At 36.8% G+C, this 62,410-nt stretch overlaps 3 protein-coding genes and 2 long non-coding RNA genes across 6 annotated transcripts in view; 4 read left to right on the top strand and 1 right to left on the bottom strand.

Moving 5' to 3' along the window:
* The window catches only part of LOC110909719, a 1,850-nt gene extending 1,122 nt beyond the window's left edge, over positions 1-728 (top strand). For both annotated transcript variants that reach the window (XR_004882246.1, XR_004882247.1), the window contains exons 3-5: positions 329-397; positions 504-573; positions 683-728. This is a non-coding gene — a long non-coding RNA (uncharacterized LOC110909719). The remainder of the gene's footprint in view (positions 1-328; positions 398-503; positions 574-682) is intronic.
* A 6,501-nt stretch (positions 729-7,229) lies between these two features.
* Positions 7,230-10,675, bottom strand: LOC118487468 (ubiquitin domain-containing protein 1-like). The gene is made up of 6 exons (XM_035984343.1): positions 10,651-10,675; positions 10,476-10,551; positions 8,230-8,237; positions 7,634-7,765; positions 7,421-7,546; positions 7,230-7,336 (listed from the first exon to the last, which is right to left on the bottom strand). The coding sequence occupies exons 1-6, from the start codon at positions 10,673-10,675 to the stop codon at positions 7,230-7,232; spliced, it is 474 nt and encodes a 157-aa protein (XP_035840236.1).
* A 13,548-nt stretch (positions 10,676-24,223) lies between these two features.
* LOC118487633 lies at positions 24,224-26,607 on the top strand. Its single transcript, XR_004882248.1, has 3 exons — positions 24,224-24,497; positions 25,680-25,968; positions 26,434-26,607. It is a non-coding gene; the product is annotated as an uncharacterized LOC118487633 (long non-coding RNA).
* An 11,602-nt stretch (positions 26,608-38,209) lies between these two features.
* On the top strand, positions 38,210-39,280 carry LOC110913787. The gene has a single exon (XM_022158607.1). It carries the CDS (start codon positions 38,210-38,212, stop codon positions 39,278-39,280), a length of 1,071 nt encoding a protein of 356 aa, XP_022014299.1.
* A 3,972-nt stretch (positions 39,281-43,252) lies between these two features.
* Positions 43,253-44,572, top strand: LOC110913788. The gene is made up of 2 exons (XM_022158608.1): positions 43,253-43,616; positions 43,701-44,572. The coding sequence occupies exons 1-2, from the start codon at positions 43,253-43,255 to the stop codon at positions 44,570-44,572; spliced, it is 1,236 nt and encodes a 411-aa protein (XP_022014300.1).
* Positions 44,573-62,410: the final 17,838 nt, after the last annotated feature.

A 62,410-nucleotide genomic window follows, 5' to 3' on the forward strand; every position in this document is an offset into this window, starting at 1 on the left:
TTTAAGGTCACCCTTAAAACTTAAGTGTTCCATTCAAGGATGTAGATTATGGTAACAATAGATTCACAAGGCATATTAGAAATACTCCAACCTTTGACATTTAAAAAATTATAATTATCTTCTTGGATTAGTATAATTTGTTTGTTGCTGAGACTTGATTCTTTTGCAGTGTAATCTTATTTCCCAGAGCCATCACATTTTATGTAACTTGGTAGTTCTCTGGCTGCTGGTATGCGAGAGAAGCTGGATTTTTTTGGGTCTGTATTACTTGGTCAAATGGGGTTATTAGATTGTTAGTTGACTTATTGTTAATGATATTGTGGTTTAGACTGATGATGCTTTTGCTGATTTGTTTCAAACCCTAGCTGATGTGGATCTGACTTTTACAGTCCTTAAGGTGAATAAACATCATTTGTGTTTGTTACTTTGCGTATTAATGTTACCGTATAGAGTTTCGGTTACATACGTTGATTTTTGATGATCAAATTTGGAAACTGATATAGGAAGGGATGTTAATCGACTTCGAAAGCATCCGTCAAATGAAGTAAGAGGACTGGTGAAGCAATTGGTGAGGTTAGTATGATTGAGAGTAATTTGGATTTGAATCTATTATCTATGGAAAAGCTTATTGTTCTATTGTAGATTGCTGTTGAGCTTGTTTTATTTTTTGTATATGTAATAGGAAATGGAAGGATTTGGTGGATGAATGGGTCGGGTTGAACAATAGTGCGCTTGAACCAGAGTAGAATAGGCCAAAACCAGTCCCTACTAAAAAAGCTACACCTTCAAAACCACCGCCCCAGTCTCGCCCTGCAATGGTGGCTTCTGCCTCTGCTCCTCTGATTGTACATTCTCTATTCAAATTATTGTCGTTTGTTTGTGAGTGAGTTGATTTAGGTCCTTTTTTTGTTTCTAATGGTCAAGCGGCTAACTCAAAGTTAGATTAAATGGTAACGGGTCAAATGAGTTGAACTGGTATTAAGTGGCCCAAAGTTGCTCTAATACATACAACCTTCCAAAATTCTTTTACCCAAATTATTATTATTCACATAATATGGTTGCTTTCTACAAAATCTAAGAATTTTTGAAAACAAGTGTTCTGAGCCATCCTTACCAAAGATTACCAGTTTTGATTTATTACTCAAATGACCGGTTTTTGCAATTATACGAGTTGTAATGTTGATGATGATGGCAGCGAACACAGAGGGAGGAAGGTATTGACATGGACCGACTGGCTTCGGCCGAAGTGTCTTCAAGAGAATTACCAAGAAAGCCCAAAATGGTTAGAATAATGAATTGATGTTTTTTACTTGTGGACTTGTTTTTATAATTTTTCTTTAATATTTGAAGTTTGTAAACGTGTTTTACTTTTTTTTTTTGAAGCAAAACAGGAAAGGAAAATACAAGTGATGGACATCCATGAGATACCAAAGCCCAGGAATGGATTCATTGCCAGGAACAAAGGCAACTTTTATGACATATACTACTGCTACAGCTTTGCTTTTTATCTTCATTAACTTTTTTTGGATTCAATGATGTTTTCTTGTTAAAAATCCCTCTTTAAATATCTTAAAAGTTGTTTGTTCAAATTTGTTTAATTTTAATAAACATCTAATTTGGCGAATATAATTCAAATATATGCTATGGGTGACTTTTGACTGGTGCGGACCAATTTGACCAGTTTCGTTTACAGTTATTTTCTTATTACCTCAAGTTGGCTATTAAGATAGTCAAATGGGTCATAATAATAATTGGTGCAAAGGGGTAACTCATGGGAGGATTGAATGTTCCTAATATAAGTGGGTAAACGATTAAAAGTTTTATGATTTAGAGGCTAGATAATAAATTCCTCTAAAATGAAAAATAACCTTTGATTTTAAAGCATTGATTATTTGATTACGTACCTCATAAAATGAAAAAAATGCAATGAGAAAGAGGAAGACGAATGGTTGAAGGAAGATCACATTTCAATTTGAACTAAAAGTTCATAATAGAAAATGATATTTTCGTAAGCATTAGAGTTCATTTGATAAGCTATTCGTATGCATTAGAGTTCATTGGATAAGGGTGTACCTATCTACACACCATTTTGCCTATTTACACACCAAAAAAGGTGTTTTTTGTTCTTATATGCACACCCTGCAGTGTCGAACTGTGGCCAAAACGCGGCGTTTTGGTCTGGTTAACCAGACAAAGACTGACGGGTGTCTGACGGTTCTGTTGACCGTAACGAAACGCCGAGCTTTGGCCGCGTTTTGGTCCTATCAACCAGACAAAAAACTGACACCCGGTCTGGTTGACAGGACCAAAACGCAGCCAAAGCTCGGCGTTTTGGTCCGGTCAACAGACCCGTCAGTCTTTGTCTGGTTAATCGGACCAAAACGCCGCGTTTTGGCCACCGTTCGACACTGCAAGGTGTGCATATAAGGACAAAAAACACCTTTTAAGGGTGACTATCTACACAGCAAGTGTGTATATAGTTTGGCCCTTGGATAATGTAGATACTGGTAATGATATTGTTCTGTTAAAGTCAGTCTGGTTTGTCACGTTAACAAGGGAAAACACTAAAAGGCAAAATATGAAAAAAGAATAAAAGTAGAAGGACTAAACATGCATAATAACAAAATTAAAGTAGAGAGGATAAACGTGTATATTAAAAAACGTATTTATATAGTAAATATAGTAAAAAAAAAAAAGAGGGTGTAATTAGAGAATCAACTAAAAGACAAAACTCTTGGCTACTTTAGCTGAGCATTGTGTTTTAGTAATTTATAATTTATAATAACTAGGATTACAACCCGCCGCAATGCGGCGGGGATTCTTTATTTATAACTAAGTCGATCTACGACCCACACGTTATGTTAAACCTGTCAAACGGGGTAAAAATAGAGGATGTAAAAACGTTCACCCACACACGCACGTTGCGTCGTGTTAACTCGCAAAATTTAGAACGAAACGTAAAAACGTTAAGCCAAAGACACAGTTGTGATGTGTTAAGTCACAAAATTTAGAACCAAGCATAGAGCGAAAAATTTGTGAAAAATGGAAACTATAAATGACCAAAGTTGAAAGTAAAAAAAGTTATGATGATAGATTGCAAAAGATAAAAAGTTTTGGGTTAAAAGTAAAAAAACAAATAGTTTTGGGTTAAAAGTAAAAAAAACAAATAGTTTTGGGTTAAAAGTAATTTATGAAATACTTTTGGGTGAAAAGTAAAAAAAAAAAACATTTTTTTTGAAACCTCCCAAAGCCAACCTTACGACAACAATATGCATAACAATTTTTTCTTTGAAAACCCCCAAAGCACACCCCGCGTTGCGGCGAGGCGTAAAACGATGTCAAACAGTACTAATGTCACACAACCGTCATCGACAACCAACACTGACTTGACCTATAATATGTGTATTGCGACGAACTTGTCAAACATGGAAAAATAGAGGTAAAAACGTTGAACCACACATGCACGTTGCGTCGTATTAACTCGAAAAAATTAGAACTATACGTAAAACAAAAATTTGCGAAAGATGAAAAGTATAAGTGACAAAAGTTGTGAAGTTAAATTGCAAATAATGAAAAGTTTGGGTTAAAATTAAAAAAACAAATTATGTAGGGTTAAAATTAGAAAAGATACAAACCTTTGGGTTAAAACTAAAAAAATCAAGTTTTTTTTTGAAAAACTCATAAAGCATAACTTACAACTAATAATGCATAAAAAGTTTGCAAACTTATATAGGTTTTAATATATATTGATTAAAAGATTCAATGGGTCTAACGAAACCCAATTCCATGTACCGTTTCGAATGTATGATTTTTTTAGTTATTTAATTATTATCTATAAAGCTCGTGACACATCAATGCTACGAATAAAAAAAGCCAATAGAAATAGTAAGCAATATATCACAAGAGGATTGATAAACTAACAGAAAACGAGTACCGCGTCATGAATTGTAACCCCATCGGTTTTGAAGTAACTTAACCGAAAATTTAGATTTTAGTTATGACCCAACTGAATCTTCTCATACACACCCTTAGAATTACTAACAAGCGTTGTGTTTTCCGTTGCATCGCGAATTTGGTTTTGGTATGGCTTAAAACCGAACCGCTTCGTACATAGCCCTAAATCACCAACCTAAGTGTTATGTTTCCCGCCGCATCGCGCGGGTAAACGACTAGTATATATATATATATATTGTACATAAAAATGAGTGCGATCGAGATGCTAGATAACGGATAAAAAAGTTCTTCAAGGTCAATTGACTCTAGAGCGTCGGTCAGCCCCTGCACAAGATGATGCTAGACTACTAGTAACACGAAAACTTGAAAGTTAGTACTAAGCTAACAACTCAATCATCGGTGGCAACACCAGAGATAATGAACATGAGATAGAACATGATGATGAATTCCAACACTAAAGTTTGGAGGTCCGATCTCATGAGGACGGTTGCTCTTACATTATTGTTTTTTGAGTCGAATATCAACCATAGCATGCATATGTAACTTTCAATTTTAACATGTTAGCGACTTACATGTTTCATAAGGAACCAAAAATGAGGAAAGGTCCGCTCGACTTGACTTATTATTTTTAATTAGTGTACACACACATATACACATGCATATATAAACACATAAATACACAAATATAAATTATACATATATACACACACATACATATATTCATAAATATAAATTGAATTTATAGCTCTATATATACCACTCTTTTAGATTTTGGTCGACTATATCCAAATTTACAACTATATCTATACGTACTAGCCTAATAACGCCAATAAAAAAATTAACACCAATTCTAAAAGTTAAACCCTAGACGGCTAAACGACAGTCTGCTCATCGCCTCAATGTCTTATGTTGTTACCCTAAGTGGATCGTCTTCTACTCTCAACGTTATTGTTTGTGCAATATGATCATCGCCTCATCGGCCACAACATTGTTATTCATAAGAGAAAATTCATGCCATGAAATGTGTCTATTTTTAAAGACATGAAAACTTGAGACCCATCATTGTCAGTATCTCTCTTCGCAAATTTAAATCCGGCGACACAGTTGTCAAGATCGATCGAAGTTCGCTCGACACTCGCTTAAAATATTACCTACTTGGAAAATGCTCGTTTGATTTGACGCTCTGTTTTAAATGAGCCGCTCCGCTTGATTCGGTTTGGAAATGATTGCTAAACACGAGCAAAAATCCGCTTAGTTTGATTCGGCTTGTGAACAACCCTAGACCAATCACAAGACCCCTATTGGTGTCCACCACTGCACCACACCACAAACTGCAAACACCATGAACTATGCCGCCTAGAAATTCTACTATCAACTTCCCAAAACTTAAAACCATAATCAATAATAACAACAAAATGAACAATATGAACTATAATAATTTCACTATTTTAAAGGAAATTTGAATTGGTATAATAAATAACAAGAACAAGAATATCTTTGAATGTAAACAACCTTAAATTTAACAATTCATGTAGGTTTGCTACTAAAGGGCGTTGGCCCGACGGTAGCAAGATGTTTGAGAGTTCAATCCACGTGCTGGACATAGAATGTGTAACAGCATAATTAAAGAGAGTGTTAGTTATCGTTTGAAAAAAAAAAATCAATATGCTTTTTTGGTGATCAAGAGGATGCACATTAAGAGTTGCATAATATATCTTCAAAATGAAACTGATAAGACGAATAAAATGATGTGGGTATTCAAAATCATGTAATCATAAACGGGATATTCAAAATAACATAATCACATAATAAACTACGAAATTTATGTCTTACATGATCCAACCTCTATAAATGAAACTAAAAAAAAGGAATTCGTGGCTGCCCACTTATTAGCCTTTGATTGGGCCAAGAAAAAACTACTGTATAATTTCTGTTCTTTTAACATACAGGATAATGTTCACATACAGTTATTTCCAATTCCTTATTCAACAACCTCACGATTAAGGTTTTGTATTAATTTTTTTTTTTTTTATAAATTTCTCAAATTTCTTGTCCTATGAATGTGTAATATAACCAAGGAATCATATAAAACAGTGTTATAACCTTTTACACTAAAACAAAAGTTGATCATATTATTCACGTTTAGTATTTTGCGAGAACTAATTTGACGACCGTAACCATATAACCTCCTTAGAAAACCAGTAGGTCCTAAAAATAAATCCTACTTAGTTTAAATTAACTTATTAACACAATTAGCTTCAAATGGGTGTTCATAAAAGCAAAAAATGTATGTAAGAATACATTTTAAAGGGTCCCATAGTCAAGTGGTCACAAAATAAAAACACTTATTTCAATCTACTTATATATTCGACGTCGTCACAAGTACAGTTCTGTATTAACTTTTTTATAGGTGAAATTTCTTTACTATCAATGTATAATATGACATACGAATACGAATCAAAATAGAATGTCACATATTTTTTTTAAATTACAACAATATATGTATAGATCGATTATAATATTCGGATCTTTCACGAAGACTAATATGAAGACCCTAAGACTATCCGCATCAGTGAAAGGCTATCCTTTCTACAAACAGCCTAATCAGCATGCCACATCAGCTTTTCACTTATTCTTCCCACAAACACTTTTTACCCACAATAATAACATATATATCCTTCCCACAAACAACCTTATAAAAAAAAAAGGACCCACCATTAGGCCATTCTTCACCATTCTTCACCAAGAATTGTGAAGAATGAACACCCTCCATGTCATCATCTACAACACCCACTAATCCATCCCTCTCACAAATGCCCTCCACATAGGAATGAACACCCTCCATGTCACCTACAAACATCCTTGATGTGGATAGTCTAATACATTAATATCTTTTTAGTGGGTCCAAGTACGTGCATGGTCAAAAGACCCTAATACATTAATATCTGTAGTGGTAAATTGTCAATCAATGAATGTATTAACAATAAATTTACCTAATTTCGTTAATTTCATTTTACAATATTAATAACATTTAGGATAATTTTCAAGTAGAAGTAAACGTAAATTTATCACCATCATCATCGAATATTAATTATTCTAAATATTTGAAAATAAATAATCAATTTTCCTGTTATAATCCATATCTTTGTAACACGTTATTTAAATCAAAACAAAAACAAATACCATAAGGTCCAACATTTATTTGTCGTTAATTCTCTTGTGTAACACTACCAGGACACCTACAAAGTAGGTATCATAAGTAATAACACCTTAATTTAGAGAATAGAACACGGTGAGATCCCGCGTTTATTTTTCCTTAAATCTAATTCGTTCATATCCGTTGGATCGCTCAAAACATAATCCGGTAACTCGTATCTATTACCTGTGCAACACATTAACAGTTAAAAGTTTACAAATGTCATAACATGATCATATATGCATGAAGAGTTGAATGGAATGAACGTACCAGTATCATCGAAGCATATGGTCATGTCACGATTCCCAAGTCTAATGTTATTCGTGTCGATGATTTGTTGCTTACGGTCCAAGGCTTGGCACTCAGCTGCCTCTCTAAGGGCTTTCAAGAATACCTCTGAAAGTTAATCAAACAAATTAACTTATTTTTTTCTTCCAAGAAAATGTTAAATTACAGGCGCCGTTTTGTCAAGAAAATGTTAACCTGTTACTCTTCCATCATCACGGTCAGAAATCATACGCCAAAACTCATCGCGCGTCCGAGGAAGCTCATCATTTGAAAACCTTTGATCATCGCCACGCGTCCAAGGCGGCGGACTTGTCACACGGTTATCGTCTGCAGGTTTCACGATGAAACCAAAACATTAATATTGATTAAAGATTGAAAAGATCAAACACGTACATCTAACAAACTTTTTAAAGAAAAACCCTAATTACATAATTCAATTAAACATAAACCCTGGAAATATATATAGCATAATAATTAAGCAATAATTTACATTGAGATAGTTGGTAAACGGGCAACAAGCTGCGCCGCTACCCATTTTTGAATAACAAAACTAAGCCTTTTAAAAACTGTGTCCATATATCTCGGGGTTCATAACATTACTATGCATGACCCTTTGAACTCGACTAAGTAGGTCCACAACCTCTGGTGCCAGAAAACCAAAAATATCAAAAGCAAATGGGATAAACATGTGCTGGAATTTCCGTAAGCTGGAATTTTTCTTAGGAAAGTTACTCTTTTTCTAGAAGTGATACGACATTCAAGAACTTGAAACAATATGCATAATTCCATACCGTTAGATCTACAGTAAAATTTATCCAAAAAAACAAAGGAAAATGAAGAAATACTTACTGCAGATTTCGCTCATAGTTTTGAAAAGAAATACCATTATGATAAATTTCTGATGTGAATGTTGGATGCCAATTTTATTGAATCGGGGGTTTTGAGGAGAGTGAGAAAGAAGTAAGAAGATATATAGAAGTAAGAAGACACATAAGTGACAGAATAAGAAGACACATGAGTGACAAGAATAAGAAGATACATAAACGTCAAAGAATAAGACGAGAGAGAGAGAAAGAGATTGAGAAAGAGATGTTAAGTGACAAAGAATAAGAAGACACATGAGAGGCCAAAATATGAAGATACATAAATGTCAAAGAATAAGAAGATACATAAATGTCAAAGAATAAGAAGAGAGAGAGATTGAGAAAGAGATGTTTTAAGTGGTAAAAAAATAAGAAGATACATAAATGACAAAGAATAAGAAGACACATGAGTGGCAAAAATAAGAAGATACATAAATGTCAAAGAATAAGAAGAGAGAGAGATTGAGAAAGAGATGTTAAGTGGTAAAACATAAGAAACATAAGAAACATAAATGACAAAGAATAAGAAGAGAAAGAAAGACTAAGAAAGAGATGTGGTCCCCTCCAACGCCGCATTGTTAGGGTGAAGGGGGTGCTCACCTAATAGGTGAGTCCCCTCTCTTACGCCAAACCAATCCCCGTGTGCCACGTCAAGTCCCCTCTTAAACTCCCCTAACACCCCAATTTGATGGCGCCACTCCCCTCTTAACTCCCCTTATTTTTTTATTCAAAAAAAAAAAAAAAAAAACAAAAGCTTTGATTGGTTGATGCTCAGCTGGCCCACCAAACTTCCCCCCTCCTCCATCGGTGAATCCATGCCCAAGTTCAACCCCGAATCGGGACCCCGCAGTGATAGCGGCGGTGTTCCCGATCGGGGAAACCCCTCACCGAAGCCACTCCCCGACTACGCCCCGGACACCCTTACTTGTTACACGATTGTTAGAGCATATCGCAGGTCAAAGGATAAGAAGAGAGAGAGAGAAAGAGATGTGGCAGGTTGCCACCAAATTTCAAACCGCGAGTAAATACACCTCATGTTGCCATGTTGGTGACCTTACATTTTTTATTAATTTTTTACTTATTTATAAATAAGTATATTTTTTTATTAATTTTCACCACCCGGGGTGTTTGTATCGCCCAAGAATTTTCGTCCAGTTGTGCGACGACACGTGTCCCGAATCTTTAACTAAGGAGAGGGAATTTATCGTTCAACTATGTAACGATGTGTGTCCAAACCTCCAACTAATCCCGACTATGTGGAAAGGGGAAGGACCCATTCTGTACGTTCAATGAAACGTGTCTCGTATCTCCAACTAATCCCGACTCTGGGAAGGAGAGAGACTATTATTATACGTTAGCTAAAACGTATCCTAAATTCTCCGAATAATCCCAACTATATGGAAGGAGAAGGACAAAAATGTCCAAATGAGAATTTATCAAAGTCCAAGGACTAAAATATAAAAATCTCAAATTATTATTCCTGAATGTCCCTTACGGACCGCAAGGCTTAGCCCTTATGGTCTGCAAGGTGTTTAAATTAATATGTGCGCCTAAGGTCCTTACGGACCGTAAGGCATCACTTTTATAGTCCGTAAGAGGATGCCAGTGACAGCAAAATGGCAGTTGGCTGCCTTGGCTGCCAAGAATGCCACCTTGCTCCGAAATTACCACCATTTCACATCCTTGTGACACTTGGAAGGACACTAAGCATGTCCATAACACCTGGTGGGACACTTGGAATGATTTGGTGACTCCTTGATTAGTATAAATAGCCTCCTTCATGTCCATTTTTCTTTGCACCTTTCATAATCTTCGTCCTCTCTTCTTGGAGCTTGTTTCCATACTTTGGAAGCCTCCATTTGAGTTCTGAAAGTTTTCTTCAACACAAGTAAGTACTCTCCTTAGTCTATTTCATTTTATTAGGCTAGTTGTTAGCCGAAAGTCAAGAAAATTGACTTTTGCTTTGACTTTCGGTTATGACCATTAAGGTCAAGCCAAGGTTTGAATCGAACATGGCTACGTGATCGTAGTAATGAAGGTGTTAATCACTTGTGATGGCACCCTCTAAAGATCACGTTAAGTAGGCAAAATGACGAATCGAATTTATATTAAATAAAAGGTCGAAAAACGTGAACTTTGCAAATTACGCTAATTAAGTTTCTAACTATTAAAACCTTAAATTTGTCCTTAAATCTTCGTTCATATCCGTTGGATTGCTCAAAACATAGTCAGGTAACTCGTATCTATTACCTGTACAACACATTAACAGTTAAAAGTTTACTAATGTCATAACATGAATACTTATTATATGTTCATATATGCATGAAGAGTTGAATCGAATGAACGTACCAGTATCATCGAAGCATATGGTCATGTCACGCAAACATTTTACCTCTTAAAAAACAAACAAAAAAAAATTTCGTTCGTTTAGCTATTTTAATTAAATATTAAGTAGTTAGAACCCTTTGCCGGAGGCTCGACGGAACGGTGAGCGTGGGGATAGTGTGCGAGGTTCCTCCGATATTCACACATATCGTGAATCGGATTCTACCTTTCATCCTATCTTGATCCTTCATTTGTTCCCATTCGCTGTCCGGGATTTGGGATAGTGCTAGGAATACATATCGACGGGAAATAAATACGCCGGCGGCTCGACGAGGAGGAGGTTATCGGGATAGCGTGTGTGGCCAGTCATTGATCCGAACACAGTTGTTGTGGAACTGAGTTTCCCCTCCATCCTATCTTGACTCTCCGACTTCTCCATTCACTATCTGGGTGTTGTTTCTCTCTTGGGGTCTGTTCGAACCACAATATGACGAAAGCAACAAGAAGTGTGGAGATAGAAGAAGGGGAGTTACTACCATCGAAGCAAAACCCTAAACCAGGAGGAACCGTTGCAGGCAAACCAAGGAGAGAGGATGCCACTACATTCTATGTGACTAATATACCAGTATGGATGACAGATGCTGATCCATGGATAGAATGCAGAAACTTAGGTTGGTTGGTGGATGCCTATATAGCAAAGAAAAAAGACACTCTAGGGAGGAGATTCGGTTTTCTGTGGTATGCTTATGTTTGGGATGCTGATAAGCTCGTTAAGGCAATTAACATGGTGGATCTAAAGGATGCTAGACTCAAGGCAAATATTGCCAAGTACAACAATGATAACAGGAAAATGAAGAATGGAAAGGACATCAACGGGAGAAACAAGGGTACAGAAGGAAACTTGAGACAACCTGAACAGAAGATACATGTAAAATCAAGACAGACACAAGAACAAACAAGTTATGGGAGTGGTAACAGCCATTGGAAGGATATCCTAATGGGTAATAAGAGAAACAATGCAACGAAGGATCACGAAGTATTGAATTTCAACAATGATGCGGACACGTTAAAATGGTGGGTAAGAAAAGCTTTTGTGGGTAAATTCAGAAACTTTGAAGGCTTAAAGAAAGCATATACCCTAAGCACACAAGTTAGAAGTCAGGGAGGTTTCCTAAGGTATACAGGAGGGATGAGCTTTATAGCAACTTTTAACAGAGAAAATACAATGCTGGAATTCCTGGAAGGGGTAAGAAAAGTATGGGAAAAGGAGCTGGAAGACGTGCATGTATGAGATGGTCAAGTGATCCCATATCAACGACTTGTTTGGTTATCAATTAAAGGAGTACCCATGCAATTATGGTGCAGTGATGTGATGAATGTAATAGCAGGCAAGTACGGGGAGGTGGTTAGTGGATCAACAGCGGATTCACGGGATTTAAATTTATCAATGGATAGTGTTGGAGTTCTTGTAAAACATGGGAAAAGAATCAATGACAAAATTGGGGTGACATGGAAGGGAAATAGATTTGAGGTGTGGGTTATTGAAATGGATGAAACGTGGGCACTGGGTTTCATCACCAAGAACAATGACTACCAAATGCCTGGAACATCGATGAACCATGGTACTGATGGGTTGGAAAACCAAACGGAACCGGGGGATGCTCCGGCGACGGGTGGGGGGGTAGGTCAACAGTTTCGAGAGGAAAACGAAAGACTAAAGACGATGGAGGTAGTTGAAAAGCCTTCTGGGGAACCGGAAAAGGCGAAGGAAGCCGGAGTTGACATTCTTGAAGAAGTAATGATGGAACGAAACAACATGACCAAGTCAGCAATCAATGTCGGGAATCCCTATGATGATTGTAATAATACAAGAGAGGGGGATGAAGTGCACATGACAGAATCACAAATGCAGTCTAGTGAGTTTGATGGGTCAAATGAAAAACAAAGTGAAGATAGTAATGGGCCGACCCAACTTAATAATAAGGTGCAAGGAGTCAAAACCCAAAAGAAAAGAAAAAGGAGCCTTATTGCGGAAGTAAAAAACCAAGCTCTCAAGCCCAATCAGCAGGTCAGGAAACATAAAGGCTTCAATTTAAATGTGGAGTTATCAGACGAGATTGAACCCTAGAAAAAAGTCAACAAAGATGAAGTTCAAGTTGAGGAAAAACAAGACGCGAGGCAAACAGATCCGGGATATAGAAGATCAGTGGGGAGAAAAAAAGGGTACTCACTGGATGATGATTTTGAGTCGGGGTGGGAAGACGAAGCACAGTCAGCCTCTACTCTAGTGCCGAATACAAACCCAGAAGTAAACAAGGAGCCAGATATCGAAGATGAGTTAGCCGATGAGCTGAGGGGCACGGAAGTAAACAGAGGATTGTTAGGTGTTGATTTGGCCGGAAAAAGCGGCCAGATCGAGAAAATCATCAATGATGAACAGGTGGATGTTTTGATCAAATGAATTAGGCATCACTAAACGTGAAAGGAGCAGGGGGTCCAGGGAAGGCACCGATGGTCAGGAGTCTGATAAGAGAAAACAGAGTGGGATTCTTAGCACTACAGGAAACATAGTTGTGCAATATGGTGGAAGCGAAAATTCACAAATTCTGGAACGGAACAGCCTTGGAGTATATCAAAGTCGACGCAGTAGGCAAATCGGGGGGAATAGTATCGATGTGGAATCCAGGTATGTTTAGAAAAAGTATGGAATTGGTAGATCAAAATTTTATTATGGTAAAAGGTGAACTGATTGGAGAAGGCTTAGAGCTAACGGTGGTGAATGTATATGCTCCAAACATAGCCACGGAAAGAAGACAAATCTGGAACAAGTTATTGTCTGTCTGAAGCCTCATACAGGGTCTGTGGCTATTGATTGGAGACTTTAACGTAGTCCGAGTACCTGAAGATAGATGGAATTCCAATTTTGATACCAATAATGCATTACACTTTAATAATTTTATTGGGGAGGCAGGACTCTTAGAATACCCAATGTCAGGGAGAAAATTTACGTTTCTATCTGGTGATGGTAAGAAGATGAGCAAAATAGACAGAGCATTAGTGAATAGCGAGTTTATGTCAAAGTGGCCGAATACAACATTTAGGGCCCTTGAAAGAACTATATCAGATCATAGTCCAATAATATTAGCCACGGGTCGAACAGATTTTGGGCCAACCCCATTTCGTTTTTTCAACAGTTGGATGGATATCCAGGGTATAGAGGAGGTAATAAAGAAGGGCTTGGAGAATCGATTGGGAGGTAATTTCAAAGATTTAGTAGTAGGGGCTAAATTAAAGGGTATCAAGGAGGAAGTTAAGAAATGGAGAAGCGAAAAAAAGAGGTTGAAGAGAAAGAGTTTACAGAAGTAATTAATCAGCTAAAAGAATTGGACGTTGCCGTCGAAGAAAGGATATTGGAGGATAATGAAATTGAAACTTGGAGAAATTGTAAAAGTAGGATCAGGGAATGGTTTCGCATGAGAGCTAAAGATGTACAACAAAAATCCAGAGCGAAATGGATTCTGGATGGTGATGAGAATTCCAGGTACTTTCACACAATTGTAAATAGTAATGTGGCGAGGAACAAAATTAGCGGGTTTTGGATTGATGGCTCATGGGTTGTTGATCCGCCAACCATCATGAAATATATCCAAGAGAATTTGAAAAAGAAATTCACGGAACCAACAGCGTCAAGACCTCGGATGCCATCTCATGGGTTCATGAAGTTATCGGAGATCGACGCAATAGGTCTAGTCGAGAGTTTCACACGAGAGGAGGTGGGGGCAGCTGTATGGGAATGTGGTTCGGATAAAGCGTCGGGTCCTGATGGGATCACCTTCGCTGTCGTCAAAATATTCTGGAAGGAACTTGAAGAAAATATAATGGAGATGATGATGCAGTTTCATACCCACGGGTCCATTCAGAAGTCCTGCAGTGCGTCTTTCATTTCTTTGATCCCAAAGGTTAGTGACCCAGTTACCTTATCAGATTTCAGGCCAATTTCGCTTATCGGTGTCATAAATAAGATTATTTCAAAAACTCTAGCCAACCGATTGAAAAGAGTTTTGAACAACATCATATCACATGAACAATCGGCTTTCATTGCTAACCGAAACATAATCGGCGGACCCTTGATCCTAAATGAAGTAATCTCGTGGGCAAGAAGACAAAAGAAACAGGTTTTTTTGTTCAAAGCTGACCTGGAGAAAGCTTATGATACTTTAAATTGGAGCTTTTTAATATCGATACTTACACATATGGGCTTTCCATCTCGGTGGAAAACATGGATTATGGGGATTCTATTTTCCGGTAAAGCGTCGGTTTTAGTTAATGGGTCTCCAACGGGAGAGTTTCAATACAAGAGGGGACTGAGACAAGACTACCCATTATCCCCTTTTTTATTTACAATTGCAATGTAAGCGTTGCATGTACTAATGATGAAGGCAGTTGATTCGGGTGTATTCAAGGGGTTAAAATTACCAAACAGTGGCCCATGTTTATCGCACTTATTCTTTGCAGATGATTCTATCTTTATGGGCTCATGGGACATATATAACATGAAGGCACTACAAAGAATTCTGAGAGTATTTTTCATGATGTCAGATTTAAAAGTGAACACAATAAAAGCTTTCTTTACGGGATTGGGATAAATGAAGCAGAAATTGAAAACACGGCCAGTACACTGAAATGTAAAATGGCACGGTTCCCATTCACATATTTGGGATTGAAGGTTGGTGCAAACATGAACAGGGTGGGAAACTGGAAGGATGTAATCGATAAGTTTAATAAGAGATTGTCAAACTGGAAAGCAAAACTCTTGTCTTTCGGGGGTAGACTTACGCTTGTAAAATCGGTATTGGGATCATTACCGAATTATTTCTTATCTTTGTATAAAGCATCGAAAAAGGTCACAAACATATTAGAAGGGATTAGAAGGCGATTCTTATAGGGAGGATGCGGGGGAGTGAGGAAAATACGATGGATGAAATGGGAAAGAATAGTGGCAGCAAAAAGTATGGGTGGACTCGGGATAGGGGGATCAAGGAAATGAACATGGCACTTTTAATGAAGTGGAGGTGGAGATTTAAAGTAGAACCAGAGCAGCTTTGGGTGAAGGTTATAGAAGCACTACACCAAAATAAGAGGATCGTTAAGAGCATCCCGATAAAAAAGTCAACTCCGGGAGTATGGAAAGCAATTATGGGGATGGGAGAATAGTTTAGAAAGGTTGGGATTGAACCGGACACTTGCTTAAAGTGCAAGGTTGGAATCGAGAATAAAACATATTTCTGGCTGGATCCATGGGTGACTAACCATCCATTAAAGGAAGAATTTCCCCTCATGTTTGGGTTGGCAAAGAACAAAAGAAACAAAGTGCAGCAAAATTATAAAAAGAATGATGGAGGTGTGCTATGGGACTGGAGATGGATTAGATTGCCGAACTACGTTGAAGAAAAAAATGAGTGGGAAGCATTGAGGTCAACATTGTTACAACAAAACTTGAGCCAAAATGAAGATGAATGGAGGTGGAAGGATAACGGTACTAACGGATACTTGGTGAAGGAAATAAGGAAAGCTTTGGCTGGGATCGTTGATGTTAACAATGAACCGAATAGTTTTGAATGGAGTAAGATTGCTATGGCAAAAGTAAATATGTTTGTTTGGAGAGCAGCGGAAGAAAGAGTCCCGACAATGGTGGCGTTAGAAGAGGGGGCTGCATGGTGGCCCGGATCTGTGCAAAGTATGTGGGCTGGGCCCGTAAACAGCTAACCATATAGTGATACACTGTCCGATAGCGAAGGAAGTATGGCTGCAGTTATGGACTTGGATGAAACTTCCCATCCGAGACCACAGTGAGAGCATGAAGGTAAGATTCCAAGAGAAAACGGACTGGCCAAGGAAAAAGGAAAAAACGATTTATGCTATACACCTCCTAGCCGCATGGTGTCTATGGAAAAATAGAAACAGTAAAACTTTTAACGACAAACTCACTGACCCCATTAGGCTTGTGGAAGAAATTAAAGAACAATCCTTTGAGTGGGTTACTCTAAGATCAAAACGAACCGGGATAACATGGAATGAGTGGATGAACTTTTGCCCGAGGGAGTAATTATTCATATAAGAATTGTGTATTATTATTAGTCTTGATGATCCTTGATGTATTGTTGTAGCTTCCCTCGATTGTATTCTTGAGTGTGTCTTGGTGGCGATATCTAGCATCTTGCTATATGTCGTTTTTAACTTTTTGACACGTATGAATAAAAGTTTGATTGTTGTTAAAAAAAAATATGGTCATGTCACGATTCCCAAGTCTAATGTTATTCGTGTCGATGATTGTTGCTTACTGTCCAAGGCTTGGCAGAATGCCTCTGAAAGTTAATTAAACAAATTAACCACCCCATTGGTTACCAATTTTTTATATAACCAATGCAATGTCGTCAATTACCTACCAATTTTTTGTATAACCAATGCTATGTCGTTAAAGGAGTTTTGCTGATTGTTACACGGAAAAATAGGAGAACAAAATCCAGAAAAAACAACCAATAAATTCTTTTTAGGTTGTGGGGTGTGATTTAGGGCTTCTGGACCACCCCTTCGCCACATCACCTCCATCTCACACCACTTTCTCCTTCCCCTCTTCAACGGGGTGGTATACCCTTTCCCCCTTCAACCTCAACCTCCAATAACATGCTCCCAATCATCACAAACCACAAACAAGAATTGTCGGGGAGATCGGGGAAATACCCCGTGGGCATCGAGTTTGAACGGGAGGAGCAACGTTCCCGTCAGGTAAGGAGGCCACCTCCTCCCTGTTCCCACAACCCACCGCGGCACCGCCAAGTCTTATTTGAATTGGATTATGACATGATAAATAAGGTAATTGGACTTAGATAAATGAACAACTTAAATAACATATAACTGATATTCATATTTTTGAAAACCAAAAGCAAAATATATACTCGGTTAGGTTTTAGGTTTAATCAGTATGAAACCGAATACTGAACAGTGAACACTCTTATAGCTGCCTTTTGTCCCAGGGGCGGAGCTACATACAATGTTACGGGTTCACACGAACCCACTGAGTTTCGAATTTTTTATAGAAGATATATATAACAAGTCTTGAATGAACCCATAAATGTTATATGTGATGAACCCATAGCTAATATTGAAGAACAGTCCAGCGGGTTAAGCTTATGCTTTCAACCAAAGGGTACATGGTTCGATCCTTGTTGCAACTATTTTTATTTTTGTTTCGTATAGATTTAAAGCCGAATTAGGGTTCCACTTGCAACCAGTATGACGGATTTTCAGTCTTGTGTTCAGAAGGGGTAAACTTCCAATTTTCTAATGAGTGGAATGACAATGTGAAATGGATGTTGACTCATTTTTCACATCATATGCAGTCTCTCCTTGTTCCTAGTTTTGTTCTGCCCTAGCCCATAAGCCACTGATTCTATTCTGCCCCAATTTTCCAGTCCCAAGTTTTGATTTTTTACATGTACTAATTTTGCTAATTTTGTTGTTATGAGTATTTAATTGACTAGTTTTGATTTTTAATCCATTTTAGGTCACTAGCTGCAAGCATGGTCATCCATGGTGTATTTATGTTTTGATGCTTTTACTCTGTTTATAAACTTTCAAAGGTTCTTGTTTGCAAACAGACAATGAACTTTGCATTCTTCAAGATGGATTTCCTCTTTTCTCCTATTAGGTTATGAGCTTATTATAACTTTACTCCATGTAAGACATTTTTTTATGTTGGTTTATTTTTCCTTCAAGCCATGAGTGTTAAACAATGATTTAAGTTTCTTTTAACAATGTAGAAGAGGAACTGGGGGGTTAACCTATATAAGCTCTTTTCAACAAAATTTTATTAGACTATAGTAGCTGCAAGGCCAACTTCACTCATTGTTCGTCATGGCTAGAGTTGTTGAGGGAATGAGGGTCATTGAAGGTATTTCATGAACTAGTTTAGTAATTTCAACTCAATAGCAATAGCGGGTCAATCTAGTAGTATTGTTAAATCATAATTAGGATCGTAAGCAACTTTTAAACAAAATTATGAAAAGGGCACCCATTTTAGAATTTGCTTTCGGTCCCGCAAAAAGGTTGGATCGTGCCCGTATTCGACCCAAAAGTTTTAACGTTTGGTGATCACTGAAAAAAGATGAACCCATAGAAAAAAAATCCTGGATCCGCGATTGTTTTGTCCCTCTTGTCTTGTAACATTTGTTTTTTTCCTTTTAACAACTTAATAGTGCTACTAGCAGGTCTCTTTTAAACCTACCAATATAATAAAAATACATCTGAATATTATATGTTAATACTACATCACATGAGTATTTGGACTACATCAATAACCCTTTATAACTTCCCTCTTATATTTCTAAAGAGGATTAGAAAAAACCAGCAACTATTTTTTTTGTCAAATTAATTTTTTTTTTCTTTTTTTAATCCAGATTATGTTATTTGGATTAGAATATGCTATATAAGATTGAGCTAAAGTGTAATCTGATTGAGAATGAAAACTTAAATAGCGTTTCATTGATATTTAGTTATATGGGTTATTTTATTATATGTGTTCGAACTGAATTTATATTTTTGAAAACCGAAAACCAAATATGTAATTCGATTTCATTTAAGTTTAATGGTGTAAAACCAAACAATGAACAGATTATTTTATGGACGGTTGCCTTTTGTCCCTCTAGTCTTGTAACATTTTTTTTTCCTTTTTAATAACTTAATAGCACTACTTGAGCATTTTAGCATACAATGATCATTTGAAAAATCGTGAACAATACCGATGTCCACTAATCACAATGCACGTCAACGTAAAACTACTTAATATAATCGATACAAAACAAACATATAATCGATAAGTCATATCTTATGTTGTGTATAAAAAAATCATATAATCTTAAATTATATGAATATAATCGTACAACGAACTTAACCTCCTCTAATTTAAGATTTTGAAAAATGTATTTGCAACTCATCAATATAAAACAAATATGTGTGACAAAATCAAGTCTTATCTTTAAGTCAATTCCAAAATCAAGTTTTTTTTTAACCTGCTAGACGTCCAAAACTAGTGAAAATACCCGCACTATACGACGGGGTTTCGTTCTGTATCGGTTTGATTAGATTGGAAATATCACATGCATACATGAGAACTTGAGTCGCTCACATCGTATTGATGTTGAAAAAATTCGAAAGTTCACAACATTTTTATATGGGCACGCCTAAAATATATTAATCTATCAATGATGAATAAGATCAATGATCTTTGTATAAAAAATATAATTATTTATATGTAAAATTAAATATTATATATATATATATATATATGTATATATATCAAACAATTTTAAAAATAGTATGATAAAAAATACTATATTAATGAAATTGTGACGTAAGTGATTTTAAAAGTTGGTATAAAATATAATTAGAGGGAAAGAAATATTAAGAAAAGAAAAACACTTGTAAAATTAAATTATATATTGATCAAACGGTTTACATAATTTAGTGTGATAATAATATTATATTAATGAAATAGTCAGAATTTAGTATGATAATAAGATTATATTGATGTAAAAGTGAAGGGAAATACATTAAAGAAAAGCAAAGAACGAAAAGGACAAACTAGATGGTGTAAAGCTTAAAAGGAAAAATTATATTAGGGTGTGCAATAACTCAATAATCAAACCGTTAACCGAAACCGAAATCGAATCGAAAACTGATAAAACCGAACTGAAATTAACCGAAACTGAATTAACTGAAAGTCGGTTAACGGATATTTTTTTTACCATCGGTTAACCGAAGTTAACTGAACCGAACCGAATCATTTATTTTTTTATATATTTCTAGTTTTTATACCTCTATTTCATGTATTTCATTTATTTATGACTTAATTTCATTTATTTATACCTCCATTTTATGTAGTTAATCATCTATTCATGCATTTGTACCTCCATTTCATTTATTTATACATCTATTTCATGTATTTATACTTCCATTACATGTATTTCTACACAAAAAATTTAGCCTTTGTTTGAATTGATTATTAACCGAAAATTAACTGAACCGAACCGAAAACCGACAAATTAACCAAATTAATCGAACCGATTAACCGATGACTTCGATTACAGTTACGGATAATGTTAATAACCGAACCGAACCAAACCAAACTGTGCACACCCCTAATTTATAGTTCACATCGAAGTACCACCAAAAACTTTAATTTACTTTTGATTAACAGAAAATAATAATATTCTCACCGTGCCAACTTATAACTTTTATAAATCCCTAAAATAACTTCGGCGAAACCACCTAAGAGTTCGGGGTCCTTTAACCATCCACGGTTCAAACTTCCGGTAATATAGATATATGACTGTCGTCTATTTTTAGTTTCAGAGTAGTTGAGATGAAAAGAGAAGTGCGAATTTAGGATGACTGCAATTTTTCTTAGCCGACAATGAAGATGTTTTTTTTCTTTATAGAGAAATATATAATTTATCAAATCCTTTTAATGCAAATTATCTCTATATAATTATCTCTATATAAATGAGAAGAAAAGAGGAATAGTGACTTTTTTTTATCATACTCTATTTCCTCATGTAGTGTAAACTTTCATTTGTAACTTATTTAATCATTGTGTTCTTTTTTTTTTTTACTTTAACCAAATTATTTTTCTACCCCTAAAAGGTTAAGAAAAGAGGAATAGTGACTTTTTTTTTTTATCATACTCTATTTCCTCATGTAGTGTAAACTTTCATTTGTAACTTATTTAATCATTGTGTTCTTTTTTTTTTTACTTTAACCAAATTATTTTTCTACCCCTAAAAGGTTTTTTAACGAACACATTATCTTTCCTTTTTCTTTGCTATAAAGAGCGTGACGAAGGTTTTTTTTTTAGTTTAGTTTTTTAGCGAACGCCCGATACTATTTTGAACATATTTTTTTTTGCTATAACGAGTACACCGAAACCGACCGAGTTTCTATCGTTTTTTTTTTTCGTTTACCTTTGTTATTTACTATATTATTTTACCTTTTCTTATTATTTTGATGTTCAAAGCCGAGTAACGACGCCAATGACATACACATTTAGATATCATACTACTTAATTTTACGAATTTATTTATCGGTTGTCATGGTGTACTATACGTTAAGAATTTCAACCACGTCCCTGCGCAACGCGCATATAACTAATTAACTACGACCCTAGTTAATGTAATATTAAAAAAGTTGGCAATTGTTTTTGTGTTTGTACTAAATTGATAGTAGAAAAATTAATTAACACACACTTGTAAATGCAAAAATAAAGAGAGTTAATATTCACACAACTCTACTTTCTATATCTATATACATATATATATATATATAAAAAGAAAGATCGAGTGTAAAAGGGTATTGAGAATAGTAAGAGCCAAAATAAAATTGTATATGAACCCTATAGTTAAGATACTTTAGTTCGCCACTTATTCATATTTTCATTTAATAAAATAATTAAGATTAGCAAAAACAAAATTATACACTTTAAATTTATTCGGTAAATTATACACTTTAAATTTATTCCGGTTAAAGCACATACCTTGGTATCAAACTCTTTATGCATATACCATGTGAAAGAGTTGTTTGTGGGTTTTATAGGGGATAATTGCATATTTCCCCTTCTAATCATCTCCTTATTGCATATTCACCCTGCTCAAAACTGAAATTGCATATTTCCCCACCCTTAATGAAAATTTGCTTAATGGCAAAACTACCCTTTAAGCATTAAAAATCCCTTTGTTATTTTTAAACCCAATATATCAGATGAAACAGAAAAATTGGAAACGCCGTAAAAACCAACCGACGATTCCATACTATGGTTATTCAAACTTCAGTCACTGTGTAATAAAGTTGTTTAAGTTTTATATAAGATTTTGTTTCATCGATTAATGGAGTCTTGTTTATAGTGGGCATTTGTTTGTGTTTCGCTTACAGTAGGTTTCTTCATGAAGATGAGGTTGAAGATTGAGTAAGGGTGAGCAGTTGGTTAATACCTATTGGAATCACCCAGAACCAAACCCGCAAACACATCATGAGAAACTGAGAATACCTCATACCAGCGAAAATGATATTTGTTCGGGTTTCACGGTTCCGGTTCTGTTAAATACAAAGAACCAACCAGCGACATCACATAAGAATATGATAATAGTTTCAAAATGGTTTTCTCTTTGAAATTAAAACCTACAATTTGGCTATGGTGACAATGAATCAATTATAGAGGACAATGAAGAAGATGGAGGATGATAATGAGATTTAAAGTTTTAGCAAAAATAGGGTAGGGGTAGAATAGTTATTTTAAAATTTGTTTTTAGTTAAATAAATCAAAATGGGTAAATTTGCAATTTTTTTCAAAAAGAAAGGGGAAAAATGCAATTTAAGTTTTGGGTTGGGTAAATACGCAATAAGAGAAATTTATGAGGGTAAATATGCAATTGACCCTATAGTTAAATATGGCGGACTTGGCGGTCAATAACTGGGCCTAGGATGTTTACTCCCGATTCGGTCAACTTTGACAAAATTTGGTCCGAAAAGCTTCCAACAAGTCTTGTTGGATCGGCGGAAGAATTTTCACGGTCTTACAATTTAATTTTTGTGGTTTAGAAAAAAAAATCAAAAGCATACTTTTGTAATGATGAGGATACGTCCTGGGTCGGACCGAATACTTGATAAATATGAGGTCGGACCGTTAGCTCAAAGAAACTGGTCGGACCTAATATCCCCAATCGGAACGATTAACCCATAGGATCTTCCCTAACTAACTGGGGCTCACAGCTTTAACTACCTGACAGTGACTGGTCCGACCCTAACTAACTTGGCACGTCAGCACACCCAGAAGGTATAAATACCCCGTCAAGACTTCCATCAAAGGGTAATCGCTACTCTCTCTCTAAACTCTCCTCTCTCTCTCACTGACTTACCTCTCTTCCACAAATACTTATTCTCACGCCCGAGCTTGGTCGCAGAGAGCCCCCCCCCCTCCCTGTGACGAGGCTAACGGTGTGTTTCCTTTCTTGTGATCTTACAGGTCTCTGTCAAGGTCATCTAAAGCTCTAATCAACCCAGCTCGGACTAACTGATATATGCAAACACTTCATATTCTTGAAATGAAAAGAAAATGTTACAAGATCGGTTGTAATTTTCAAACCATAAACTGAGTTGTAAACCGTTAAAACGTCATAACCGAATTATGAATTGAACCGTGTAGATTTCAAACCGGCAAACTACTTTGTTTAGTTTGGATGATTCTATCAGTTTTGATGGGTTGAACACCCTTAACTCACCATTCATAAATATAAAACAAAAGTATGTGATCCGGGATGCACACTACTACAAAAGTAAGCATTACACGGTGTTTAATATTTGTTTTAGATGGGATTTATGTAATAACCCCGTCTTAAAATCAATAACTATATAAAATATTAAAAAATTATACTCAAACCGCGTCTTATACAAATTTAAGAACCTTTAGACGGGGTTATCACCAAACCGCGTCTTATATGTCAATAAAAAAACCCTTGGCGGGCTTTGTTCCCCCACCCGACCTCTCTTTTCCCAATCAAAATTTAAACATTCTTCCTAAACCTAATTTATCTCTCATTCTCTTCACACACACACATCACACACACAGATTCTAGAGAATCTTCTACAGCTCAACTCATATGTATGTAATTGAACTTCAATGTATAGCGGTGCAACTGACGTTGAAGGCCACAATGCATCGTTGGTGGCGTCTCAGAGGACTCCACGGCGTCTTCTATGCTGTTGGTTCGTAACCTCTGCCTACATCAGATCTGGTGCCAGTCTCGTCTCTCAAGTTGTCATGGGTATCGTTAATCGTTCCCCCCTAAATCTTGGTCATTTATTTAGTATGCATTCCAGATCTAGTATGCATTTTGTAAGTTATGTTGTGTAGTTTGTAATTAGTTGGTAATAATATAAATTGATGAATGTATTAGGTCTAGGGTTGTTGTTATTCAGTGTATTAGTGATAAGTTTGTATGATTAATGTGAATTGTAGTGATATTTAGGTGTGAGATTGGAGAATATTGTTACCTGGAGTGTAGCATGCCTGGTGTTGGTTAGATTAACTTCACATTATGAATTCAGGTAGTGAAACAATGCTAATTTATAATCTCAGGTAGTAATTTTCATTGATAATCATCAACTTTACCCAGTTTTGGACGTTTCTTGAAACTACGATGCGTGTAGGTGATTCCTCTTATACCTTTGATTTAGAACCGGATCACACATTACGAATCTTGTTTGGTATTTGAGATTTTGTGGCTGCACTGACCAATATAAGTTTAATTTTTGGCAAGATTTAGTCATGCACTCTACATGTTTGATGAAATGTCTCAGTGGGATCCTTTTTTTATATTGTTTCATGATCATTTCCCATTTACCATAAATTGCCGATAATGAAAATGTAAGGGCTACTTTATTTAGAATAAAGCTACAAATATTTTATTATGTTTTGATATTAGTATGATAATTCCCTATTCTATGTTCAATTTAACAAACTAGTGTTCGTTGTTTATTTGATGCTCTAACTAAGAAATATTTAATCATACATGTTTACGTTTGACATATTATAATGTATATGTTTGATAATTGTTATGATAGAGACCGTTTAAGCGGGTTAGACTCCAAGAAATATTAGACAGATGAGATATGCGTTAAATTTTGTTTTTTTATAGTCAGAAGGGCATTGGTTTAAATATTGATTCTTATTTATCATGAAAATATTATGATGATATATAATAAATGCACACATGTGAGTACAGTGGAATTGATAAAATGGCCTCTAATACCAGCTTGTTTTCAAAAGCATCAAATTCTAAAGATCAACTGGTTCATAGTGTCAGTTTTGCTTCTACAGCTATTAGGATCAAATAATTATGATGCCTGATTTGATTACCTGAACCTAATGTGAGCTTACCTTATTTATGATTAATCCATCAGTTGTGTTATATAATAGCTTAATTGGTCATCTGGCTTTGTGATAGGACATGTAAAGGCAACCTCCAACACAGAAGAAGCTAGAAGCCAAGGATCCTCCTAACTTCTCTATTGTATAAAGATCGCTGGACAAAATTATGAAATCAACCAAATTTCTTCCAATAGAACATTTGTACCGTATACTTTGTTGTTATTTTGACCCGAACCTAATTAGAAATAAAAACTTTCTGTACAGGGGCAATTTTTATTTTAAAGGTTTTAAGACTCTGGGTGGCTTGTGACAAATTGCATATTTAAATCACATTTTCTCGACATGTGCTCTTAATTCAATCTCAGGTATGAGTTTTCATCATTAATTTAATTAATGTCAACAATCTTCTTATATTCTATGAGTAAAGTTATTACTAAACTGAACTTTAGGTTATGGTAGTCTCAAGAGAGACCTTTTGTTTATTTTTACCTTTCTAAATTGCAGAATATGTGTGGGCAAACTCAATATAGGATAAATGTAATGTTTCAAGTTAGAATTACATAGTGCTTATGGAAACATCAAAGCGAGATTTGAAGTTGAAAAAATATAGTTGCTTGAAATACGAAAAGAAATTGAATAGGACTGTTAAAGAAAAAAGGCTGAGCTAGAAGCTATACGGAAAAAGGTTTGATAGTCAACAAGCAAACATTGAAGCTATGATGCGAATTATACATGACTTTGTTGAAGATGTTAAAAGCCAAACTTTTTTTTCTATTTGCTTTTAGTTACCATTGATGTTTGTTGTAACTTTTTATATTTACTTTCTTTAGATGTGGCACGACACAGAAGAGGCTACGGATAATGATATAGAGATTTTGTTGAAGACGTTGATGCTGAATTTTTTTCAAGAGTTAAGTATTCCGTTAGTTTAGCTTTATTTATAGATTTTAGAATTGTACGTAGCTTATGTATGAAATTTAATGTCGTTTGTTATACATTTAGCAATAAATTGTAATTTGACAGGTTTATTTCCGAATTGAATGTCTGTTGAGTTGATTGAAAAGGTTCGAAATGGTGTATATATTGGCTTGATTCGGATAGGATTGGAGTAGACACAAAACTGCAAAAAAAAAAAAAAAAAAAAAAAAAAAAAAAAAAAAAAACCTTCCAGCTTGCCTTTTAAGACGGTGTTAATCGTATTAATTTTAATAATTTTTTGAATATAAATTGGGTAAATTTTGGATCAAAAGACGGGGTTCATTTATTTAAAGACGGGGTTTAGTTTGAACACCGTCTAATAAGACATGATTTTAAACCAGTATACTTTAAGACGGTGTTGAAAACACCGTCTTAAAATCCATATCACCCCGTCTAAAGCTCTGTTTTGTAGTAGTGGCAGTTAGTAGAACCCTTGACTTTGTTCTCGTGGGGGCGGGGCATTTCCGTTGTTTGACCCTCATGTTTGTGACATTATTTGATTTTGATTAAAAATTAATACATTGCTAAGAGCATTCACATCCCTTAATCTATTATATTTTTTTATAAATACACTAAAAATCACTATAATCAATGGGGTGTGGGTTCATTTACAAAGACAAAGTTTTTAAACACCTAGAGTTGCGAGAGGAAGATATTGGGTTCAAATCCCACAGACGATAGGGATTAAAAGAAATTTGCCCTAAAAAACCGAATATTACTACATTTTTTCTCTCCTCCACTCAAAACCGTTTTAAAAAAATAAATAAATGGGGTAAACAGTGTCCCTAAATATATAGATGAACACTAACATTTTGTTTCTTATTTACCCATAACTACTTTGTATAATACTTTGTATAATACGGAGAACCCACTCACAAATATATGGTATAAGAGATGTGAATGCTCTTATAAAGTTATAGGTTACATTTCCTTACGTCACTGAATTGGTTCCCTCCCAAGTTCAAGGTCAAGTTCTAGTTGAATGCTCAAACAAAAGTTCAAATTGGTTAACTTCCGTACAACAAGTGTCGCCAATGATTGGTCATGAGCATGATCACCAAATGAGTGGTAGCTAGAATCTTGTCTCAGGTTTGTACCGAGCAGAGATGAATAATGTTTAAACAAAGGTCTAAGCAATAATAATCTTCACACGTACCAATGAGGTGGTGGTCTATTGTCAAAGGCAAAGCCTTTAAACACCTTGGGAGGGGGATGTCTTGGGTTCAAATCCCACAAACGACAGAGAATGACCGATTCGTTTTTGTTTGCTTGGACGATGAGATAGGTGAAGAACCGCTTTTCATGTAAGTCTCTAATGGCACGTAACTTGCAATATGAAGCCTATGACAAAATTGACATACATATCTTTACTCTTCCTGTTGTATTAGTCATACACTATTTAACATATATTGCCTACTAACAAGTATTGCCTCAACACAACAATAACAAACAACACAGGCTCCATAGATGTGGTCTTCTACAACGAAGCACCTAATGACATTGTCAAGATAAGTTGTCGTGACATGGTAATGGTTCATGGAAAAAGGAACCGAAAGGTGTAAACCGGATGAGATGGTTAAGGCGGTCGCTGCTTTTGATATCGCCAAGTACCTGGGATTCGAATCTGGTCCGGGGCATCTGTTTTTTTTCTTTCTTTTGTACACTTTGGGCCTAAATTTTCCACACCTCAAATTACATATGGAATGGGTTACCTTTATGTTTTACAAAATTTTAAATACACATGGTAATATACATATCAAATTAGTTATGTAGTGAAGAGTTTAAACGAGAAAGATTTTTTTTTAAGAAGAAAAAAGAAGAAATTTCAACCAATAAGAATGTTTTATTTTACTTCATTTAATATAAGTATTAAATGTAACTATAAGGGTACATTAGTAAATCTACACAGATCATTAATTTGTAGTTTTCCTCTCTAATAGCTAACTACATTAATTTTTTGTAACTTATCTTCAAAATATATATTTTTTCAAAAAAATAAAATAAAATAATTTAAAGTGTAGGATAAATTACGAGTTGTGTAGGATAAATTTCAACGTATAGGATGAATTTCGAAATATGTAGGATAACTTTTTACGTATGCAGGAAAAAAAGTTACTGTGGAGGATAATAGTCTTTATGACTAATTAGTTAGTCAAAATTGATAATAAATGAGATAAGTGAAAAAACTATTTAATGTTTTACAAAATTATCCTTTGTTCATTTTCTTCTCAATTAAATTTTCTTTTCAAATGAACCTTCCCTGTAATGGGATAATTTTATGTCTTGCAAAATTTTTAATTCTTTAACAAGTTTGTTGTCTTTTTGTCAATTCATGTGTTTGTTACACCACATCGTTAATCTCTTTTACCATGGTTTATGCGTTCTTTAGATAATGGCAAGTGGCACCGTCCTCCCTCCATATGCTTTCATTGCTTTCTAAATGAAGTCGTGAACGCCTGTGTTACAATAAAGCCGTAAACGCGCGCAATAACGCCTACAATGAAGTCGTAAACGCTCGTGTTACAATGAAATCGTAAACGCTTGTGTTACAATGAAGCCATAAACATGCCGCATCGCTCGCGGATGGGTTAACAATCTAGTTCTTTTTAAATGTACAACTCTAGTTATTTAATAAAAACATATTTTACCATTGATTTACCATAACTTTTTATTAATTAATTTCTAACTCATTTTGTTTTATTGAAATTGAGTTTTCTTTGATAACTTTCATTCATTAAAGGACTATTAAAGGACTGTTTGGTAATTTCTGAAGGATTGTTTGGTGACTTTTGAACGTGTAAGTGGTGAACCAGTAAGATGTATAACTATTAAATGCTAGTAAGATGTATAACTATTAAATGCTGAACTAGTAAGAGGTCTAGACGTCTGAACCATGAAGAGTCAGTATAATGTTTAACTATTCAGAGACAAATGTCTGACCAATTCAAATAAAAAGTCTTAACCATTCAAATTCAGTATGATACTTAACAATTCAGAGACAAATGTCTGAACCATTAAGATATTTGTAAACAGTCTAAACCATCAAGTACTAAACCAGTAAAAGTAAGATGTCTGAACAATTAAAAACACATTAATAGCTAAACTAACAATCCTATTTTTTTTCTTCGGTATCACTATGGTTTTTAATTGATTAAAACCACATTTCAGCACATCTATTTTTCATTGATTAAATTTTTCTATAAATTTCTTCGGTATAGCAAGTACCACTACCTCACATTGATTATTTAACTGGTGTTTAGGTGTGAAATTCCTATCTTTTCAATACAATAATATTATATAATCTATACTATATAATAAAATAAAATTACGAGAGCACATGGTAATTATTGAAGTTATATTTTATGTTGTCTCGCCTCTCTCCCATCCTTAATTATCTCATACTAAATTATAAATACTTATTTTTCTAATAAAAGATATTCATTATATATAAATATTAATAAATGATAAGACTAGAACAAACAACAAATTTAAATTCGTCATCTTTACTTTGAAACGAATTATTTGTTATATTATTCTTATAAAAATAATCTATTAACTCCATATATGTTATCTTATTCTTATAAATTCTCAAAGATATATAAAAATAATTTATTAACTTCATACAAAATTATCTTCAAATTATATAAATAAAATATTAATACATTCGATTTTTCATTATTCTCCACCGGCATTTTTTTAATTCCTCTCGTCCTCACTTATTTACATGACATATATTATTCCTGCATATTTTTATGTGTTTTTTTAGCTAAGAAACATCTAAATGAGCATGCATCTCATTATATATGCGTATTAAATTGGATTAGATATTGGTTGCTATAAAATATATCCATATAATAATAAATACAAATGGATCGTTTTGTCATATACTATAGTCAATATATATATTGTTATGAATGCATCATAATGTGGTGACTCTCTACATATGTAACCTCCATATGTTATGAATGCATCATAATGTGATAACTCTCCACATATGTAGCCTCCGTATATTTATTACCTTTGTATTAATGTTAAGTCTCTATAAATAGAGGTTTCATGTAATTGGTATTATACACTCAATGAATATAAGAATGAGTTCTTTTATTCTCTCTTTCTTACTTTCTATTCCGTGTTCTTTATGTTTATATATATGTACGTTGATTGCTAGTAGACCGTTGTTTCACAACACGTTATCAGCACGAATTGCTTTTGAAGGAAGATTGCATCACCATAAGATCTTAAGGTGTTTGGCTTGATGGTTAGTGTTGCCCCGAAGATAAATGTACCGTTTCTTGTTTCAAAGTTGGTTGTTATAAATAAGAATGAGTTATTAAATAGATTAAGCCATTTTACTAGGCTGGTCATTATGTGAGAAGCACGGTAAAAAATAAAAGATAAAGAAAACAATCATAACTTTATATTTTAAGGAGAATCATCGGTTACCATGTAACAACTTCTACACATTAGGAAACACAAGTTACTATGAAAAAATCAAAGTAGTACTCTAGCGCTATCATGGTGACTTTCTCTAGGGGTGGTTACTAATAAGTATCTCGTTTGCTTTTACCATGAACCGACCCTCGACGATATCTATAAAATCGTAACTCAAGATAATTCATATTCTAGAATAGTTCAGAGATTTATATTTATTATTGCCTAAAAGATCCTTAACAAGTCTATCCTAAAATGAGTAATTATTTTAATCCTTGTCAATGTTCTTTGCTCTTAGCGTATGTTCGTTTAATATCATTTGTTTTGTATTATGTAAAGCGATAGTTCTAACATACGATCCTGCTTGTGATTTTGTTGTGTTTATCCGTTTAATGGCCTTTAAAACAATTTTCCCCTTAGTATTGATTATTGTGAAATTAGAATAGCCTTTAAATTTAATGATTTTGCAATAGCATGGCTATGGAACCAAATTGAGGGTAGATGAAAGGCCCCCAAACCGGGCACCCTACAGTCGGGCCACATCACAGGGTACTATTTACAAATATAATAATTCTTTCAAAAAGTCGCAGCGGAAATTTGATTAAAACAGTACCAATTTCTTTGAAAATTAAAAACCATTATTTGATTAAAACATCACGAATGCCTGCCTTCCAGGTCACGAGTTATGCCATCCGTTTGCCAAGAGTGCTACCGACCCGAACTACATATCTGCGAACAAACTAACATACATGCAAAAGTCAGTTACGTTGAATGAGTTCTAACAGTTTAGTTTAAACATAAACGATACATCAAATCACATTAGTTTATTTTCAAAACACGGTATTTAAAAAATACCAACACCACTTTTAAAACAAGTTAACCCCTAAGCCACTTCGTACTACGCCAAAAGACCCACCATTCAAGGCTCACGACTCCCAACTCATACCCATAATCCCCCTCTATGGAACTGATTACCACTATTCTTCGTTATGTACTACCGTCCTATATACTCATCAAAGAACTAATCGTACAAGGGACACCTTAGTACAAACCACAACCACAGTAATTAAACATCATACCACAATTACACCACATACCCACCATTTCATCTAACGCAAACACAAAAAAAAACACATAAGGTGGGAATCTAACACATAATTAGGTCAAATCACTAAGAAGTGACCGTAGTTCATCTCATATTGCCGCACGTAACCTCCCTCTTTAGGTCAGGTTACTAAATTGCGCCATCATCGTCTCCTACATAAACCGTCGTTGCCACTAGGGCTACATCATTGTCACAAATTGTGACCATTAACTAAGCACCTTAAGGGTGCTTCTCGTGACCTGACGCCACCCCGAAGGTAACGCCGCCATCACAATAACCCGCATCTCGTGACCTGACGCCACCCCGAAGGTAATGCCGCCATCCAAATAACCCGCATCTTGTGACCTGATGCCACCCCGAAGGTAACGCCGCCATCACAAATAACCCGCATCTAGCACCTCAAGGATGCTAATTCACATAAAACACCTAGATAGACATATCTAGTTAAACGCACGTTAACTACCCGACAACTACCACATTCACGTTCCTGCTACCACTAGGTTCGGAACCTATGATAGAGTTACCAATTAAAGTTTATCGTGACACAGGTAGTGCTTTTAATATCGACATCTACCATGCCCCATATTTATACGACCTTGACATCACTAAATAAAACGTCATACGCCTACGCAAGACTAATAAAGCACGATTAATCACTACGTCGTATAAAAAAATATTCTTTGTAGAAAAATGTTTATAAAACATTTTTATCGGATAACTTGTTAATATATAAAAATCATGACACGTATGAAAACATGTGAAAAGCATGTATGCGAGCCCCGAAAACATTGGAGAAAAAGGGGATTAGAACTCACAGGTTGCAAAGCTTCCAAACCCGCAGACTAACCGTCTTAAACCGTGTCCTCAAAAAAGCATCAATAAAGCGCACGAACCGTTGAGAGCTAGAGAAACGACTGAAGGCGCGAATCTTAGTATACCTTCAGCAACCATTAACTTGACATGTTGGACTCATCCCATCAACACAATGCTTTCTTTTAAATGTGGTGCCATGCCATGCCATGCAAAATTAATTCTAATAGATCTTTCATGCTTCGGCCGTCAAAATTTATAATAAATTTCCTCAAATCACACCCATTTCAGTATAATAACTCTATTTCCCATGCATGCCAATTCTATCAGCCCATGCACCATGGTGCATGTATGTACTCGATGTAATTTATGATTATTTAACTATTGTTTTTAATTCATGCATGCTAATCATAATTCTCCTCCCACCCCATTTTGTATTCCATGAATAGCCACCATTTATACAGAACCCTCAAAATCAGAACACTAACCCCCATGTTATCACTTGCACACTCCATTAGAACCACCATGGATCCGTAACTTAATCACAATTCCACCAAAATCAACAAAGAACCAGCTACTAGATTCTTGTGTCAACATCATATTCATGAACTCTTATAAGTAATCTCCATTAACCACCTATGAACATAACCCGAAATATTAACCGCACGCCACTCCCGTCGTTGTCATCACCAAACTGACTGATGCCATCGTCGTCATTTACAGTCACCGTCATTGCTAATCACCTTCACCCAAACCACTGCCGAACACCTTCACCTTATCCAATGCCATCGCCATTGTCAACCGTCATTCGCCTTCACCGTCGTCGTAGTCGGTCACCATAGTCGAACCGCCACTTGGCAACCAAGACACCCTTGCCACCGTCACCCACCGTTGCTCACCATCGCAGAAGCCACCACCATCATCCACCCGTCACCATCATTACATCTCCTGACCACCGAACACATACCGGCCACCACGGAAACCGACACTACCGTACACAACCACCATCACCATCATAACTACAATCATAACCATCATCACCACCGTGATTCCACCACCCTTCTCTTTCTCCACGACCAAACACCACGTACCACCGTGCACCTCCACGGTTTTATCATCGCAAACTGAACCAAAGAGAGCCCCATACAAAGCTCGCAAAACAAACACAAGTAGGATAATTGGAACGAGAGGTTACCTTATGGTGCAATATAGAAGATCAACCGAGCCAATAAACATCCCCATCGCCATCCTCCTCATTCGATCTCTTTCTCTCTCGTTTTCTGATTCTAGCGGTTGCACACACCCTAGGTCGCATGACATAGGGTTTTGTATTATATACTTGACTTTAATTGAAATGTTTCACATAGGCCCCTCTTGAATCGTTTATGTGCGACTTGCTCCCAAAGTAATATTTTTTTAACGTGATTTACAACCGGGTTCCTTTGCTTTTAACCGAGTCATAAGCGCCATACTAGCTGGGCGACTTATTTAAATAAAATGCCTTTCGCGCCAGACTCATTGACAGCTCCGGGTATTCGGTTCGTCTGAAAAATTATATGACAATTTTTTTTGGGATGTTATAGTAGAAGTTCTATTTATAAATACATGGGAGTGTAAGATACTGTCTTTATAAATTTGGTGAAAAGCCAACGCTTAGAAAATAAGAATGCAATATGTAAAATAGCAAAATAACTCCAATCAATAATGAATTATGTAAATTATTGATGTTTATAATAATCACTGGTTGATCTATTAGTTGTGTTACTTTATAAAAAAAAATCTTTCATACAATTACTATACAAGCTTTAATGCAGTGTATTATTATTATTATAAAATATTGCTATAGTAAGTTTTGTAAATTGTTTGGTGTCTATAAAATTCAAATATTGGTTTAATGTTCTTAATTTCCATTAAATGTTATAAGAGAAACCATGTGTTATTTGCTAGTGATACCGACATCTCATACATCCATTAATTCATCAGCAGACGATTGGTCATGATACTTAACAACAGTATTGAATATTAACTATTATTATTGTTGTTGTCACTATTGATGTTTTATCTATATATGCTTATTCACTTGCATAGATTACTAATGTGTGTTAACTAGTTTAATATCAAAGTTTGTGAAGAAACCCAATATATTCATCATTATTCAATTTTTAATGATATTATTATAATAAATACTACTTGTTGGCTTATAAATACTATTGAATAGAAAAGTTGAACCAAAGTTGTGATTTGTTATCACTTTCATAAAATAGTATAAATATACTTAGATATGACACATGAAGTGTCATACTTCCTGAATCTCATTGTTAGTTTATAAAAGGTCATAAGATTTTAGACCATTAAATCTCATATGTCTCTGTCTTGTAACTAGATATATCTCAATTTATATTATATGGAAAGATGATTGTTTATAATGAAAAACTTGATAAAAGATTTCAAGTTGTCACATCTAAGATATGCTATTGAAGTAGCAATATCATTCAGGGAGTATGATAGTTTGAAATGATTTCATGCCCGTGGGACTGAGTAAAGGATGAACATCCATGAAATTTTTCAGATTCTATCTCATTCTTTAAAGTGAATATGATTACATATTGATCATTGTAAAGGTAGTGATCATGGAGAAAGTTCTAACGATGAGATCGACCATTTAGAATTGTAATGATGGTCATGTTAATGATGAGATGGACCACTAAAAGTGGCAAACTAAAGACTAGTTATATACCATCATGGTTGAACTTTAAAGTTACAAGACATTCTTCCATATCTGACATTTTGTATTACATAAGTGCAAGTAATACATATACGATTATAAACTAGAAGTTTATGGATAAAATTATATATATAGCTGACATGATCGGTTAGACCACACCGAGTCAATGATGATGTGAAACATAATGAAGAAAATGAAGATTCTTCAAGCTGATAATTAGCATGTAATGTTTACTCTCAAGGAAAATTATATATTTGCAAAATAAACGAGGGTGTGTATACCTAAATATTCTGGAAGTGATTAAAGGATATGCATATCCCAACATGATACCATTTAGTGTTTTAAATCGATGCATTATCTAAATGGTTATCAAATCCACAACCTGAAGTTTGTGTGATTATGACTTAGCTAATGTGATAGCAAACATATTAATCCAGATTGGTATATTTATTTTGGTAATAATGGTGAATTCAATTCCCAAGTTATTAATGATTATTGGAATAAATGTTGAACTTCATATAGCTTATCTTTATACAAGAATTGCTTTGTTGAGACGATCACTAAACACTCACAATTGATTGCAAAGCCAATGATCATAAGAGCATTAGTTCATATTTGTATTTGGGTACATGTAATTTTACATGTACAACATTAATTCACATCAAGCCAATATGTCATCATACTTCCCTCATTATAGTTGGTTTTTGGTCAGGAACCAAATACATCCCTTCTAAGATTTTGGTTGTGCGGTATATATAATATTGATCCACCATTAGCACAATGTTGGGACCTCTAAAAGGGTTGAGAATATATGTTGGGTAAAAAATAATTATCTATGATTAAATACTTAAAGCCACTGGGAGAGATTTGCTTACAGCTCATTGGGTTTCACTTTAGTGAATGAATGTTCCCAACATTAGGGGGAGATAACAAGCAGTTGGAAAGAGAAAATTGGAATGAATTATCATGTCATCTTGATCCTCATAGTATAAACGGTGAACCAGAAGTTCAAAGGATAATTCATTTACCAATATTAAAGAACAAATTACCAGACAAGTTCACTGACCAAAATAGAGTGACTAAGTAAGTCACATAATCAACTGCTTATGCTCCAGTCATATTTGTGTCCCAAGAGGACAACCACATATTTTGTAATGAGTCTATTGCATGCCTAAAGCATGGTAGACTAGTTGATTCCAATAATAAAATTCCTCGAAAATTGGAGTAAGTAATTAAGATGGTCAAGTCAAGGTTATAGTAATAAGATCTCCTGAAGAGACAGTAGACATGATGGTTCAAGAAGAACCTCAGGTACCTGAAAATAAAGAGATCTCGATAAGCTGTATCATGTCTAAGATATGTATGGAATCGAAACAAAATCGACGTCGTTATACTTTTGTATATAATATAGCGCTTGAAATGATGAAATGACGAGGATCAAGATTTAAGATCTGCCTATGAATGAAAATACATAAATGATTGGCCAAAATGGAAAGACGTAAAGTATGGCAGATTCAAATTCTCTAATGAAATGGAAAGTTTTCGGACCAACAGTCCATACAACTGAATTTGCAAAGTATGTTGGATATTGAAGGGGTAAGGTCCCAAAAATCCCACAAAGAGATAGGGACCATACCACCAACCGGTCTTTCAGCCCTTCTAAACCTTGCGCGGCCGCGCATTGGTCTTACAGAAGGAAGAAAGAAACTAACAAACAATAGTCGCGCGCCCAAGGGGAAACCTGAACCCTTGCGCCATCTTCCAAAAGCAAGGGTCAAAATCCTGAAACCAAAACGTCCGCCCTAAATATCCAGACTTGGATGTTATTTTACCCAGACTTGGGATCTATCCAACTATGTGTGCACACGGTAAAGTGCCACACCAGATTACAGCAGTAATCTTCTAGAAGAAATATGATCGTGCACCACCCAGACGGTTGTAACCGCCTGGACACGTGTCATCATCACAAACATCCCTGAAACCACCACGATAGCATGTAATTGGAGAATGATCTCCACTCAAACCACTTTCCACGTGGCAAATCCCCAACCGTAGATCAAGTCGTGATCCGTGTGCACTCACGTCGGATCAAAGCAACTTAATGAAAAGTTAAAAGACTTAACGGAAGGAAAGATAACCGCTACGGTGTTAGCATCTTCCGTTATCTTTTCAATAACAGATTTTCCCTCCAAAAACTCTCGGTTATAAATAGGAGAACTTTGCAGGTATGAACTCAGATCCAATTTCACTACTCAATTACCTTTATCTTCTCCATACAAATACTTATTCTCACACCGGAGTCAGGTCAAGGAGAGAACCCTCTTCTCCCCTTGGCGAGGCTAACGGTGCTCTGTTTTGCAGAATAGCCGGAGAAGTAGTCTGACCACCACTGAGCCAATTGAGAGAGAACTAACCTTTTATGCGGATTCAAACCCCCTGGTACAACTGATTCCGATCCGTTGAACCAGTGTTTCTTCATTGGCGCCCACCGTTTTCTCAGTTTTTCTAGTTCCTATCTCGTTTCGGTTCAGTTCATCTCATTTTTCTGTTTTTCCGTATGGTAGAAAATTCATCTTCTCACCGACGATCCGGTCCTCGACCAAATGTCGGAAACAATTTACCAGTCGAAGGGATAGTAGAAGAGGCCTCAGACGATAATGAGGTTCAATCTAATGGAGCAAATAACCCTGTTACTCCAGGGGTATTTCCCATAAATCCCGCCCAATCAATTCTACCACTGGGGGAAACCCCGATATCATGGTATGTCCGGTCACAAGGAGCATTAAATGCAGTGTATACACAATTGTGTGCTCAAACCGCTCCCGTAACACAATCACGAAGGCCGGGATCAAGAGCTCATGCTTCCCAACGAGAAGAATCAACAAATGATGGAACGAACAGCTATCAGAGACAACACCATGAGTCACAGCATCGTCAAAGGCAATCAGTTCATGATAGGTTGGGATCTCCTTGGGATGCCCACACTGATGAATCTGACCAAACGTATCGTTTGAGTGCAAACACCAGCGTATTCAACAGGCTGCACCCAAACTCTAACAAATCCAGGCCTCGAGCGGTGTACAACCCTGAGGCAGAACATAATTACGACTTAGTTTACCGTCCTGCAGAAGCAGCGGAAAACTCGAAGTTTATACTGGAAATAGCTCTGGCTCCGTTAGAGAGGGCAAAATTACCATCTAACGTCGGCAAATTCAATGGGTTAACTGATCCCGACGATCATTTGAGGGTCTTCACCAGCGCAGGATTGGTCGGCGGGTGGACTCTTCCGCTATGGTGTCACTTGTTTATTCAAACATTAACGGAGCCAGCGCGAATCTGGTTTGATAATCTACCAACCGGGCAAATAGAGTCATGGAAAGACCTGCGCCAAAAATTCTTAACACACTTCAGCCAGCAAAGGCGCTCCATGCGGGATACATCTGATGTCATGAACATATGGCGTCGAGATGATGAGAGTTTGGAAGATTTTATAACCAGGTATAATAAGGAAGTATTGGAGATCGGTGGTGTCCACGAACAGTTAATCCGCGCTCAGTTCAAGTATGCGGTCAGATGTGATGATATGGTCAAAGTCTTGTCCGGGACAGAAGGCCTCCCCAAGAGTTAGGAAAAGATAATGGCGGCGGCTAAAGTTTACGCACAAACAGAGAAAAACCTTACAACAAACAGACCGCCACCACCACACAGCAGGCCCACAGATTTAAGCGCAACAGGCGAACGAAGATTCAAGAAATCATGGCGCGAGTCATCTGGAAGCCGCTCCTCTGAAGATGCTCGCGCAACAATTAACAAACTCTCTGCTCAAAGAGATAACAAGCATGAAAACAGGGAGAGGCAGTGGACCCCACTAACAAAGACCCCGTGATGCGTGGTTGTAAACCGGTGCTTGTTATTGTTTAACTTAACGTTTTTACGTAAGTTTTAGTTTCGAATAGCCTACTTTTAATCAAGAATGTGTTTTGCAGGTCTGATGGAGTTTAAGGAGCTTTTCGAGAGCTTTACAGGTCGCCGGATCGAAAACCGGAGCACTGGGACGCGTCACGGGTCAACCGGGAGTGTCGGGAGCGAAAAACAGAAATCTCGCAAACGAGAGCCCGTCGCCGACGGGGTCCAGACCGTCGGCGACGCCCCCTAGACAAGCCCGTAAGCACTTGTTGGCCGTATCCAGGTGTTTAGGCCGTCGGAGCAGGAGACAAAACTAAGTCCCGTCGCCGACGGGTTGAGGCTCGTCGGCGACGTGTCAAAAACAGCAACGCGTAATTTTGAGTTGTGGGGGTTAATCTCGAATTTTATTGGCTCTCACTCATTGATTTCGGGAGTTACACTCATTTTGGAGTTTGAAAACCATTGTTGGAGCCATTATCACCCATCTACCACGTACCATTCAACTTCTTCATCCTTCAACAACCGAATCATCATCAAGAATCACCATCAATCATCCCCAATTCCTCCATTAAACCCTAATTCACCATTCCATCATCATCATCATCATCTCTACAACCACCAATCATCAAACCCTAGTTCATCGAATCACTCACCATTTTCCACCATCACCATCCATCACTAACCTTCATCATTCTCCATCCAAGCAAGCTTCAAGATGAATCCTTCCGCGTTCCAAACATCCGGTGATCAAGCTTCTTCAACCATGAGCGGCTAATCATCTCGGTTTCACCCCGGTGTAGGTAGTTGTTAATTCTAGGGTTTCGAATTGTTCTTGTTTTAACTTAGTGACAATTTGTATTTGATTTTTGAAACTCTTGATAATAGTGTTACATTTGTTGCGAATTCGTGAATTGTCGAGCGATGTTAAAAGTTATGACTTCACGAAACGGTGATATGTAATTGTGCATTATCATTGTTAGGATTTACTTGTGTTGATTACAAAGTGTCTTTTTGTCCGTTCTTCGGGGCGTTGATAGTTAGTAGCACCTAAGTCACGGTACACTAAATCCGTTAATCAAATGCAATTGAGTTGAAACTAGAACTTGTAGAAATCCTAGGTTAATAATTACCGAAACCGGGTGTGATTCCTTTTTATTATTATTGTTCTAAATATCCAAAATTCGTGCAATCGTTAAGTAGTAGTTGTCAAGTAAGTAATTCAATTTCAGTAATCCAATTTCACATCTTTCAATTAAACGAAAACCCAAAAATATTTCAGCAAGCTTCATAATTGTGACAATTGTTTATAATTCATTCGAATCCATACACAAACCACATACTCTTCGTGGATCGACCCCTTACTACCACTAACACATTGTTAAGGGTAATTTGGGCTTATAAATATTATCTTTGACCGGAGCGCGACACTCCGATCAAATTTTGGCGCCGTTGCCCGGGAGTGCGTGCGCTTTGTGTTTGGATATTGTTTGAATTTTTGTGATTAGCTGTTTAATTTGTTTAGCTTTCTTTTTGTACTTGTCTTTTTCCTTGTTACGCGGGGTGTGTTACTTGTGCAGGTTACAGGTAGTGCATGCGTACACGAAATTCCGGGAGGACTTCACCTTTAGTCTACGAACCGGAAATTGAAAGACTTGCAAGAAGGAACCTAGCAAGCCGGTTAGAAGTAACTCTTGCTTCTAATCAAACCAACCAAACACCACCACTCACACCGACCATTGAAACCGATTCAATGGCAAACCACAACTCCAACCAAGACTTTAACCAAAACCTCAATCCAAATCAATTCCAATCCCGAGGAACTTTTTATCCCGCTCAAAACACCCAACCTATACCTCAAGAACAACCGGGTGGTAACAACAATGCAAGACCACCCACTCCACCTTTCCGAAACCAAAATACCAACAACACCCAACGAACACCTCAACAACAACAACAAACCCTTCACCGACAAGCATCGTTACCTATCAACCTTGATGATCGGAATGTCAACTCCGATCATAGAGGTAACCGTGATCGCGGCAATCCCGCAAATGAAGACCCGTTTTTCAACGTTGACGATTTAAGGAATGCAATCCCCGATGATGAACCGTATAGTGTTCCCGGTTATCAATCGCCGGAACACGTAAGCATTCATACGGAAAATTCGGACGATGGGGGGTATTACGATGATCGGGCTAATGATGATGAAGATTGGGGCTACGTGAGTAGGGGAAACGTCTACAACGCTAGAAGGTATGACGATGAGGAATTTGGTTACCAAAACGCCAATTATGTTGGGGACGACGAATACGGTTACGGAGGTGGAAGAAACGATGGTTATGGGAACAACCGTCAACCACGAAACAATAACCAACGGAACCGGAATGATGGGTTTTACAACAACAATAACAACAACAACAATGCAAACCCTAACCGAATTCCTCGTTTCGTGGGAGGTGGTAACCCAAGGGATAATCGAAGGGGGGATCAAAGAGATGAAAGAAGGGATAATCGAAGACCGGTCGATCAAGAAGTTAATGGTCCACAACGTTGTCAACAACCTCCACGGGGAGTAAATGACCGTTTCCGCCTGATAGTGACCGAGAATAATTCTCCGATAGTATGCGAAAGGAGGATGTTTGATTGTAAACCGCATTACATCAACATACTTCCTCACTTCAATGGGAGGTCCAATGATGAGCCGTACACACATTTAACGGAGTTCTCTTCCATTTGTGATACTATTGGGGGGCATAATTTCGCACTAGAAGAAGTGAAGCTTCGGTTATTTCAATTTTCGTTGAAAGACAAGGCAAAACAGTGGTTCCTTACACTTCCGGCCAATAGTATTCGAACTTGGGAACAAATGCAACAAGCATTTTTGGATGAATACTATTCTATGGCAAAGACCGACGATGCGAGAGATGAAATTCGGTCGTTTCGTCAACTTTCAAGTGAGCCTTTACATGAAGCATTTACCCGATTCAAAGAGCTAATGAGGAGATGCCCACATCACCAAATAGAAAAATGGGAGTTGGTGAAATTCTTTGTACGGGGTTTGGATGATGCAACTTGGAATCGTCTCGAGACAACAAGCAATGGTACACTCTTGAGCAATCATGAGGATGATGATTGGGAATTTTTGGAAAGGATGAGCAAACGATCCAAGGAAAAAGAATCGGCCGATAGAGCAAAAAGACATCCAGTTTCCCGGTCACTTCCCGATCTCGATTCCAAAGACCGGATTTCCACCTTAGAATGGGAAATAGCTCAACTGAAAAAGAAGAAAGAGGTAAATGCGGTTCAGTTTGCGGTTTGTGAAGAATGTGGAGATATTGGGCATGCGACCGAGCAATGCTCAATGGGGTCGAGTGGTTACACCGAAGAAGTCAATCAAGTGTATGGAGATAGAAAACAGTATGACATGAACTCCAACACTTACCATCCGGGTTTGAGAAATCACCCCAACTTTCGGTATGGCAATGCTTCAAATCAAATGAACCCGAATTTCCAATCGGGTAATCAAGGAGGAAGTGGGTCATCATACCAAAACCGTCAAGGTGGTAACCAAGGAGGTTACCAACGAAATTACAACCAAGGGTACCAAGGTGGGTACCAAAAGAATTACAATAATCAAGGCGGTAACGGGAATGGGTCGAACAATCAAACCGGTGGTGATGACTTGAGTGCCAAGATGGATGCTTTGCTAAACATGCAAAAGGAGACTCACAGTGATGTTAAAGAGATAAAGAAGGCAAACGAGATTCGAGACAAAGCACACGAGGCATTGGCGAAACAAGTGGGTCAACTAGCGGAAGAAGTGGCCCAAATAAAGGGAAGCATGGGGAAACTTCCAAGTGACACTACAGTGAACCCGAAGCATCAAGGTTCTAGCACAAGCAACGTGAGGAATGCACGCATTAGCGCGGTAAGTATTCTTTTAAATGATGAACTTTGTAGTGTTGAAAGCATTCCACCACCACAATTCGTTGATGGTGTAGTGGAAGATATAAGTGATGAGCCAGAAAATGAAAATAAACAAGAAACGATCTCACAAAGTACACTTGAAAATGTAACTAAAAATGTTTTTTGTGAAAATTGTTTAAATCAACTTAACCCGCTTAATACATCGAAAATTGAAGAACGGTGCCCACCAAAGGACGAGGGGTGGGAAAATTTTAAGCAAGCTAAAATTAATTTACCGTTACTAGATGACATTAAAAAGGTTCCGACTCATGTGGAATGCTTAAAGGAGTTAAGCATCGAAAAACGGCACAACAAATTACCCAAACTCGTTGATTTGATATCTCATGTGAGTGCCGTTTTATCGAGTGCCCTTCCCCCAAAAGCTCAAGATCCGGGAGATCCTCTTATTCCAATTCAAATTGGAACATTTAAAATTGAGAGGGCGCTCCTAGATCTTGGAGCTTGTGTGAGCATCTTGCCCGGGAGTTTGTATGACCAATATGATTTTGGTCCATTAAAAAATTTTGATACTCCCGTGGTATTGGCTGATCAGACTCCCACGTATCCAAGGGGGATGGTGGAGGATGTGATTGTTAAGGTGGATGATTGCTACTACCCAGTTGACTTTTTGGTAGTAGACTATGTTGCGTGTGTTGGGGACACCCAACCGATAGTCATACTGGGTAGGCCGTTCCTTGCAACTGCTAATGCCATAATAAATTGTGCAACGGGAACGGTAAGGATGAAGTTTGGGGACCGGGAATTAAATTTAAATGTTTTTCCAAAATTTACTAACCCACTCGGTGAGGATAAGTGTCCTAAAAAGGACATGAATCCAAACAAAAAGGTTTGTGCTATGGTTGGTAGGTTTGGAGAAACAAAGAAGAAGACAGTCAAGAAGAAGAAGAAAGCAAGGAAGTCACCTCTAGAAAAGAAAAAGGAAGAGGAGGTGAGGAAGTTTGGACCGTTTGGCAACAAATGGTACGAATCACCGGTGGGTGATTTTGAGGAGCTCGTGGACGTCAAGCATGCCATTCGACCACCATGAGGTGGTAAGTTAATTGTTGTTGTATATTTTATTTCGCATTTCGTTTTAGTTGTTATTCGTAGTTTAGTTAGTATTGTTGTTGTTGTATAATTTGTTATTTTGTTTTAGTAGATAAATGAACGTTGTGGGTGTGTTCCCTATATAACCCTCACGAGACCTACTCTTCCTCCCAAGCTATTGGCGGGTTTAAAAGGGCTTGTTGCATGAGCTAAATGCAACCGTGATTCCTACGAAAGTGAGTTAGGTTTGTTGTTGTTGTAATTTATTTTTCCATAAAAATCAAGGTAATTTAACACATGACTTGGTAATGCTTTTATAAAAACGGTAGAACTAAACCCCTAACAAATTTCAATGGTTGTGAGAAGCATGCTTCTACACAAGGGTTAGAATTTGTAGGTATATGATGTTCGAGAGACAACCGGTTTTATGAAGAGAAGAAGAAGACATGGGCATCAAGCGACAAAAATCAGGTGCATGCGTTTCCTTTTTACTTTGATTGATAGTTTAGAATAAGTGGATTGTAAGGTGTATTTTAATTTCCGGGGTGAAAAGTTGGGAAGGTTAGTCGTGTCACATCCCTTGTGCAGTGCTAAAACTCTAGTTCTTACACATTGAGGACAATATGTACTTCAAGTGTGGGGATGGGGGAGTAGTAGAAATTTTTCAATTTTGACCCGTTCATTTAAACACTACACATTGAGGACAATGTTTGCCTCAAGTGTGGGGATGGGGGAAAATTTCAAAAATTTTTCAAAAATGTCTTGTTTTCAAAGCAATCTCAAAAGCACAAGTAACCAAGTCAACGAGGGATGTCACAACCCATTTGGTCTTTTGTCATGGTCAAGTTCAAATTAATAAGCATAACGGGTATTTAGCGGGTGGTTATTTGGGAATAATTCGCCTAAGGAACTAGCAATGTATGCATATCACATATCATACCCTTATACGTGAGGTTTGAGCCACTTATATATCATAGATTCACATTTACATGTTTTCTTTGTTTGAGTGGGCCATTAGTCGCGTATTGTAGAACTTGCAACTTTTGATACGTTTGAGACTATAGACCAAATACAAGCACGAGAATGATTAAGGCATTAGGTAAACCTTTTTCTCTTTAAACCATTTTTCTATCCTTACCCGAACAAACTCCTTAGTTACCCATTTTGAGCCTAGACCTTTCGTTTGACCACTCTATAGCCCATAAACCTTAAACCTTTTCTTTTTAAACCCGTGTGATGAAAATTCGATTCTAGGAGCTTAAGTTTGTATAGTTGTTTTGTACGGAAAAAAAAAATAAATAAATAATTAAATAAATAAAAAATACAAAAAGAAGTGTTAGTAGTTTCGAATAAAAGGATGAAAGATTATTACCCATAGTTGTTGTTTATATTTAGTTTTGTTTAAATTAGTGGTTTGTAATAAATATCGAATTTTCATCGCCATAGCCACTTTAAAAATATCCTATTTCCTACCCTTCGCCTAGCCCCGTTACAACCCTTCAAAGACCTTTTGACTTGTGCTTAGTATTTGTGTTCGATAGTGGAGAATGATTGAGTTGCAAGCCTATGCGGGTACGTGTTCTAATCGGTTTTTAGCGATTAATTATTGAAATGCTAATACATTATACATGTTAGCAAATTTTAAGCCGAGTGGAGAGCACATTGTGAGGGATATGCATGAGTTGTTAGTTTTACGGGCGGGTTAATCTTGGATAACCATCATTATAAGTGATTATTCACTTTACCGGTAAATATGTGGAGATGGTAACGAATTTGAACTTTTGTATGACAATAGACCTTAACCTTTGTCTCGGGAATGGGATGTGTATTCGTTGTTCGACCCACGTGAAAGTGAAAAACAGATTTGCTTGAGGGCAAGCAAAAGACAAGTGTGGGGATGTGATGCGTGGTTGTAAACCGGTGCTTGTTATTGTTTAACTTAACGTTTTTACGTAAGTTTTAGTTTCGAATAGCCTACTTTTAATCAAGAATGTGTTTTGCAGGTCTGATGGAGTTTAAGGAGCTTTTCGAGAGCTTTACGGGTCGCCGGATCGAAAACCGGAGCACTGGGACGCGTCACGGGTCAACCGGGAGTGTCGGGAGCGAAAAACAGAAATCTCGCAAACGAGAGCCCGTCGCCGACGGGGTCCAGACCGTCGGCGACGCCCCCTAGACAAGCCCGTAAGCACTTGTTGGCCGTATCCAGGTGTTTAGGCCGTCGGAGCAGGAGACAAAACTAAGTCCCGTCGCCGACGGGTTGAGGGCCGTCGGCGACGGCTTGTCAAAAACAGCAACGCGTAATTTTGAGTTGTGGGGGTTAATCTCGAATTTTATTGGCTCTCACTCATTGATTTCGGGAGTTACACTCATTTTGGAGTTTGAAAACCATTGTTGGAGCCATTATCACCCATCTACCACCTACCATTCAACTTCTTCATCCTTCAACAACCGAATCATCATCAAGAATCACCATCAATCATCCCCAATTCCTCCATTAAACCCTAATTCACCATTCCATCATCATCATCATCATCTCTACAACCACCAATCATCAAACCCTAGTTCATCGAATCACTCACCATTTTCCACCATCACCATCCATCACTAACCTTCATCATTCTCCATCCAAGCAAGCTTCAAGATGAATCCTTCCGCGTTCCAAACATCCGGTGATCAAGCTTCTTCAACCATGAGCGGCTAATCATCTCGGTTTCACCCCGGTGTAGGTAGTTGTTAATTCTAGGGTTTCGAATTGTTCTTGTTTTAACTTAGTGACAATTTGTATTTGATTTTTGAAACTCTTGATAATAGTGTTACATTTGTTGCGAATTCGTGAATTGTCGAGCGATGTTAAAAGTTATGACTTCACGAAACGGTGATATGTAATTGTGCATTATCATTGTTAGGATTTACTTGTGTTGATTAAAAAGTGTCTTTTTGTCCGTTCTTCGGGGCGTTGATAGTTAGTAGCACCTAAGTCACGGTACACTAAATCCGTTAATCAAATGCAATTGAGTTGAAACTAGAACTTGTAGAAATCCTAGGTTAATAATTACCGAAACCGGGTGTGATTCCTTTTTATTATTATTGTTCTAAATATCCAAAATTCGTGCAATCGTTAAGTAGTAGTTGTCAAGTAAGTAATTCAATTTCAGTAATCCAATTTCACATCTTTCAATTAAACGAAAACCCAAAAATATTTCAGCAAGCTTCATAATTGTGACAATTGTTTATAATTCATTCGAATCCATACACAAACCACATACTCTTCGTGGATCGACCCCTTACTACCACTAACACATTGTTAAGGGTAATTTGGGCTTATAAATATTATCTTTGACCGGAGCGCGACACTCCGATCACCCCGGCGGAAGTCCTGAGTACCGAGGATTATCAGTTTAAACCGCCAATCCCGATGAAGACTAAACGTGGTCAGGACCTAGCGCAGTATTGCGAATATCATAAGGATACAGGGCACACCACAAACAATTGCATTTCCTTGCGCACCGAGATAGAGAAAGCCCTTAAAAATGGGGAGTTTACGCATTTACTCCAGAACATGCGCAAGGAGATAAAGCAAATCACCCGGGGAGAAGAAACCTCCAACAAACGGGTCAAGACCTAAGAGACTCCGCAGAATTCCTCACAGGAAAAACGTCACAAATGGCAGAACTAAGTTAAGTTCCATTTAATTATTAAGACTTTGTAATGCCTCTGCGCGTTATCCATAAAATAAAAATTACAAAGTTTCTATCATTTGTATTTACAAAATGCATGCAATTTCTTTTTAGTAAGCACGAAAACATTATGGTAGTATAGAATAACGCTCCATTCACGGTCAGTGATTACTTCACAAATGACCATAAACTCCACGCATGAGTTTCATACCAACATTCATTCGCCTTACTTAAGTAAAAAGCAATTGTATTCATGCAAAAAATTGTAAAGGCATTCAAACGAATAGAAACATATTACTTTCAGCGTACAAATACGCCCCGACAAGATTCAAACACGGCAGTGTTTCGAGTCTTTACGCGAACAGCGCAACAAAACAAAGATATACATCCCACAAAAGGGAAAAACACAAATTGTTCAGAAACAAATTTCACCCTACTCTAAATTTTCTCCCTCATCAGAGAAGATTTCTTTAAGCTGCGCTACCAGAACGTCCGATTGCAGCGCTACATCTATCAACTCCATAACTGGGAGTTGTAAGTTATTGAACTCCGCCTTCATAGAAGCAAGCGCGGCCGCAGTATTTACACCAAAAGTAGCAGACTTGCTGTCATCCCAAGTAACTTTCAGTGCACTCGTTACATGATGGGAGCATTCTGCATAACCTTGCGCATAACCATCCCGCCGCGCAGCAACCACTAACTCCGCAACAGTTTTATCCAGCTCCTTAGAATTTAACACAGATTCAGCAGCCTATGAAACCAAATCAATAATGGTTAACACAAAAGAATAGAAAGAAGAAAGTCAGCGCAAATACATATATAAGGTAGGAGCTTACACAGGCAATCCCACGATCCTTCAGCCAGCTCATGTCATTTCTTAAGGGCTCGAGCTCGCTCTCTGCTGAAACCCGCGCCGTCTCTGAATTTTCCAGTTTTTCTTCGGTCACAGTCAAACGGCGGGAAAACTCAGCATGTTCAGAACGCGCAACCTCCAGGTCCTTTTTCAATTGTTCCTGGTCAGAAACCAAAGCAGTAAGTTCCTCTAGTTCCTTATTCCTAATGGCAAGAGTGCTTAAAGCCTGTACCTCCCGCTGCTCGCTACGTTCCCTATGAGCACGAGCTTCTGCCAACAAAGCTTCCAAGTCAGCTTTCTCTTTCTGCAATCTCTCAACCTCCGCATCTTGGTTCTTCAGCTTTTCAACATCAGCTTTGAGGTTATTTATAATAGTACGGAGATTTGCCTTCTCTGCATTATCCTTCTCGCAAATCTTCCTCCAGTTTTTTCGTTCCTCAGAAAGAAGAGCAGCTTCAGCTTCAGCCTTTCTTTTCCAACCAGCAACAGACCACTCTTCAGTCTTCCGCTCAGCCTCAAACTTGGCTTGATCATCTTTTAGTTTCGCCATCAATTGCGCCAAACGCCTCTCATCATTGGAGAACTTCTTCTGAGCTGCCGCAAAGATTTTTGCTCCTTATGCATATGATACCACTCTCGGACAATACGTTGGGTGGTAGAAATATGAGCGGCGGTCTCAGCAACATAAGACTGATAGGCCTGATCGCAAGATCGGCTTTCTTGAAACTTGACCTCCCCAGGCGGAAGTATCCCCTGCAGCCAATCTTGGCACACATGCCAGTCCGCAAAATTATCCCCTTTCTTCAAATTCCAGACAGGAGCATGAGGATCAGCAGCATCCTTCTCTGAATAGCTCCGATAATAATAATCAGCCAAAGTTTCCTCTGGGCGAATAGGAGATTGCTTACTGGCACCAGCTGATGAGTTTTGTTCTTCAACTGTCGTCTTCTCAATATGCTCCAGAGAAGTATCTGAAGAAGCGGGAGTAGAAATTTTTTCGGTGGACCCTTTCCCTTGGTCTTGAGTAACCACCTCAGGAGCCGAAGGATTCTCCGCATCACCCACCTTGCCTAGGCCCACATCAGCAGGCCTCTCAATTTCAACAGGCTTCTCTGCACCGTCATCCGCACCTTCTGCAGCGTTTGATTGATCAGTTGCAGGAGCATGCGGAGGAGTAGGAGGAAGTTCTTCATGTGTCATAGCTTGAACATCGATAGGGGTTGGAACAACAGGAGTTACTGTAAGAACAAGAATCCATAAGAATCTAACCCGTAAAAAGGGAACAAGAAAAAATGTTGCTTACCAGGAACAGATTCCGTAACAAAAGCATCAAGATTCCCCCTTCGAGTAATCTTCTTTATTTAAATCTTTTTAGGAGGCTGATCCTCCGCGTTAGTATCAGTTTGTTTCCTCTTGCTTGCTACTCTCTGCACCAAATGCTCAGGACTAGACTCCAAGTCAATTGGATCATCCGGGTTGGATGGAGGAATATCAGCTGAATCTTTCGGCTCTGACTTCGGTCGCCGAATAGTAACTGCAGGCGTAAGACCCTCCAAAGTATCAGAAACCACCACATAATCACACTTGTCAGAAGAATGGCGCATACCTTTCTTCTCAACATTTCTAGCTTTGAAAGATTGAGTCTTTCCGACATCACCTTTCTTGGGCGCAACATTACTAGCCGTAGCGCGCCTTTTCCTCTCAGGGCCTACGCCCAAGTTTGACAACTCACCTACAAAGCGCAAAGAACAATTAAAGCATGAAGAGAAGAATTGGGACAAACAACGAACACAATCTTACCTGCGCCATCAGCAGAAGGATCAGACAGATCCGCGTCCCGCGGAAAAGACAAATTCTTTGCAATACGGTCGTACCAAAGTTCTTCATCAGGATTTTTCTTGGTGGTACCCATCCTCCCTCCTTCTCTTTTATAAGCAACAACATACAGTGAAACAACTGCAGGAAAAAACAGACAGGCTCAAAAAAAAAAAAAAAAACTCAAAACCGTACCATGACCCCCCTCGGTGTAGACAGGCTTGTCGTCCCGATCCATCTTCCAGTTTAAACTCATTCCAGCTCCGACAAGGGCTTTCTCCGGTAAAGCGATATTAGGTATCTCCTTCAGATCCTGATACCAAGTCTCCTCAGAAGGGGTCTGCAGTGTTTCAATAGGAACATCCTCTTTCCCCCTCAACACCATCCTCATCGGAATCACTCCGGCCTTGATAAAGAAAAATTTCTGTTTCCAATCGTGGAAGGATTTCGGAGGATTGAGCAAAATTTTCTTTGCAGAAGCTCTCTGAACAAAAGAGTAAAACCCCTGGGTACAGTGCATTTGGTGAAAAACCCTAAATCGAAGAACGGCCGGTTCAACATTCATAGTCCGACACACGAACTCAAAATGTCGAACCCTAACCATACCAATAGGATGCAGTTGGGAAAGATGAATGTTATAAAATGTAAGGATGTCCAGAAGAAACGTCGTCGCAGGCAAACGAAAATTGCCGTCACAGAAGAAATCCCAGAAAAGGGTGATGTACCCAGACGGAGCATCTGCCGCTGTTTGCCCTTCTTCAGGGTACAGAGCACCCCAACTTTCCGGAAACTTAAGATTTCGCATCAAACCATCAAAGGACCCCTTCGGCCACTTCAAAGGTGGAAGTTCAGAAGACATTTCTTCAGCAAGATTTTCTTGACTTTCTCCGGTCGACATAAAAAGAAGAATGATGGATTTCTCAAGAAAAGAATGGCAGGGGAAAAGTTTCAACGAAACAATGATGACATTAGGAGGTTACCCAAACGTTATATACTCATCGCAATAAATAAGCATCGGGAACCGTCACAGCAAATTTTTCGGTATCACAATCCCTCAACAGAGCAGGAAAAGTACACACGCGTCTGCACACGCGCGTGAAAGGCACGAAAAGCAGCATATACCTGACATTGACAGCTTGACCTACAGTCCTAGCTGTACCATCCTATAAAGACAAAAGACTTCTCTCTTTTTCTTTCTCTTTCACGCTCAAAAACCATCTCTCTCCTAAGTCCAGTGCTCCACTTATTTGCATAAGTACAACACTAGACTGGGGGGACTTGAAGGGGTAAGGTCCCAAAAATCCCACAAAGAGATAGGGACCATACCACCAACCGGTCTTTCAGCCCTTCTAAACCTTGCGCGGCCGCGCATTGGTCTTACAGAAGGAAGAAAGAAACTAACAAACAATACTCGCGCACCCAAGGGGAAACCTGAACCCTTGCGCCATCTTCCATTTAGCAAGGGTCAAAATCCTAAAACCAAAACGTCCGCCCTAAATATCCAGACTTGGATGTTATTTTACCCAGACTTGGGATCTATCCAACTATGTGTGCACACGGTAAAGTGCCACACCAGATTACAGCAGTAATCTTCTAGAAGAAATATGATCGTGCACCACCCAGACGGTTGTAACCGCCTGGACACGTGTCATCATCACAAACATCCCTGAAACCACCACGATAGCATGTAATTGGAGAATGATCTCCACTCAAACCACTTTCCACGTGGCAAATCCCCAACCGTAGATCAAGTCGTGATCTGTGTGCACTCACGTCGGATCAAAGCAACTTAATGAAAAGTTAAAAGACTTAACGGAAGGAAAGATAACCGCTACGGTGTTAGCATCTTCCGTTATCTTTTCAATAACATATTTTCCCTCCAAAAACTCTCGGTTATAAATAGGAGAACTTTGCAGGTATGAACTCAGATCCAATTTCACTACTCAATTACCTTTATCTTCTCCATACAAATACTTATTCTCACACCGGAGTCGGGTCAAGGAGAGAACCCTCTTCTCCCCTTGGCGAGGCTAACGGTGCTCTGTTTTGTAGAATAGCCGGAGAAGTAGTCTGACCACCACTGAGCCAATTGAGAGAGAACTAACCTTTTATGCGGATTCAAACCCCCTGGTACAACTGATTCCGATCCGTTGAACCAGTGTTTCTTCAGATATTAATGGGGTTTTTATGCGAATCATGTGAAAATCAAATTAAATGAGATAAAGCAAATATGGTGCACAAGGATTTTCGCAAAAACCCATGATTGATTATAATGAGACACATTCTCTAGTGGTGGATGTAATGACTTTCCAATATTTTATTAGTCCGGTAATATAAAGAGAGAATTGATATGCGTCTTATGAATGTTATGTATCACATGATACTAAAAGTTTACATGAAAGTCCCTCAAGGATTTGAATTATCAAAAATCATGTAAAATGAGTTCTCGAGAACGATATGATCGTTGTATACAAATTCATATTTGAATACGTTGAATATAATTGGAACTCCTGATGAGTATCGTAAAGCATTTAAGTACTTAGAAGGTTAGTTGAAACATCTTAAGGATGTAATTCTTGTGCACCAATAACTATACATTAGTACACAAGTCTTTAGTTGGTGCTATGACAATTTTTTGATGACGTGGTTCAATAAAACAACCGCACCTCCAAATCATTTTTCATCAAATTCGAATTAATTCATTTATTGGTGCTATGGCATCTTTTTGATGATGTAGTTAAATGAACAGCCGCACCTTCAAATAATTTTTCCAACATTTAAAATTAACAACATTTAAAACTATGCCAACTCATGAAGATGTACACGTTGCACATTTAGTGTCTGTGCGCATATATATATATATATATATATATATATTCTTTTTTTAATATACTCAAATTACTAATATAAACTTATTTTTATTCAGGTTAAAAGATAACGACGAAGATAAGAAGACATGGTTGAATATATATGCTAAGAAGATTGTTTGTATTATTTCATTTGAAACTTTCCTTGGTAATTTTATTATGTGTTACGCTTTTTAACTTAAAACACATGTCCCATATACTAGATGATAAACGGTATACAAAGCTCAAATGTCATAACTATGTGTAATATCATGATACAGTGTCCAGATCTCCTCACTATATATATAATGAAAAGATGAGAGAAATCTAATAAACTAACTCAACTAACTGTAACAGCCATAGCTACCATATACACACTAATATGCCCCCTCAAGCTGAACGGGGCGCAGCAACGTGAAGCTAGGACCGAAGAGTCTGAGAACGAGATGATGACAACCCTTTTGTCAAGATATTCGCAAGCTGGGAAGCTGTGTAAACATATCTAATGCAGAGAGTGCAATCCAATACCATATCTCGGATGAAATGCAAATCAAACTCAAGATGTTTGGTGCGCTGATGAAACACCGGATTGACTGCAAGATAAGTAGCACAAATATTGTCACACCAAAGAGTTGGTGGACAAGACATGATAATATCGACGATCATCAAGGCATCCGGCCCAATCAGCACCAGAATAAGCATGTATATCAAGACTACCAGATCATCGAACAGACAAACCATGTGAAACTGTGCCTCGAAGATACCTCAAAATGCGCTTGACTGCAACCCAGTGACGATCAGTAGGTGTTTGTAAGAACTGTGACACCTTACTGACGGCATAAGCAATCTCAGGTCGAGTCAAGACTAAATACTGTAAAGCGCCAACAGTACTCCGATATAAAGTGGGATCTGCCAAAGGAGTACCAGTATGACAAGAAAGCTGGCATCCAGAAGAAACAGGTGTAGATAAAGGTCGACACTCAGCAAGACCTAAGCGTTGTAATAAATCGAGTAGATAACGCTGCTGAGTTAGATGTAGAACATCATCTGTAAAGGTAGCCTCTACACCCAAAAAGTAAGATAACACGCCCAAATCCTTGAGTGCAAACTGAGAATGCAACTGTGCAATCAATCCAGTAATAAAATCTGAAGAACTCCCAGTAATAATAATATCATCCATGTAAACCAAAACATAGCACATAATCGAATCGCAACTATAGACAAAGAGAGAAGTGTTAGAAAGACACTGAGAGAACCCACAAGAAATAAACAAACATGATGCGGCCGGGAAGAGTCAACCGATGTAAAAGGTAACCTAGTCGTTTTTGAAACACTTACAAGCAGTACAATGTCTATTTGTGATGTTGTTTGTCATATGTAAAAACGAACATCTAGACAAAACATCATCAGATGGATGGATGGCCTAGTCGAGAATGCCAAGTCTCACGAGAAACAGAGGCAACAACCTAAAGAGAATACAACTGGTGTGGACTACCAAGTGTGTGGTAAAGAATTTGTCCCGCTAGCGTCTGAATGGATAAACCACAATGCGAGAAAATAACTGCTATGGGGTGATCTACAACCAGATGTGTAATAGACAAGAGGTTCTTGGCTAAGCCAGGAACAACAAGTACATGCTTGAGCTCAAGACAATGACTAGATAAACGAAGCAAGGCGGTACCAATGTGAGAAATGGAAAGAGACGTACCGTTGCCAAAAATGACACTCTCAGAACCAGTGTATGGAACCATATCAAAGACAATAGACGAATCAGCCGTCATATGCATAGTGGCACCAGAATCGGGTATCCAAGAATCAACTTTTTCACACTGGTCAAGTTCGTAATTAACATATCCCATTTCATTAGTTGAAACCCTAGAATTCAATATTTCCATATGAGGTGATACGCCGCCATCATGTTGACCACAATTACTTCACCGTTGTTCATCACTGTGTTCATTAAACTGGCTGTCACGACCACCGGTGCATTGATTGTGCTTCGTAAATGCTTGTTTAATGAACGAGTTTTCAATATTCTTCCATAATTCTGTTCAGGTTCGTGTTTCTCGTGCCAAATGTATAAGAGATGAAGATAAGGATGCAATAATGAAGTTAGAGACATAACAGTCAAATCTGCGCCAAGGATCACGTTCCTCAGATCCAGTATCCGAAATCGGTAGCTCTTGATTAAAAAATTTTAATAATCCGAGATTTTAAAGCCCCGTAAGTATTAGATGTCTTCAAAAATTCTAACAAACTAACTCTAACTAACTCAACTAACTGTAACAGCCATGGCTACCATATACACACTAATACTAGAGGTGCACAAAAAACTCATACCTAGAACCGGACCCGATAAAAAAACCCCAAAGTGGTTATTTTTGTACCTGGGTATTGTATACCTGTAACTGAACCCGACCCTACCTGTAGGGTATGGATAGGGTATACATTTTGAACTTAATACCCGTAACCAAAACCTTACCCGATTTATACCCGGAAATGCCCGAAACAAGTCATACCCTATACCTGAACCTGGTTAACAAAAACCCATTTCATGCAACTCTACCATATACATCAAAAATAGGCTAAGGATTATAATTTCATAGTTAACAAAGATAAGATAACATTTAAAAATTTGGGTGAAGACACGTAGCAAAGTTAAAACACGTAACTCTCATATACATCAGATTATAGTTGGTATAATTAAATTAATCAAAATATATTATTAATGATAACCATCACAATTTTTCATTTGAGCGGCAAATGTAAAGATATATACAGTCACGAAGCTTCTTTCCCCCCAAACTTCCCCAAAACTCTTCCTCTCCCCTTGAACCCTAACGCACGCGGCAACCCTAACTCACGGCGTCACCCCCACTTCTCACCTAACGGACGACAACCCCCATTTCTCAGCTAACCGGCGGTAACCCTCTTCTCACCTAAGCGATGGCTACAAACCCTAATATGAGAATGAACCATTCGACAAATAGAGGTGATTTTACAATTGTTCTACACCTTTTATTTGTTTAAAGTTCAGTTATTTATATATGTTTCTGAGTTTCTATTTGGTGCGGCTGTTGCATATAATAATTGCAAGTGGTCCTATCTTTATTGGATTGTCGCTTTATAGTGGATTTGCATGTGTCTATCATTTTCTTATTAGTTTACACTGTAGTTGGTTAGGTATTCGCATTGGGTGTTTCCTGGTTTTTAATATATATGCAGTTCTTTTTTAGTATTCTTAAATGGTGTGTTATGTATTTATGAATCACTCATGTGTTTTAATTTTTTATTACTAGGAAGTTTATAATCAGAATATCTAACATTTATGAAACACTCATGGAATAAACCCCTAAGTAACCATAGATGGATAGTAGTGTTGTTTAGACAGTAAATGATAGATTTGTGTGTGTAGTATTGATGTGTGTATTTATTATAAATATATATGTTAACTGTTATTGTTTATTATTAACTACAGGTTTTACGCGTAAGAAATTTATGTCATGGTATGGAATGATGGTCCAACATATGTTATCGTATCATATTGAGACGGGTAAAGTTCATGACCAATATTTTGAGAAACTGTGGTTGGAAACCAAGGTATGTATTATCATTTAACTTATTAGAGATACGAAATATTTGTTAATTAATTATTTTGTTTAACTTATTGTTTTGTAAATTCTAGAGGGCGTGGAAAATTATGGACGATCACGTGAAAGACTTTATGAGAAAGAAAGCCGTGAAACTTGGCACAAATTTTATAAGTAGGCTTGCAACCAAATATGTATATAAGGGTTTGAATGCTTGTCACAAATATACATTTCTGGATCCGGATAAGTGGGAAGCCTACGTTTTGGAACGAATAAGCGCCAAAGCAAAAGATTGGTCAAGCAAAGAGACGACAAGCAAGTCAACTAGTGCCACAAGAATGGCCTCGAGTGCTGGATCACCAAGTTGTACCGGCGCCTCGCTACAAATCCCTGCTGATGATACCGCGATGACGCCATATCATCGTTCACAGGTACTTTATATGAAATTATTTTGTTTTGTATCTTTGTTCATAGTAAAACAATGTTTTTATATTTGTTTCTAGATATTAAACTTTAGTAATCCACAACCTGCATTTGAAGATCCCGCATTAGCTCCAGCCTTGGAATTAATAAAGGGCAGACCTCAACCAGTTCAAGATTTAGTTAACCAGTTAACAATTCTCATTGGTGATAGATATGTCGTTCGGGTTGGTTCACCTGAAGAGATGTATCCCGAGCAGGTTGTTGAGGCCATTCCATATTTTGAATTGTTACAAATCTTTTTGAACGATTGGCTTGATGTCAGCTTATTACATTGGTTTGCGATGTAAGTTGTTATTACTGTTTTTATGTATTATAACATTTTAAATACTATTTAATGTACTAACTTTGTCATACTTTTTTGTTCTTGATTTTAGGCATTTTTGAGAAGCCCAATTCCCAAAGCGCTTTCCTTGATCCGATGAAAATCAATGGTGCAAAGTGTATTAAAGAACCTAAAGTTGTTGAGAATCACATAAAAGATATAAGTTGGTTTCATTCAAAGAAAAACTTCATTCTTGCACCATATCTACAAAGGTAATGTATATTTTCTCACCATACATAAACTTGCAAAAAACACAAATACATACTTAATTGTTCTATAATTTCTTTTTTTGTAGTGGTCATTGGTCGCTAATAATTTGTCATCCTACTTCCTATCGTGGCTATATTGTTGACTCCATGAGAACTGGAAAGACCACGAGAAGTTACACGCTCTTTATAGTTAACAAAGTTTTTGGGGAGCGATATTTTAAGTGGGAAATGGTACAGGTATGTAATCAACGATTTATTGTGTTTAAAATAGTTTAGTGGATATAACTAATTGTGAACAAAATGCAGTGCAAGAAACAAGAAGACGCCTGGGAATGTGGCTATATGGTGATTAAGCATATCAAAGAATTTATCGAGCATATTCAATATGATATTGTTAAAGAGGCAAGTTTTTGTATATGCATTGTCTATTGCGCTAAATTAAATGTATTTACAATCTCACCTTATTATTAAGTTATGTTTAGTTATGGAAAGAAGATGGGAAGCATCCACAATCAAAAATTGAAGAATTAGTCTTAAAGTTAATGCCAGAATTGATTCACAAGGCGTTTAATTTTCTGGAATGAAATTACTAAAAGCGTCTCAAGGTTAGCCAAAATTCTATCATCTAATAGTTATTTTATCTCTCATATATATGTGTGTGTTAGTTAGTATAAGACCCAATAAAACGTAAACGGGTCAAACTTGGTAAACATGTACGTATAATCCCAAAGTATATTAGCGCATTAATTTTATATTTTTTAAGGCTCATTTTGTTAATGTCACGTTATGTTTTGTTGTTTTGTTAGGCGGTTTCTACGGATTGGGATGCATGGTTTTGAAGTGATCAGCTGAGTCGCAAGGGGTATGAAGTCGTCCGTTTGACATTTTTGGGTTGCAAACTTCTTTAAGCTTCATTTGGAAAACATGTCACTTTATCAGATTGTATACATTTTGTGTTTGATTCGAGAAACGTTATGTTTTGTGTTTGATTCCGGAAACATGCACTTGTGATTTTAATATAAGTTAGAATCTTTTGTTTGTTGTTTTTTATCATCCATATATGTCTGTTTAGGTTAATGGTATTATTGGAAAATATATAAATGGAAAAACCTGGAAATTATAAATTTAAGAATAATATATATTTTGTTTTTGAAGAAAACTGGTGCGGTTCTTTTGTCCAGATGGAGGGTTACCAGTGGTTGAATATTCAGTTAGCAGAATTCAAAATCAATTAGGAGGTGTGGTTCTTTTGTCCAGGTGGAGGGTTACTAGTAGTTGATTTCAGTTAGCAGGATATTCAAAATCAATTAGGAGGTGCGGGTGGACTGTTATTTGATGTGGTTCATATAACCGCACCTTCAAAGAAAGGATTAAATGGTGCCCATATTATTAATGCGGCTCCAGCAACGCATTTTCAATCCAATTTCACCGCATTACTTAACTGTTTGTGTACTAGTGATACATAGAAAACTTGTGTCTGGTTATTATTGCATCTTAATGTACAATGTATAAGCATGGTACAATATGGATTAAATATTCAAGACATCCTTGCATATGATATATAAATCAATCAGGAGGTATATGTAATAGAACTCCTAAAGAGTGAATGCATATACAGTGTTTTTCAAAGTTGAAAGAAGTATGTGTATGATTGCAAATGCCTGAAGCATTGATTTGAAGTCCTCAAGAATCTATCTTTATAAAGTTAAAAATAGTATGAACTAAAATAGTCAAGTTGAGTGTTGTACAACTCATGATATATTTTGATAAAGAGCAATATAAGTTTGATAATATTATCCATCTTTATCAAATGTTCTTTCTTAAAAGTTCACTATAATCGCAATTTATAGTGATGATGTCTAAGCATCATCAAGAGAAACTGGCGAGCTTTTAGAAGGGGATTTTTTTTAATGACCCTAGCACAGTCTAATTCTTACTCGACTTGCACTTCAAATATATTTGTAATCATACTTTTATTCATCTATCAAACTACATCTAGAAGATGTTGGTGGGACATTTTAGTATGTAGAGAGCTCAACCTTATAGTATGTTAAAGGTTGTTCAGACACTTTTTATAAGAAATGATTATTATCATCTCCTAACAAAGTAGAGATTCTCATTTCAAAAGTACCATGGCTAAAGTGCAATTGTGCATTAACTTAACTTTTTAGCTATGCATGATAATATATATTTTTTTATTTGAATTTATCAACATGATATAGCACATGTCCAATGAAGAGACATTTGAATGGTAAAGCAGATATGTCGATACCCTAAAAGTAAGAATGATATGTGTCTATATTTTACTAACCCATGAAAGCTAGTTCTGTTAGTCTTGTAGATATAAAGAATGTAACACAAATAGTCTTGGATCTTATGGTATTTGTTCGCAAGAGGAAGCACTAGAAGTCTCACAAGAAGATTTTACAACATTACTCAATATAAAGGATTGCACTTCAAAGCATCAAACGACAAATCATTCTACAAAAGTTTTGAGCAACTTTCGAGGATGATGGACACACTTTACTTAAAGGATACATATTACAATGAGGAGGAGATTTATTCAAGTTGCACTCTTTTTCCCTTAACTAAGTTTTATCCTAATGGGTTTTCTTAGTAAGGTTTTTAATGAGGCAACACACCTGATCCAAAAGTATCAGGGGGAAATACGCGCTGCACTCTTTTTTCCTTAGCTATGGTTTTATCCCACTGGGTTTTCCTAGCAAGGTTTTTAACGATGCAGCATCACCTAGCGTATTAAAAGAACAGTAGACTATTATATTTCAACATGTGGATAGTCAAGGGGGAGTGTTATGAATGCATCATAATGTGGTGACTCTCCACATATGTAACCTCCATATATTTATTAGCTTTGTATTAATGTTAAGCCTCTATAAATAAAGATTTCATGTAATTGGTATTATACACTCAATGAATATAAGAATGAGTTCTTCTATTCTCTCTTCTTACTTTCTATTCCTTGTTCTTTATGTTTATATATATGTACGTTGATTGCTAGTAGACCGTTATTTCACAACATATATTGTTTAGTATAACAAGTGATTTATTTCTATAATTTTTTGTTGTAAAAGAAATTCTGGCCAGTATTTGACATATTATAAAGTTAATAGCACAATACACAAATAGAATATGTATTTGTTTGTAACTTATTTTTTATAACTATAATTTACCTAATTTAGAGGTCTGCCTTAATCTTACTTAATTACATATACAGTCTCTCTCCTAATAACAAGAGAAACGTCGTTTTTACTATTAGTTATAGTTTATTTTTTTAGTTTAATGGTACCACCTTTCATATTAGTAAAATTTCGTTTTTATATCGGTCTACATTTTGCGAATTAATACGACGCAACGCATGTACGTGATTTAACGCGTTTACATCTATTTTTTGTTATGTTTACGGTCCTGGTCGCAACGCACAGGGTCCTAAACACTCGTTAATATTAATTGCAATGATTATTGCTATATAATAATTTTATTTTCTTTTTCACTTATCTCTTATTTATTTAATATTTTTTTTTACCTTCTTTTGGTTTTCTGCTTATTAATATTTGGTTGATTCAACCACATGTAACACACAAGATCTAACCTATTAAAAATATTAAAAAAACATAAAGTAAAATGTTATAACTTATGTGATATACAAGTTTCTAACCTAGTAATAAATAAAAAACAAATTAAAATGTTATAAAAAGTATAGTACATCAAAGTTCATTTTTTCAAAACATATAACTTATTTAAATCACGGGTTTATTCAATCCATGTAATGTACGGGTTTTTAAAGATGTAATTTTATTATTGCTTAGTATATAAAATTATATTTATTTAGCCCATGACATGGTGTTACAAAAAGAAATACAATTTGAGATATGATCTAAGCCAGCATGTACAGAAAATGGATCATATTATCCTCATCTTTCACGAGGACTACAACCTCACTATTACAACTTTGCATTAATTTTTTTGTACTGGTCACTGGTGAAATTTCTTTACTTATAATCAATGTACATTATAGCATACAAA

The sequence above is a fragment of the Helianthus annuus genome, chromosome 15 (assembly GCF_002127325.2).
Source record: "Helianthus annuus cultivar XRQ/B chromosome 15, HanXRQr2.0-SUNRISE, whole genome shotgun sequence".
Lineage (NCBI taxonomy): Eukaryota > Viridiplantae > Streptophyta > Magnoliopsida > Asterales > Asteraceae > Helianthus > Helianthus annuus.

Coding starts and splice junctions, on each gene's coding strand:
- LOC118487468 (XM_035984343.1), bottom strand. CDS start 10,675: ATGACCATATGCTTCGATGATACTG. Junction 7,547..7,633: donor TGATGATGGAAGAGTAACAG/GTTAACATTTTC, acceptor ATTAACTTTCAG/AGGTATTCTTGAAAGCCCTT. Junction 7,337..7,420: donor CATATGCTTCGATGATACTG/GTACGTTCATTC, acceptor TGTGTTGCACAG/GTAATAGATACGAGTTACCG.
- LOC110913787 (XM_022158607.1), top strand. CDS start 38,210: ATGGTAGAAAATTCATCTTCTCACCGACGATCCGGTCCTCGACCAAAT.
- LOC110913788 (XM_022158608.1), top strand. CDS start 43,253: ATGGATGCTTTGCTAAACATGCAAAAGGAGACTCACAGTGATGTTAAA. Junction 43,617..43,700: donor ACAAGAAACGATCTCACAAA/GTACACTTGAAA, acceptor CGAAAATTGAAG/AACGGTGCCCACCAAAGGAC.